The 72,089-nt window shown below is 30.9% G+C and overlaps 3 protein-coding genes across 3 annotated transcripts; all 3 read right to left on the bottom strand.

Moving 5' to 3' along the window:
• Nucleotides 1–38,601: 38,601 nt before the first annotated feature.
• On the bottom strand, nt 38,602–40,617 carry LOC138339721 (lignin-forming anionic peroxidase-like). Its single transcript, XM_069291733.1, has 4 exons — nt 39,745–40,617; nt 39,440–39,631; nt 39,194–39,359; nt 38,602–39,113 (listed from the first exon to the last, which is right to left on the bottom strand). The coding sequence occupies exons 1-4, from the start codon at nt 39,946–39,948 to the stop codon at nt 38,725–38,727; spliced, it is 951 nt and encodes a 316-aa protein (XP_069147834.1). The 5' UTR covers nt 39,949–40,617; the 3' UTR covers nt 38,602–38,724.
• A 12,768-nt stretch (nt 40,618–53,385) lies between these two features.
• Nucleotides 53,386–54,776, bottom strand: LOC112940330 (lignin-forming anionic peroxidase). The gene is made up of 4 exons (XM_069291320.1): nt 54,507–54,776; nt 54,202–54,393; nt 53,956–54,121; nt 53,386–53,875 (listed from the first exon to the last, which is right to left on the bottom strand). Exons 1-4 carry the CDS (start codon nt 54,708–54,710, stop codon nt 53,487–53,489), a joined length of 951 nt encoding a protein of 316 aa, XP_069147421.1. The 5' UTR covers nt 54,711–54,776; the 3' UTR covers nt 53,386–53,486.
• A 12,159-nt stretch (nt 54,777–66,935) lies between these two features.
• LOC138339191 (lignin-forming anionic peroxidase-like) lies at nt 66,936–68,353 on the bottom strand. The gene is made up of 4 exons (XM_069290737.1): nt 68,064–68,353; nt 67,759–67,950; nt 67,513–67,678; nt 66,936–67,432 (listed from the first exon to the last, which is right to left on the bottom strand). Exons 1-4 carry the CDS (start codon nt 68,265–68,267, stop codon nt 67,044–67,046), a joined length of 951 nt encoding a protein of 316 aa, XP_069146838.1. The 5' UTR covers nt 68,268–68,353; the 3' UTR covers nt 66,936–67,043.
• Nucleotides 68,354–72,089: the final 3,736 nt, after the last annotated feature.

The raw sequence follows: 72,089 nt of genomic DNA, 5'->3' as shown, positions 1-72,089 counted from the left end.
TTTATTGCAATAAAAATTTAACTTTTTAGTACATATTCGCTTCCTTGTTGTCCAGTATATTATTTTGGAATATTCAACTATATTTGTTCATTTTATGAAATTAATGAATAATTTTACACTTAGTTTTTGATTTATCCTTATCATTAGTTATAGTAATTTCTCTAATACATTTTTTTCAAAACATTATATTATTATATTCAAAGGGTAATATAGTAAAATTACCCTCTATTTATAGATTCTTAAAAAGTGTGTGAAATTAAAAATGTGCAAGTATAGTTGAGTAAAAAGAAAAAATATTATAAAAATAATTTTTAAATAAAGAATAAAAAAGTAATCCAACTTTGTGCTTGAAAGCTTGCCACCTTCAATAATATTAATAGTTTTTGAACAAGTGCTTTGAGTTATGAAAATAATTAATGTTGATTCTATTTAGTTAGGTCAATAAAAAAATTCTTATCCCGTGAGAAGTTTCAAATATCTTTTTTGTAATTTTTATTTTTGCCTCGATGCCATATTTTAATTTCTAGCATTGGCTCTAATTACTACTAAAATAATTTCATTGTCTTATTAATTTCATAATCACCCTACGTTTGTTTTTTTGTCTAGCATTCATGAATGAATACATCTCTTTTGGCTAAAGAGAAGAAGGAACAACATGATATTGTCCCTTTACAATGCTTGAAATGTGCAAAAGTAATTGTCATTTGCCACGTGTATGATGTAGCTTCTACAAAAAAAAATTATCCTCAAGGCTGTGTTTGATATGTTTTTTAATTTTCTCGTGTTTGGTTGGGACAAAAGTTTTAGAAAATATTTTTCAAATCAACTCATTTTCCTGAAAATTAAGAAATATGGTTTCCCTTCAAAAGTTAAGAAAAATATTTTCCAAACACTCTCCTCCAACTTCAAATTACAATTTTTTTAAAACATCAATTCCTAAAATATATTTTCAATTTCAAAATTTTATATTTTCATTCCGCCCTCTCCTCGACCCCGATCATCCCTCCACTCCCCTCCAAAAAAAATTAAATTTGCTTTCAAGAAAATATTTTCAATTTCAAAATTTTATTTTTTCACCCGGATCCCGGACTCTCCATCCCCACACTACCCCCCCTCCCCTGGAAACCCCCCTAAAAAAAAGATTTTCAACTTCAAAATTTTGTTTCTTCACCCTATCCTCGACCCAACCCACCCATCCCCTTACCAACCAACCAACCAACCCCCCCCCCCCTCCAAAAAAAAATTAAGTTTGTTTTTAAATAACATTTTCAACTTCAAAAATTCATTTTTTTTTCACCTCAACCCTCGACCCTCACCCCCTACCAGTCCCCCCCCCCCCCCCCGGAAAAAGAAATAAGTTTATTTTTAAAAAATATTTTCGACTTCAAATCTTAATTTTTTTACCCCTGCCCTCGACCTCCCCACCCCACCTCCCAAAATAAATATTCAGTTTGTTTTTAAAAATATTTTCACCTTCAAATTTTTATTTTTTCACCCCGAGCCTTCACCCCCTCCCCCTCCCCCAGCACCCACCCACCCACCCACCTAAAAAAATTTAATTTAATTTTTTAAAAAATATTTTGAAGACATTTTCCTTCATACCAAACACACCCTAAATCTCTCTCAATTTCTTCATAATCTCTTTCATTTGTTCTTAACCATGTCGAAATCAACTTTCTCTTCAAAGAACTCATAGCTCCGGAAATCAAATCTTTCTATTATTTTGAGTTTAATACTTCAACCTTGCCTGGGTTGCCCTCTCTTTATTCCCAAGTATGCAAAGTCACTGAAATTGGTGAGTCAACTACTCCACAATAGAAGTTTTACTCCCGTACAACCCCTTGTTGAGAAGCTGTCAAAGTATAATATCTCAGGTCATTCGAGATTTCGAAGAAATCCTTAAAGGTGAACACCAGTTGTATTTTGAAGTTGTAAACAAAGTAAACCTGCCTCGCTCAAAAAAAAGGACTCTGATTTTTTCAGCAGACTTATTTCTCATGGAGTTGTTAGACAAATATGAATTCATGAATTTTCGTGGGAATATAATGGAGTATATCCACTGGCTATGACAGCCAAAGATAGTCGTCATGTTATTGCCTATGGATATTTTCTAAACCTAGTCTTCAAACATTTCAATATGCCCCTTGACAAAGAGTTGCTGGAATAATAAAATAGGCACTCTCCATGTCTACCTTGAGTGAGGGTAAATTCATTGGGGGAAAGGTGAACTCTAAGTCTCAGGTTTTCGAGCTTCTTCAACAACAAGAAGTGCTAGATACGGAAATGAAAGATCTTATTACCCAACTGTCTGAAAAAGAATAGGAGATTATGAGGCTTGAAGGAACAATCTCAGGGACCAGGTCCAAGTACATGTGGGCAGGATAATGTAAAAACACTGAAGGCTCACATTATTAAGTTGGTTGAATCAAATGCCAAATTAAATGATGAGGTAAAGTCTCTAACCCAAAAGCTTCTTCCCGCTCATAACACCCGCATTAACCTGATCCTGAAATCCCCCAACCCTCTCCTTCTTATAGTCCTTACCGATCCTTTGTTTTTGTATTTGACAGTGGCTCTTTGACTTTGTTATGTTTTTCATTTCATTTACAGTCAGTATGGTGTATATTTTTGTTTTATTGATGATATCTTCCCTTGTTGTTTTTCTATGTTGATTCTTCTCTCTTAATTACTCGTGTTTTGTGTTACCTTTCGGCTACGGATTCATTGTTGTTTTGCTCGATATCTTGCTTATGTTCACTACTTCAACTTTTTATGATGTTAAAAGAGGGAAGAAAGATATTGGTGACAGGGGAATCTAATTAACAGGTGACAGGGGGAATATGAATGCTCCGAAATATTGATGGAAAATAAATAATAAAGCATTTATTTGTCATCATCAAAAAGGGGGAAATGATAGAATTCAATATTTTGATGATACTCATAAACCTACAACCTGATCCCATAGGTGATCAGGTATCTTAAAGTTACTTAAGTCAAATGGTGAACAACTGTAAAGGGTGATCCTTCCTGACATGGTTGGTGGTCACAAGAAACGAGAACAATATATTCAAAGGATAATATATCTTTATTAGACATAAAACAACTTAGTTAAGATATTAAAAGCAAAAATATTAAAAGGAATATTTGGTCTTTGAAGAACTCAGGCTTTCAACAGCCTTAAGGGACCTAATAGAGTTATCGAGTGTATCTTCTATGTGTTGTTAGTGAATACTTGGATAGGTGAAGTTGTAAGATTCGTTTCTAATCTATATAGGAACACATCAAGTCTGTTGTGAGTAAAAAATAATGAGCATAGTTAAAGTGAACTGTGTAGTGAGTGATTGAAGTTTATATTAGTAATATATTAATAAGATTAAGTTAATATAGTGGGTAATAAAACTATTGATTTAGCTTTCTTTTTAATAGGGCTATTATAGGTGGTGAAATTAAGAGTTTAATATATTTATATATGTTTGGAGTCTATATTCACTTGTTGCTCGAAAATAGTGAAAATAGAGGAAAATCTTATGTGACAAATCGGAATTTTTCTCCCTTGAGCAAGAAAATTTCAACATAAAATTCCTTGATATTTTATATATATATATATATATATATATATATATTATCTTTTATTTCCCGACCATATCTTGATATCAAGCAATATGATACCACTCTGCTTATTTCCCTATCATGTTTCCAAACTTTCAAAAGGTCTCTACGGTCTTAAACACGCACCTCGTGTGTGGTATGATCGTCTCATAATGTTTTTGATTGATCATAGTTTTACCCGAGAAAAATTGATACCACTTTGTTTATTAAACGATCCTCCTCTAGGAATCCTATCATTCAAATTTATATTGATGATATTATTTTCGGGAGTGCTAATAATTCTTTTTGCAAAGAATTTTCTGAGCTTATGCATAGCAAATTCGAAATGAGTATGATGTGAGAGTAAGGGTTGCAGCGAAACCGATAACGGGACTCTCGGATCGGGATTAACCGGAATCGGCACGGAACCGGGAACCACTACCTAGAACCGTACTGGAACCGGGACGGACCGGTACAGATATTCCGGATAGGAATGGTAACCCGTCTTGGTTCGCTAGCGAACTGGTACGGGACCGGACCAGAGTCCGGGAAAAAAAATAAATTAAAGTCAATTAATTACTAAGCTTTTATTATTTAAGGTTAAAAATTTATACTTTTCAAACTTTTAAAGTTAATTATTTATACTTTTCAAACGTTTAAACTTAAGGTTTAAAGTTTGAAAATTTGTAAAATTCAAACTTTCATACTATAAAGATATAATTTAAATATTAGTTTGAATTTGAATTTAAAATTTTATATTTCTAGTTTAAATTTTTAACTTTAAAAGTTTGAATATTTAAATTTTAAACTTTAAAAGTTTGAATACTTAAATTTTAGACTTTAAAAGTTTGAAATTATAAATTTCAAACTTTAAAAGTTTGAAAATATAAATTTCAAACTTTAAAAGTTTGAAAATTTAAATATCAACTTCATTAAGTCTATTCCTAGAACTTCGAGGTTCTTGATTGCTTGATACATTTATATTAGAATTATATAAGTCGTACAATTTTCTAGCTTCAGTTTTAATACTATCTATAACATCTTGACAACTAGGTATTCCATCTATTTCACTACCAATATCCAAATTAGAATATATTTTTTCAACCGCCCTAGATGCTCCTACATCTTTGTAATTACGGTTTAACAAACAAGCGGTTAAATAAATTTGAGGAATAAGAATAAAATATTTTTCAAATTTTTTAATCATTTTGTTAATAGATTGTTCAAATCTTGGTATACTTTTAAATTTATAAAATTTAGTAGTAATTGCAAAAATATTAGGTAAAATTAGCAAATGTTTGGATAATAAAGTGCAGATAGTTTTTTTATAGTTACATAAAAAATTTTAAAGAAATTTATGTGTTATTGTATGTCATTCCAATTACTATTATCAATTCTAAATTCATATCTGAATTATGAGCATTCCAAACCATGTAAAGGTTTTCTATATTCATAACCGACTACAAACATTTCATATAAAGAATTCCATCTAGTAGACACTTTTTTGAAATTTTTCTAGGTGGAAGATTATATTCAAAACAACAATTTTGAAAATCTCTTCGTCTAGACTTAACTTGACATTTAAATATAAAATGACATGCATTTTCAACTTTTGTGCAACCATTATCATACATTTGTATTTCATCTCTAACAATCAAATTACATATATGTGCAGCACACCTAATATGAAAATCATTATGATAAACAGGGAAAAGAGAAGGTCTCAGGATTTCAACAGCAACTGTATTATTTGGAGCATTATCTATGGTGATAGTTCTTATTTTATCAAAAAATTTATAATTTTTTAAAATATCTAAAATTGTTTGAGCTATATAACAACCAGTTTTTTGCAGTTGACAACATTTATAACCTAAAATTCTTTTTTGTATACTTCAATTTTCATCAATTCAATGTGCAGTAACAGTCAAACAATCATTATCGTTTACACTACGACCCATATCAGAAGTAATAGCTATTTTACAATTATTATAATAAAACAACTAGATATTGAAACGGCTGAGTTTGATAATCAAATACAGTTTTTTTAATTGTATTTCTAGTAAAACCTTTAAAATTTGAATTATACACAATCTGTATATATTGTATAAATCTGGAATTTTTAGCAAAACTAAATGGCAAACCCATAACAACAATCATTTTAGCTAATTATTTAAGATCTTTTTCTCTATTATATGACTGTGGTATACTAGAGCCAGAAATATTAGAACGATTTTGCATGTAAGGGGTACCATATTAGACCATATTATAGTTGCCTACTCCTACAGTTTCAGAAAGGGGGTACCATTCTTTTTCACTTCGATTACCGCTTTAGCATGCAAAATTCATTTTTACAACATGACATTAAATGATTACTCAAATGTCTCGTCCCACCTTGTTTTCATTATTCAATCTATGTTTATATTTATTACAAATAGTTTGTGTTTTATCTTAATTTTGTGTCATAAATTGTCTCACAACTGATTTTTTAGCACGTTCTACCTTAGTCCTAGAATGTACGGGGGAAACGGGAGCATGACAACTAAAGGGAGCGGGACTAGGAGTACTAGTAGCCATAGGTAGCTCAGTTACATCTTCATCATCATCATCAAAATAAGGTGTATCAATATAATCATCAATATTATCATGTTCATCCTTGAGGCAAATCCTCATCAAAATTATCAGACCTTCTTTGTAAATGTTCATGATAAGGATCTAATCTAGAATTACTATCAATATCAAAATCAGTATCATTAACATGTGTATAATCATCCCTATTCACTCTTACTACACTAGATCTTTTGTTTTTAGATTTAGAAGAACTACCATTTTTTTTATTAGTGGTGGATCTAATGTTCGTCATATTATTAACCGTCTCAGCTATGATTTTTTTACCTTTTTCAAGAATCTTTTTATCGAAATTCATATTCAAATATTAGACGTGAATAAATTATATATAATACGAAAATGTGATGCAAATTAATAATTAATCATAAAATAAATAAATAACTATTGTAAAAAAAATGAGATGTAAGTTGGAAAGAATGTACCGAATGTCTACTTTAGATATGTGATAGGAAAGATCTTATGATATTTCGGAATGATTTTAGAAAGCTAAACATGAGAAATATCAAAAATAATTTCAACAAGCCCATCAAGAACTCAATTTCTAAGCTTTCAAGAACTTAAGTTCGCTGAAATAAATCATGATTTGCGCGTGTGTGAACTAACCCAACGCTATGTAATTTCTCATACATTGTAGGGATCACCACCCAATGAAATCCACAAGCTAATCTCGATGAATCTTGACGAATCTTGAACGTTCTTCGTCTTTATCCTCTTTTCTCCTCTTATTTTCTCTTCTCTAAAAACCCTAACTCTTTTTTTCAAAAGTGTAAACTGACTAAGTTCAGTTTAGACCGATAATTAATTAACAAAATAAATTAAAATAAAAGGGTAAGGAAAACACCAAACTACCTTTCTAAAATCTGGATTGGACTTTCCTTATTCCAACAGTCCAACTACCAAAGGTCATAACTCACTCACACGAACTCGAAATTGCGCAAACTCAGCGGAGTTGGCAATACATATTTGCAAGTTTTAAGAAATTGGAAGCTTTAATCATTACCGCCATTATTGTGTGAAACGATATTTCTTAATTCTTTTTTTCCTTTAGTTTAGATTTCTTATCATGTGTTGAAAATATCTTAAGTTTTATTTTAAAAGCTACTTTGTTATTTGAGTATCGACCAACTATTTTGTGTATTGTGGATGATGTTTAATAAGTTCGGTATACTTGACTACTATTTCAATTTGGAGTTCAATGAGTTTGGAAAAATATTTTTAGAGTAGCCAAAACAAGTTTGGCGCCCCAAAATCAAAATCAATTACGTCTAGATGAAAATGTCAACCAAAAAGATCTCTAGAAAATGTCAACCAAAAAGATGACTAGCAATGTTTATTGTTTTACATGTCCTAAACTATGAACATCCTTGGCGAAAATTCTGATTCTATCACTATATTCAGGTATCTTAAGTCAAATAGATAACTATAAAGGATGGTCCTCTATGGCGTGGTTGGTGAGCATAAGAAACGAGAACAATGTACTAAACCAATCAGTAAACACTAAATTTTTTTGTTCACAGGATAATATATCCTCATTTGACATGACAAAACTTAGTCAAGACATTAAAAGCAAAAATATGAAAAGGTGTGTTTTGTCTTGGAAAAACTCTAAGCCTTCAACAACCTTAAGAGACTTGATAGAGTTATCGAGTGTATCCTTTAAGTGTTGTTAGTGAAAACTTGGGTTTTAGTGAACTTGTAGATTTGTTTCTAATCTATGAAGGAACGCATCAAGTCTTTGCTGTGAGAAAAAACAATGAGTATAGTTAGAGTTATTTGTGTGGACTGTGATTGAAATCTATATTAATTATAGTTAGTTAATATAGTGTGCAATAGAGGTATTGCTTTGGCTTTCTACAGTTAGTATAGTGGGGCAATAGAGGTAATTCTTTAACTCTCTTTGTAATATGGATATTGCATGTGGTGAGATTTAAGAGTGTAAAATATTTAGTGCATTTGAAATATGTATTCACTTGGTTCTTGAAAATAGTAAAAACTGATGAAATCTTGTATGACAGATCATGGTTTTCCTCCCTTTGAGTAAAATGAAGATGAATGACGGATCCAGTCATGCGACGTTCACTTGAAACTGCTTGTCTTATGCTTGTACCGATAGTGGTGAGAGTCGTAGGGCAAGTGCGGTCATAGAATGTGGAAGAAAGTTGTGCATGACATTGCATGCTAGAGAGTAAGAGAAGAGAAAATATAGCAACAAAAGAATTGTTTAAAGTAGTCATCATTTGGAAAGTGTGTATAATGTATGATGCCAAGAAGTAACAATATATGTTAAAGGTGATAGAAGAAGAAATGTGCTACTCAAATATTTATAGGCAAATCGAAGTGTTTTTTTGGTCACTATTGGCTGCCAATTGCAAAATTAATATTCCGCGTTATTGCTAGCTTTTGTATTTGACTTTTTCTTTGTCTACCTATATATTATTTGAAAGGCTCTTCTCATGAGTTACACTTCTATGCTATTCATCTTGTTCAATTTATATTTTATTTGTCTAGTTTAATATGATATATAATTTAAGAAAAAAGTAAAAGAACTTTTGAATATTATAATAGCCTTAATTAAAGTTAAGATAAGTAGAATGTATCAAAATGTCATTTATGTCCTTAACTTAAGATGTGTACAAATAGACACTTAAACTTGTATTAAAGTTGAACAAATAGACACATATATCCTACATGTCATCCTACATATCATTTTTTGTCCTACGTGGTGTCCTACGTGTATTGTGCCATGTAGGACTCATGTATTTATTTATTTAAAAGTTGGATAGTTAAAGTGTCTGTTTGTGCATTACGAAAGTTGGAGGTCAAAATTAAAATTTAAAGCCAAGTTTAGGATCCAATATATGTATTATGTCAATTTTAAATGTGTCACATGAAAAACAGAAATTAAAAATTGACTAAAAAAAAGAAGAGCAAAGACACTCTTCTTAAAACATGAACTATAGAGAAAAAATACGGCAAATAAATTGAAACAGAACAAGTACATTATCTTCAAAGGATAAAAATCAACTTATTACTTTATACCATATATATATACTCATATAATAATTATAGTTGAAAACGTGACTCCACACTATTTTTAGGTCTTTTGTTCTGACTAATGGTGTGTTTGGTACCAAGGAAAATATTTTTCAAAAAATATTTTTTAATTTTTTTATGTTTGGTTGGATTAAATATTTTCTAAATCAACTCATTGTTTTCTAATTTAAGAAAAATTTCTTCCTCTCAAATTTTAAGGAAAACATTTTCCAAAACTCTCTTTCAACTTCAAATTACAATTTATTTTTTGTTGAAATAATCAATTTATTTGTCCTGCCCTCAAACCAGCCCCCCACCCCCAAAATTGTTTTATTTAAAGCTTGTTTTTATTCCCACCCTCACCCTTACCACTACCTTCCCCTTCCCACCCACCCCCCTCCCTCCCGAAAATATGTATGAAAAGTTGTTTTTAAAATATATTTCTAATTAATTTTAATTTTATTTTTTTATCTCCCTCCCCCCCCCCCCCCCACAAATCACCCTCCACCCCCTTAAAAAATTAAATTTGTTCTTAAAAATATTCTACTTCAAATTTTTATTTCTTAAACCCTACCCTCGACCCTCCCCCACCACCATAAAAAAAAATTAAGTTTCTTTTTTTAAAAAAAATTTCAACTTCAAAATTTTATCTTTTCACCTCGATCCTCGCTCCCCCTCACCCACCCCCGGCCAGCCACCACCCCCATCCCCTAAAAAAATTTTGTTTGTTTTTAAAACACATTTTCAGCTTCAAAATTTCATTTTTCACCCCTACCCTCGAACCCCAATCCACCCTTACAGCCCCTCCTTCTCCCCCCCCCCCTCCCCACCATCCTACTTGTCACGAGCCAAAAATCACGAGTCGTGATGGCACCTATGTTCCCAACCGATAGGTAAGCCAACCCAACAAGTATCACCAATTCAACTTAAACGTGAGAAAGATAAGTATCAAACTAATATCTAACATACTAAGTATTCAAATAAATGCGGAATATAAATAGAACTACCCCAAGATTTAGTGTCATAAGTACAAGAGCTTCTACAATATGATACAATTTCAAACTAATATAAAAAATCTAAACATAAGAATTATCCTATCAGCATAACAGAATAACCTAATAAATAGAGGTAGACTGAAGGTGTGGGTCGCAGAATATCCCAAACAGCACACCACAACTCCAAGATAATTCAAACTAATATCCAATCTCAAAGAACGTTCCCAAATTGAAAGTCAATAACTCAATCTGCACCACAAAAAGTGCAGCAAGTGTAGTATGAGTACGAAACCACGTGTACCCAGTATGTCTCATTGACCGACAACGAAGAAGTAGTGACGGGAGTTATATAAGAAAATAAATTCTTAGATTATACAAGTATACATACATACATACATACATACATACATATATATATATATATATATATATATATTACACTTACTGTTTAAGTTTCATCAATAAAGGAAATCAACATTAAGTATTCTCCAAACACCAAACGAAACATAAAATCATCAAGAATGAATGATGGGATGAAATGCAATATGATACCATGTAATGATATGTCTCAGAATACCCAGTACTCACTCAACCGTATATACATGATACTCCTCGGAAATACATCGAGAGTTCATGACCCATGGGGGACTCGCGAGGTCCATATACCGACACGGACGATCTCCACGTGTCTGTGCGGACGATCTTAACGCACTATCATAATATCAAACAATTTTCGCACGGACGGTCTCCACGTGCCCAAATTTCAATCTTAACATCTCACCATCCCCAGCACGGACGATCTCCACGTGCCCAACTTATACTCAGTCTCATCTCTATGCATGTGCACAATATTGTTTCAATAGAGGGAATGATGGTGCATCTCAATCAATCAATATGAATATAATACATAACCACCTCAATTATCTCAACTATACGGGTGAAATAAATAAATCACAATCACACAAGGAATTCAAGTCAATAACATATCAGCTAATGCCCATATGCTTTGGCATTCTCAAATTTCAGTCCACATTCTATAATAGTACCTTTTCTTTTTATAACATTGGTACTCGTACCAATGCCCGTCATACCATTGATACGAGACCACCATCTTTCCCCCTTACCCCTTGGTCTATTTTCGTTTTTAATCTTTAATTAGGAAAACATCCTTCAACATGTCTAAAAAGTCTTAACATACTTTAGATGCCGAGCTTGTGCCACGAATCTTTTAAGATTTTTCCTTTCCTTTTCGCAAGGTTTCGGAACGTTCCCAATCTACCAATTTTGCAATATTTGTAAGTAAGCAATTTTTGTAGACATTCAAATTATTATATGTCTATCATAGACGCTAACACTCACTCATTTTTTTCAACAAACTCCAAATCTTGATATATATTGGCATGCCAAATTTTTCATACTTGCTAAATTTCAAGCCAAGAACTTAACTCTAACCTCTTCAAATGGACTAAAATTCAATGATTGGCTTAATCTTATTCCTACCATTCTGAAACTAACAATATATATAATAAATTCTTTTGACAAAATCACAGAAAACATTAACCTGCAGTCATTCAACTATTCGACTTCGATCGATATATATATATATATATATATATATATATATATATATATATATACATATATATATATATATATATATATATATATTTTGAATACTAACCCAATTGCTAACAATGTAATATAATTTAGTAATCATCACCAACTTATCCATTATTTCTTATCACTCATTATCAATATAGCATAAAATAATAACATAATCCCAAGCACTCCGACAATATATTACTATATATAGAATTGAAAAGAACGAATATCTCATATCTTTACCTGAACAATGGCTATGATTTTTCTCCCTCTCGCTGGTCGCCTGTGGTAAGGTTTCGCATCCATTTTTTTTTTCTAAACAAGAGTTTATTAACCGTGAAACCCCACTAACCTATTATCTATATTACTTATTTAATAAAAGTTTCATCAATTTGGTACTCATAGTTATCTAATAGTTTAAAAATACCCCTTTAAATTTTTAAATGGAGTCAAACTAGTCCTAATTTTCAAAACGACCTAGCGGGTCGTTACATCATCTACCACTAAAACAAACGTTCGTCCTCGAACGGTAAAATAATAGGATATCAATAGATGCTCAAAAAGTTAGAGATATCTGGTATATATATTTGAATTGTACTCTTTAGTAGCCTGATCATCCAGATGATACTTCTTCAATATCAAAAACATTACCATTACACTCAACAATAAAAAAAAACAATATAACTCAAGTTCAACTTTCCTTTCTTTTTGAATCTCATCACACCTTTTATGAGTGAAACCTTTAACAAAACATGTTCTCCAATCATGAACTATAAATCACGAACCTTTTTAATTTGTATAACTCTCACCTGTTTTTAAGAGATGAGAAACCTATCTTGAAGGACTTGACCTTATATAAGAATTTTCTCAATCGATCAGTGTCCCACAACCCAATCAACTCAATACATCATATTTATCTTTTGGATATCAATATGTCCTACCATGCAATATCTCGAATGACGCTATCTCACTATTCAAATGATAATTGTTGTTCTATGTATACTCTACTAAAAATAAGAACTTGACCCAATCACCACTAAAGTTGCTCACACACGTCTGAAACATGTCCTCTAAGACCTAAATAGTTTATCAACAGACCATTGAAGGTGAAAGCTTGTAATAAAATCCAACCTAGTACCAACTCCATATGCATAGACATCCAGACATGAGATATCAATTATGTATCTCAAATAAATTTAAAATGGGCATCTCATACAGTTAACTATCTCCTGAATGTAAATCTAGACTAACTTATTCAAACTACAAGTAATCTGAACTAATATAAAATATATACACTTGGTAAATCGGTCCATTATAACCCATATAATGTCAAACTTGCACAAGATACGTGGCAACCCTGCCAAAAATTTCATAACAATATATTTCCACTCCAACTCTAGTATAAAAGCATCATTTAATTCCTACTTTCATGCTTTTGGTGCTCATAATTTTCTTGATAACAATTCAAACACGAGATACAAATTCAATCCCTTCATACGATACTATCGATAATATTGCTTCAAAATAAAATATACTCCAATTGCCTCTAGATAAAATAAAAAAATTGAACTATCGAACTCTTTCATGATTAATCTAGTCAGCTCACATATTGGAAGAACATAATTAAGTCTATAATACTTAAAACTCATTCACCACCAAGAATTTCTTCCTTGACTTCTCCTTATAACACTTTATCGTAAGTCGTATACAAATTTCCATCACCAAACTATCGAACATGAATAAGCATCTCACCTCATGTAACAAAGGTAGACTACCCATACTCACAGTATTTCGCCCTAAGTAATCTACTAGCACATTTGTTTTGTCCATACGATAAAGATTAATCATTCCATAATCCTTGAGAAACTTCCATATCCATTGTATTAGATTTAGATTTCTCTTATTAAAACTTATATTAAACACCTCGCAATACACACTATAAATAAATGTCTCTACAATTTTAATGCAAGCACCACCACCACCAAGTTTAAGCAATAACTAAGACAGTTCTTGTCTTGAACTTTCAACTATCTCGAAGCATAAGCTATTACTTACCTTTCTTCATTAATACCCAACCAAAAGATAAATATAAAGAAAGACCATCCAAACACAACTGTTGTTCGGGCCAAAAAACAGTATCATATTAACCTCTGAATTCGATCTCCACCATTCAAATCAACCATTAACATGTCACGAACACTCAATCCAAATTTCAGCTCGATCCAACGATTAATTAATCAGGAAATACAATCTGGAGTTTGTTGGTCGAAGGGAAAAATGCAGCAAAACAAATCTTTTTCTTCTCTCTTCTCTCCTCTCTCTTCTCTTGTTAAAAGCTCTCTAAAAAAATCTATTATGTCCTACAGTCTTTCAAAAGAAATGCTACTGAGTAGTTGAGTTATTCCCTCAAGACCATCCTCTATTTATAGAGTTGTGTTTTTTTTCCCTACAAGTCAAAACCAACTGGAAATAGGATTACAATTCAAATCATTTTCCTAATAGAATTGAAAACAAAATAAAGAGAATAAATCCAATTCATTTTCAAGTAGGATTAGACGATGAGCCCCTTGGTTGAAACATGGGCAATAGCCCAACATTGAGCTTTAGAAAACTCACCTCACACACATCAAACCATTGAAAAGCCGATTATTTCTAGGTTAATCTAGTTAATGCATGTGTAATGAATGCGAGCATCATTGATACTAACCAACTAGGCATAAGAAAATCCAAATATCATAGCTAAAATAGGCCAGTCCCAATTTCAAACTGCCTCAATTCTCTTGGGATCCCTTTTAATACATTTCTTGGTCACTTACAATTCAACCATGCCACCAAACTAATTGAATCCACACTTAAAAAAAATGAACAAAGCTTAATTTTCTTCAGAGTCTAGAGAATCATCCTCAAATAATGCTCGTGATCCTTCCTACAATGGGAGTATACCAATATATTATAGATGAAAATAATAACAAAGGAATCTCAATATGATAGAAACACCCAATAAAAGTGTACTTGATCCAACAAAATTTCTTACTCAACAAGTCTTGTTATCGTTCTTTCAAATTTATCAAAGTATTCCAATAAGAAATAATAGAAATAGGCCAAGTGTTTAACTATAAGTCAATACTAATTTTTTATATCAATCTCACATGGAATGCCCTTAAAAAAAATTCTTGCACCATTTAAATGATTTCTAAAAGAGACATAGCATCACTAGTATCACAACTTAAGACGAATAGGTGAAGCAACCCTTATTCCTCACAGTGAAACTTTAGAGACAATGATGCCTTTCTTAAATGGGTAATGATACTATCCTGCCACTTAAATTTTTAAATATTAGAAATATTTGAAGTTAGTGTCTTACACTTATAGTCATAAATTTCATGACAATGAGAAATTCAATCCATAACCAAATGATGTTTAAATCTTCCTCATATAAAATAACTATGATTTTCCACGTGTCATATACTATTAAGTCAATATAAGATCGATGTAATCGATCTACCACTAAGAACCATCTACAGGTGTAGGAATATGTATAGGCATAAGAGAAAAGGTCACAAAGCATATCCAGATTCAAAATAAGGTACATACTTACGTAAAATAAAGTAGATCCACTTTCGAAATAAAATTATAATCAACCGAGAGCATATCGAACTATACTTTGGACAACCCAGGTTACTCAAATACAATTATTTATTTGCGGAGGTAATATAACCAATCATCACTGTATTGTTCTATGATCTATGTATTGATTCATAACTATTTTGTACCCATCTCTACAAGTGTTCTCATATAGCTTCATACAAGTATCCTTTCCAACATCCTTTGACAAAAGAATTTTTTTTTCTCCCCTCTCAATTTCAACAATATTACTGATCCTTAATTCAATATAAAAAAAGCTCCTCGCAATATATGAATTTATAACTATTTATCATTAATTATTCATTAAAATATTCTTTCTAGTCGATATTAGTATAGCCTTTTGTAGTCTCTTGATGTATTTAACTTAACTCACCTTGTTGATTCTATCAAATGAAATATCAATATGGTCATCGTGCCATTCAACTTGAACTATTCAATTTATCTTCAATATACCTCCACTCTAAAGGATAAAAAGGGAAATATGTCATACAAATCTTATAACAAATCTTAGTCTCTCAACATCATGATAAGTGATCACATTTTATATCTCTAGTCAACTTTTTCCCATAGCCTTACCATAATGGCTAAACTCTTATTTGATCAATTGAATGTTCCTAATCTTATCATTATCTTCAAGGCATCAACATTATACCATTTCATTACTAAATTATTCACATATCATAAACACATGTTATAAAATTGTCCCTAGTAAATTTAAATGAAGTTCAAGTATCCTTGTCTAAATCTCACCTTGAGAAAGTTGTTCTTACTATTTCAAACCTCGTCAATTTCATTATTAAAATTCGAAATGCTCAATACTAAGTTATTTTTATAACCACACAACTTACGTACTAAACTGCATAATATCATCCCCTACCACAAATGTCAAATTTGAAAATGTCTCCTCACCGTTGGTGAGAGAATGAAACAAGAATTTTGACCTTAAACCAAACCACACACGCACGATTAGGAATGAAAGAAGAAAGTTTCCTAAAGTCCTGTAGTCTCTCAAAGATAAGTGACGGACGTCTCCGCACCTATCCGTAAGACTCTACAGACTCAGCTCTTGTACTCGTGAGACCGATGAACCTAGGACTCTGATACCAATTTGTCACGACCCAAAAATCACGAGTCGTGATGGCACCTATGTTCCCAACCGATAGGTAAGCCAACCCAACAAGTATCACCAATTCAACTTAAACGTGAGAAAGATAAGTATCAAACTAATATCTAACATACTAAGTATTCAAATAAATGCGGAATATAAATAGAACTACCCCAAGATTTAGTGTCATAAGTACAAGAGCTTCTACAATATGATACAATTCCAAACTAATATAAAAAATCTAAACATAAGAATTGTCCTATCAGCATAACAAAATAACCTAATAAATAGAGGTGGACTGAAGGTATGGGCCGCAGAATATCCCAAACAGCACACCACAACTCCAAGATAATTCAAACTAATATCCAATCTCGAAGAACGTTCCCAAATTGAAAGTCAATCACTCAATCTGCACCACAAAAAGTGCAGCAAGTGTAGTATGAGTACGAAACCACGTGTACCCAGTATGTCTCATTGACTGACAACGAAGAAGTAGTGACGGGAGTTATATAACAAAATAAATTCTTAGATTATACAAGTGTGTGTGTGTGTGTGTGTGTGTATATATATATATATATATATATATATATATAGAGAGAGAGAGAGAGAGAGATAGATATATTACACTTACTATTTAAGTTTCATCAATAAAGGAAATCAACATTAAGTATTTTCCAAACACCAAACGAAACATAAAATCATCAAGAATGAATGATGGGATGAAATGCAATGCAATATGATACCATGTAATGATATGTCTCAGAATACCTAGTACTCACTCAACCGTATATACATGATACTCCTCGGAAATACATCGAGAGTTCATGACCCATGGGGGAATCGCGAGGTCCATATACCGACACGGACGATCTCCACGTGTCTGTGCGGACGATCTCAACGCACTATCATAATATCAAATAATTTTCGCACGGACGGTCTCCACGTGCCCAAATTTCAATCTTAACATCTCACCATCCCCAGCACAGACGATCTCCACGTGCCCAACTTATACTCAGTCTCATCTCTATGCATGTGCACAATATTGTTTCAATAGAGGGAATGATGGTGCATCTACATCAATCAATATGAATATAATACATAACCACCTCAATTATCTCAACTATACGGGTGAAATAAATAAAACACAATCACACAAGGAATTCAAGTCAATAATATATCAGCTAATGCCCATATGCTTTGGCATTCTCAAATTTCAGTCCACATTCTATAATAGTACCTTTCCTTTTTTATAACACCGGTACTCGTACCAATGCCCGTCATACCATTGATACGAGACCACCATCTTTCCCCCTTACCTCTTGGTCTATTTTCGTTTTTAATCTTTAATTAGGAAAACGTCCTTCAACAAGTCTAAAAAGTCTTAACATACCTTAGATGCCGAGCTTGTGCCACGAATCTTTTAAGATTTTTCCTTTCCTTTTCGCAAGGTTTCGGAACGTTCCCAATCTACCAATTTTGCAATATTCGTAAGTAAGCAATTTTTGTAGACATTCAAATTATTATATGTCTATCATAGACGCTAACACTCACTCATTTTTTTCAACAAACTCCAAATTTTGATATATATTGGCATGCCAAATTTTTCATACTTGCTAAATTTCAAGCCAAAAACTTAACTCTAACCTCTTCAAATGGACTAAAATTCAATGATTGGCTTAATCTTATTCCTACCATTCTGAAACTAACAATATATATAATAAATTCTTTTGACAAAATCATAGAAAACATTAATCTGCAGCCATTCAACTATTCGACTTCGATCGATTTATATATATATATATATATATATATATATATATATATATATATATATATATATATATATATATATATATATATATATATATATATATATATATATTTGAATACTAACCCAATTGCTAGCAATGTAATATAATTTAGTAATCATCACCAACTTACCCATTATTTCTTATCACCCATTATCAATATAGCATAAAATAATAACATAATCCCAAGCACTCCGACAATATATTACTATATATAGAATTGAAAAGAACGAATATCTCATATCTTTACCTGAACAATGGCTATGATTTTTCTCCCTCTCGCTGGTCGCCTGTGGTAAGGTTTCGCATCCATTTTTTTTTCTAAACAAGAGTTTATTAACCGTGAAACCCCACTAACCTATTATCTATATTACTTATTTAATAAAAGTTTCATCAATTGGGTACTCATAGTTATCTAAAGTTTAAAAATACCCCTTTAAATTTTTAAATGGAGTCAAACTAGTCCTAGTTTTCAAAATGACCTAGCGGGTCGTTACACTACTACCCCCGAAAAAATGTTTTTAAATAATATTTTCAACTTCAATATTTCATATTTTTCACCCCTACCCTCAACCCACACCCCCATCCCTACCCCACCCCACCCCCAAAAAAGAATTTTATGTTTCTTTGTAAAAAATAGAGAAAATGTACAAGTACCCCTCAACCTATGCCTGAAATCTCAAAAACACACTTATACTATACTTAGGTCCTATCACCCCCCATGAACTTATTTTATTAATAATTTTTTTACCCCTTTTGGGCCTACGTGGCACTATCTTGTGGGCTCAACGCTGATTGACTTTTTTTTTAAGCTAGTGTCATGTAGGCCGAAAAGGATAGAAAATTACTTATAAAATATATTCAGGGGGGTAATATGACCTTAGTATAGTATAAGTGTGTCTCTGAAATTTCGAACATAGGTTGAGGGGATACTTGTGCATTTTCCCTAAATTGAGCACTAAGATTCTTATTCGAAAAATATTTTCTACTCACCTGCCAAACAGGAAAAAATAAGTCAAAAATCTACTTATTTTTCAGAAAAATATTTTCCTTTATACCAAACAACTTTAAGCGGCGAATTTACCGAGAAAAAAAATTAAGTGAAAATTCAATATTTAACTTAGAGTGTGTTTGGTATGAAGGAAAATATTTTCTGGAAAATGTTTTCCAATTTTCTCATGTTTGGTTGGGACAAAAGTTTTGGAAGATGTTTTTCAAATCAACTCACTTTTCTCAAAATTAAGGAAAATGACTTCCCTTCAAAAATTAAGAAAAACATTTTCCAAAACTCCTTCAATTTCAAATTATATTTTTTTGGGGGGAAAACAACAAGTTTAGAAAAATATTTTGGATTTTAAAATTTTAATTTTTTACTCGATCCCTGACCACCACCAACCCACCACCGACCAGCCCACCCCCTCCCCAAAAATTAATTTTTCTTCTTAAAGATATTTTCAACTTCAAAATTTTATTTTTAAAATCCTACCCCACCCCCCGCCAGCTCCCTACCCACATCATACCAGCCCCCCACCCACCCCCAACCTCCCAAAAAATTAATTTTGTTTTTTAAAATACTATCAACTTCAAATTTTTATTTTTTCACTCCTTCCTCCTCCCTCTGCCCCCATCCACTATCCCCACACCACCACCCCCAATAAAATTGTTTTTAAAAAATATTTTCAATTTCATTAAATTATTTTCTACTCTAGTAAAAATAAAAGATGTCTCTCAAAAACATTTTTCATTCATAAATCAAACACTAAATATCATTTTCGAAAATATTTTCTACTCATCAACCAAACATGAAAAAATAAATTCAAAATCTACTTATTTTCGAGGAAAACATTTTCCTTCATACCAAACACACCTTTACTCTTGGTAAATAATAATTATATTTGGCTGAAAAAATCGACAGATAGACCATACCAAAAAATCAACTTTGTCCGTTGGTTTTGTGCTGATGAATGTTTGTTGGTTTTTTTTTTTTACAGAAAATCATTGCAGTCATTCGTTTTCTAATTATTTTATAATTTTTAATATAAAAATCGATAGACAAGGTCAACTTTTGAAGTGCAAAATTATAGTTGAAGAATATAAATAGTATTGATAATAATATTTCGTCAAAAATATGTGTGATTGAGCAGTAAAATTGTCTAAAGTTATTAAAATTATCTGAATACAATTCGCACTAACTATATTTAAAGAATATTTCTATCATAGGTTGACAGATGCTATCAGTTGTTTCTCTATTTTAATCGATCATGTTTGTCAGCTTCATGAAAGCGATGAAGCTAAAATAGACATAAATTCATAATTTTTAATAACTTTAGACATATAATTATTTGTATAAATAAATTCAATATATTTTTTTATAGAATTGAAAGAGAATAAATTACACATTAGTATATTTCAAATAAAACGAATAATGGATCCGTACAACCCGCCAACTTAACTCCTTGAATTACTCTATCCTTTTATTATTTGAATTCTTCATTTAACAAAGTTCTTTTAAAAAAGTACATGCTATTTATTCACTTTTACTTGACACTTATTTTTAAAATAGATTTTTATTTTTATTTGTCATTTCTGACATATGAAGAAAAGATAATAGGCCTTTTCTATGTTGTACCTTTAGCATTAAATACTTATTTTCGAAATTATTTTTTAAGACATCATTTAATAGGGAATAATTTGATAGAATACCTATATCATTAAATATTTTCTTAATGAGTGTAAATTAAATTGTGGAAAAACGAAAAACTTATCAATATTTGAAAAAGGCATTTACAAAGTGTGTATATTGTTATATATTGGTTGTTATTATTGTTATAGGAAAACATTGGCATAGACAAATAAAATATAGCATGAAAATTAATTCTAAAAATAAAATAAAAGAGAAAGTTACATCTTTGATCAATCAAATTGGCTAATTAAATTTAGAGAAAATACGTTAAGGCCTCATTTGTTTCTATTAAGATTGAGAGGTTTGAATCTAAATACACATCTAAGTATTAAGATTATCATTTTAATATAACTGTTTTGATATGAATACACATCTGAATATTAAGATGTGGTCTCTAAATCTGAACACTAAATAATTAATGTGTTTGGTTTCAATATAATATGAAAGTGAAATTGAATATTATATTAATAAAATATCATAAAATTTTCCTTTCAACAAAATATATCACTTCTGATTTTAAGAAAAGTTTTAAAATTTTTAACAATCATGATTTGGAGTACTATTTTTCATTCAAAAACCTTGATAAACAAACAATACATCAAAAATATTATTGCAACCAGTGTTCTCGAGTCTTGGCACACATCAATACAAGAAAATTATTAATATTGTAAAAAAAAAACTTGAAAGAATTTATGAAAACTTACCAACGGGGAAAAATGGTGTTTGATTGACAAAGTGAGAAAGAAAGTTTTTAGTTATGAGGATAAAAAGCACGCCCAAAGCAGAAAAGCTATGATTTATTATTTGATAACTTATCAAATGAGTCTAAAATGTTGTCAAGAGTCTCCTACAGATCTGATTCGTTCAGACCTCTTCAAACCCATTAAGAGGATTTTTAAAAATAAAACAAATGAACTTAATAGGTTGAACCTGAATGATTCCGATTCAGATTCATACCTGAAAAACAAACGTACTTAATGGGCTGAATCTGAATGATTAAGATTCAGGCTTCTATTAAGTGCAAACAAATGAGGCCTAAATTCTTTTGAAACTTGGCAACAGAATTTATTTTAGCACTTAAACTACATCGGCTATTAAATATCCCTCTTAACATCTTTGAAATAAATTAAATGCAACCCTGTAAGTACAATATCACTCTCATCTGTCACATTATAGTCATGTAAGCACCACGTTTTAAATTTTGTCTTTTTTTTTTGCTTATTCGCCCTTTTTCTTAAACATTTTTAAAATACATTACACTAATCAATTAATTTAAAATACATTTTAAAATAAAAAATTATCTCACCTTCTTCCACTCTCCCCCCCCCCCCCCCCTCTTTCTTCTTTTTTGATTTTCACCATTTCAGCCTTCATTGACTTCTTTTTTCCCGACCATTTTCAGTCTTCAATGGTTATTTTCTTCTTCAACACTCATCAACTTTTTAAAAAAAGAAAAAGAGCATTTGTACATTTTCTTCTTCGAACCTCTCCTACAAATCTGCCATTGGAGAATAATATTATTTAAAGTATTTTTTTTTTAACAACTCAAATGAAAAATGAAGGTTGTATAAAAAAAAGTTGGTGGACCCACTTTTTTGCATATAGAATTCAAAATGAATCACTTAAAATTCAAGAAATTTACAATCAATCAGGTATTGAATTTCGTCGACTCATGAATGGCTATGAGGTGAGAGATGAACTTAAAGGAAAAATGACTTATATGAAAGAAAAAAGGTATAAGAAGTGCTTCAATGGGGAAGAAATATTTGGATAAGTACAAAATAAAGAGATAACAAAAAGATTATTTATTTTCTTAAAAAAAGTTTAACCCACAAATTTCATTTACTTTTAAACAAGAAATTTCACTTCTTTTTTTTTTTATAAATTTAACTTATAAAAAAAAATAAAAATTGTTACTCCCTCTGTCTCAAAATTTATGTGAGTTATTTTCCTGTTTAATTAGTTCCAAAAATATTAACACATTTCTATACTAAGTAATGATATAATTATAAAATATATATTTTACCCTTAATGAAATGATATAAAGCCAGATAAATTTATGCGATTCATTTTGGACCACAAATGTTAAAGTCTTTCTTTCTTAAACTCCGTACCGAATCAAAACACCTTACATTATATGAAGCAGCGGAAGTAGTTATATATTGTCCAATAAAAAAATGTCATGTGTATGATATAATCATTCAACTTTTTTTTTACTATTTCACGCGCTTTTTGGAGAATGAGTACACTCACTTTGTCACGTCAACTCTTAGGATGACATTTAATAACTTCAATATTGTTAAAAGAAGTATTTAAACGTCCGTATAGTTAAACTAATAAAGTAAATTTTGACCCCAAGTTCAGAGGAAATTTGATGTATTTTCTCTTGAATTCACTAGTCATATACCTTATTTTGTATCGAAATCATATACATATTAAATATATACCATCTATTAATATATAAAAAATATATATTATTAATTATTATTTTAATAAACAACTATTTATATTCATTTCTTAAACAAAAAAATAATTTGATTATTTTAATAATATATCAATTGTAGCGATTGATCAATAATAAGACTAGTGAAATTTCTGTCAAAATCAATAACTTGAACAAATTAAAAGATTGACTTTCAACTTTAAATTATGACTCGGTCTCTATTGGTTTCTATATAATAATATAATTTTATTGACAAGTTAAAGATTGTGATTAGGTTTTTATGATTATTCCTTGCTCATTAATCATTATAGTCAATATATACCTCATTTTGTCTTTGACAAATCCCTTTCTATTTTGGGAAAATATTATGATTTCAATGATTAATTTATTATCGTATTTTGGCTGACATAAGAAAGTCAAAGGAACAATTGTTATGAATTAATAAACTAAAGAATATTCTTATTTTAATAAAAAAAAAGTCAAAGGAACAAATATTATGAATTGAAATATCAAAAAAGTCAAAGGTCAATGCATTATTAAAAAATGTATTTTTAAGAAAAATTTATTTTTAGCTAGATAAAATTTAATGAACTGAAAAATATATATAGACATTTTCGTTTATCTTTATTATAATGTGGATTTACATTATAATTTTGGATATTATTTTTTATCAGATTAATATCTAGCTAGAGATATTTCTATAATTTTGTCATACGTACTAGGAAGATTTATGAATTAAATAATGTAGTAATAATAAATAGTGACATGCATAAATGTCATTTTCAACATGTATTTAGGCATTATATTAGTTGAAACTCAAAGTCAGCAGGCTATATCAAATTACATAATAGAATTAAAATTAATTTTTTTTTTTATAAATTAAACCAGCATCTAGTACTTTATAAAAAGAATTCACATTACATTATCTGTCCAAGCCAACTCTTGCCACAATTTTGGCTAACAGGAGTAGGGTAAGAAAAATCGAATTGATCAACAAATTAATTATTAGATTTACGAGTTTTTAATGGTTTTATAAAAAAAGATTGTTGAATTATTGAATCGATTTTAGTTTTAGTATTGAGTTATTGATAAATCGATAGTTTACTAAGACAATAATATTTTATCATCATACCCTTCATAAATATAAATGTCACGACCCAAATCCGGGCCGCGACTGGCACCCACACTTACCCTCCTATGTGAGCGAACCAACCAATCTAAACTCTAACATTTTAGTATAATATCAACAAAAAGTAATGCGGAAGACTTAAACTCATAAATAAAATCAATAACTATTATTATCCCCAAAATCTGGAAGTCATCACCACAAGAACATCTATGATCAAATTACTAAACTAAGAGTATTCTAAGAAGCTAAAAAAAATACATAAGAAGCTAGTCCATGCCGGAAGTTCAAGGCATCAAGACTTGAAGAAGAAGATCCAGTCCAAGCTAGAAGCATTAGCTCACCCTGAATTTCCGGTGTAGTAAAGACTGGCTTGAATTACTGTTGAGTTGAAGACGACGGCACATTTGCTGCACTCCACAAATAACAAAGAAGAAAACATAAAAGTAGGGGGGTCAGTACAAACACGGGTACTGAGTAGATATCATCGGCCAACTCAAAATAGAAAACAGTATATATTAAGCAATATCATAAAATCAACTAATATCCTTAGCATGCAGCATTTACAGTTACCATCACCCTTGGTTACAAAACCAAGCACATCAATGAGGACTCACGCCTCCTCATCATACTCATTTGGGAATTTGGTTCATTAGATTGAATATATTAACATCTTTCAAAATTCATTATCTTTATTCCCCTCGTGTCGGTACGTGACACTCTGCTCCTCAATATACTATCCTGGTGTCGGAACGTGACACTCCGATCCTCATATACTATCCTGGTACCGGAACGTGGCACCCGATCCATATTCTATCCTGGTGTCGGAACGTGACACCCGATCCATATTCTATCCTGGTACCGGAACGTGACACCCGATCCATATTCTATCCTGGTGTCGAAACGTGACACCCGATCCATATTCTATCCTGGTACCGAAACGTGGCACCCTATCCATATACTATCTTGGTGTCGGAACGTGACACTCCGATCCTCATATACTATCCTGGTACCGGAACGTGGCACTCGATCCCCTAATCTCACTACTTTCATTCAACAAGCCTTCTTTTATACCAAGGCATCATCATTAACAAAGTAGATTAGGGTTTCTTTTCAAGATTTGGGATTCAATAGCTTCATCATGCTTATTTTATTCATAATTACATAATCACATCATTCATGCAAGCATACAATTTAAGCATATAGAAGGTTCACAATACTACTAACACATATCATTCGCTATTAAGAGTTTACTACGAATAGCATGAAAACCATAACCTACCTCCACCGAAGATTAGTGATCAAGCAAGCAAATTTTCTCCAAAGCTTTGTGTTTCCCCTTCTCGATCGACCCTCTCTCTCTCTTCTTGTTCTTTCTATTTTCTTTATTCAAACCCTCTTTCTTTTACCCTAATTAGTATATAATTAAGAATAAAAGATGGCAATAATACCCCACTAATTAACTTAAGGTTAACTCTTTTAACCCCCAAGTAATTAGACTTATTAACATTAACCCACTAACTTTATAATTAAGGCAGGAATAGTCAAAAACGTCCCTTAAAACGTATAAAGAAATCCGATCCAGACTGGGATTACGCAGTCTGTGATGGCCCGTCGCGCCTGCGACGGTCCGTCCTGCTGCTCCGTCACAGACTTCAGAGACTCAATTTCTCTGAAGGGTCTGTGACGGTCCGTCACACCTGTGACGGTCCGTCACACCTGTGACGGTCCGTCACACCTGTGACGGTCCGTCACACCTGTGACGGTCCGTCCTGCCATTCCGTTACGAAGTTCAGAGAGTCGATTTTCAGTACCCAATTTCAGATTTTCTAAGTGTTTTGAAACGAGACTCTGCAACGGTTCGTCGTGCCCATTACGGTCCGTCGTGGGGTCCGTCGCTTCTGCCAGTTTTTCCAGAATTGAAATCTGCTGCTCAAAACGACTAAACAGGTCGTTACAATAGATACTAATTTACCCATCGTTCGTCCCCGAACGATCACAAGAAGGAAAACAAGGGCGAAAAGGAGTACCTGAATCTGTAAACAGATGTGGGTATTTTTCTCGCATATCCGCCTCCTTCTCCCAAGTGGCTTCTTCAACGGGTCGATTCTTCCATTGAACTTTGATGGATGCAATCTCCCATGATCTCAACTTGCGAATTTCTCTATCTAGAATGGCAACAGGTTCCTCCTCATAAGACAAGTTCTCATCAAGCAAAACTGAATCCCAACGGATAATGTAGTTTCCATCTCCATGGTATCTTTTCAACATCGACACATGGAATACCGGATGTACTCCGGACAGCCCTGGAGGCAAGTCTAACTCATAAGCCACCTCCCCTACTCGCTTAAGTACTTCAAAGGGACCAATGTACCTTGGACTTAACTTAACCCTTTTACCAAACCGCATCACCCCTTTCATGGGTGAAACCTTCAGCAAGACTTGTTCTCCCTCCATGAACTCTAAGTCTCTAACCTTTCGATCTGCATATTCTTTTTGTCTACTTTGCGCCTCTAGAAGCTTTTCTTGAATAGATTTCACCTTTTCCATCGAATTCCTCAAGAGATCAGTACCCCAAGGTCTAACCTCGAACGCATCAAACCAACCAATGGGGGACCTATATCTCCTACCATACAATGCTTCAAATGGAGCCATAGCAATGCTTGAGTGATAGCTATTATTGTATGAAAAATCCGCTAAGGGTAAGAAGCTATCCCAATGGCCACCAAACTCTATCACACATGCGCGAAGCATATCCTCCAACACTTGAATTGTTCGCTCAGACTGACCATCGGTCTGAGGATGGAACGCGGTACTAAGGTCCAACCTAGTATCCAATTCAGCATGCAATGTTCTCCAAAACTTAGAAGTAAACTGCGTACCTCTATCTGATATGATGGGTAGTGGAACCCCATGCAACCGAACAATTTCTGAGATATAGATTTTGGCTAACTTCTCTGCATTGTAAGTCACCTTGACTGGAATGAAATGAGCAGACTTAGTTAACCTATCAACAATCACCCAGATAGAATCATACTTACCCATCGTCTTTGAAAGACCAACCACGAAGTCCATTGCGATTCTCTCCCATTTCCATTCCGGAATGGGCATTCTCTGAAATATTCCTCTGGGCCTTTGGTGTTCATACTTTACTTGTTGACAGTTTGGACATTTGGCAATATAATCCACAATATCACGCTTCATTCTACTCCACCAAAAGTGTTGCTTTAGGTCACGGTACATCTTGGTTGCACCCGGATGTATCGAATACCTTGAACTATGAGCCTCTGTCAGAATAGTGTTGATCAAATCATCGATGCGGGGTACGCATACCCTTCCCTTGATCCTCAAAACACCTTCCTCATTTATTTGTGCTTCCTTAGCCTCTCCTCGCAATACTTTATCTTGGATTTTGCGCAGTTTCTCATCATCAAACTGTCTTCCCTTAATCTTGTCAAGAAAGGAAGATCTTGCCTCCACAGAAGCCAACAATCCTCCCTTCTCATTTACTTCTAATCTCATCAAGTCATTAGCTAGAGTCTGGACTTCTCTAGCCAATGGGCGTCTAGAAGCTTGCAAGTGAGCTAGACTTCCCATGCTTCCCGCCTTTCTACTTAAAGCATCCGCTACAACATTCGCCTTCCCCGGATGATACAAAATAGTGATATCGTAGTCCTTTAGTAGCTCCATCCATCTCCTCTGTCTCAAGTTCAAATCTTTCTGAGTAAAGACATACTGAAGGCTACGATGATCCATGTAGACCCACACTTAACCCCATATAAATAGTGTCTCCATTGCTTTAGTGCAAACACTACCGCAGCCAATTCCAAATCATGAGTTGGATAGTTACGTTCATGCACTTTTAATTGCCTCGAAGCATAAGCAATCACATTCTTCTCTTGCATTAGCACTGCACCCAAACCAGAATAGGATGCATCACAATAAACAATGAAGTTCTTACCCTCTACGGGCAAGGTGAGAATGGGTGCGGTAGTCAACAAAGTCTTGAGCTTCTGAAAGCTTTCCTCACACTCATCCGACCATACAAATGGAACATTTTGCTTAGTCAAGTTCGTCAGTTGGGAAGCAATGGAAGAGAATCCCTTGACAAATCGGCGGTAATAGCTAGCTAAACCAACAAAACTCCTTATTTCTGACACATTAGTAGGTCTTACCCAATTCTTCACTGTCTCAATCTTAGAAGGATCCACCATCACTCCATCCTTGGAAACCACGTGCCCCAAGAAGGACACTGCATCTAGCCAAAACTCACACTTAGAGAACTTGGCATAAAGCTTTTTCTCCCTCAACATTTCCAATACCATTCTCAAATGCTCCTCATGTTCTTTCTTGCTCTTTGAGTATATCAGTATATCATCAATAAATACGATCACGAAGAGGTCCAAATATGGCTTAAAAATCCCGTTCATCAAGCTCATGAACGCAGCAGGGGCATTCGTAAGACCAAAAGACATCACTACAAATTCGTAATGCCCATACCTCGTTCGAAAAGCAGTCTTTGGCACATCCATTGCCCGTATTTTCAATTGATGATAACCGGATCTCAAGTCAATCTTAGAGAAGACACAAGCACCTTGTAACTAATCGAACAAGTCATCAATGCGAGGAAGAGGATACTTGTTCTTTATGGTTACCTTGTTCAACTGCCGGTAGTCTATGCACATCCGAAAACTCTCATCCTTCTTCTTCACAAACAAAACCGGAGCACCCCAAGGGGATGCACTTGGTCTAATGAAGCCTTTGTTCAATAACTCTTGAAGTTGTGCCTTTAACTCTCTTAACTCCGCGGGAGCCATTCTATAAGGGGGTATAGAAATTGGGCGATTACCCGGTTCAAGATCAATACAGAAGTCAATATCCCTATCCGGTGGCATACCAGGAAGATCTGCAGGGAACACATCCAGAAACTCACGGACCACTGAAACCGGCTCAATCGAAGGTACTTGGGTAGTGTCATCCTTGAGATGTGCCAAGAAAGCTAAACACCCTTTACTAATCATTTTCTTAGCATGAAGAAAGGAGATGATACGCACCGGATTGGAAGTGTAGTCACCCTCCCACACTAACGGATCTGTCCCAGGCTTGGCTAACGTCACCGTTTTAGCATTACAATCCAAGATCGCAAATTGCGGAGAAAGCCAAGTCATACCTAGAATTACATCAAAATCATCCATTTCTAAGATAACCAAATCTACATAAGTGTTGCTCCCCACAAAGTTCACCAAAAAAGACCTATATACCTTTTCAACTACCACAGACTCACCCGTCGGAGTAGAAACACGAATAGGCATATCAAGTAATTCACAATGTACATTTTAGACCACTAGCAAATGAGGAAGATACATAAGAAAATGTGGGTCCAGGATCAAACAATACAGAAGCCATGCAATCACAAACCAGAAGATTACCTTTGATGACAGCATCAGATGCCTCCGCTTCAGATCTCCCAGGGAAAGCGTAGCAATGGGCCCTCTCACCCGTCTGTCCGTTGCCCCTACCATGTTGTGATGTAGTGGCTACAGGTTGCCCATCACCTCGGCCGTTCTGGTGACCACCATTACCTCGACCACCACGTCCTCCAGAATAACGGCCTCTACCATGACTACCTCTACCTCTAACATTTGGAGGTCTGTAACTCTGTTTTGGACAATATCTCTTAATATGTCCAATTTCCCCACATCCATAGCACTCTCTGGGTTCATGCATAGGTCTCTCAGAGAAGTGTTGACCGGTCGGAGGTGGGCCCCCAACTACAGTCTGTAGTGAAGACTGAATGGGTCGAACTGCGTAACCTCCGGAACCTTGTCCTCTAGAGTAAGAACCATTAAACTCACCTCCCTTTCGAAACCTTTTTGATGTAGTTGCCATGGTGAAGTCATCTGGCTTCACTCCCTCTACCTCTATTACGAAGTCTACCACTTCTTGAAAAGATTTCACTGTAGCCGCTACCTGTAAAGCTGAAATCCGCAACTCTGATCTCAACCCCTTCACAAAACGGCGAATCCGCTCTTGTGGACTGAAACATAGTTGGGTGGCATACCGGGATAGTGCACGAAACTTAGCCTCATATGCATTGACCGACATCCTACCTTGCTCTAGGCTCAAGAACTCATCCCTTTTCCTATCCCTCAAAGTTCGGGGGATATACTTCTCCATAAACAAGCTAGAGAATGAGGCCCAAGTCATAGGTGGTGCCTCTGTTGGTTGACACTCAACATGCGACCGCCACCACATTTTGGCGTTCCCTTGAAACTGATAACTCACGAACTCAACACCAAACCGTTATACTATACCCATCTTGTGTAGTAGCTCATGACAGTCAACTAGAAAATCGTAAGCATCCTCAGATTCCGCACCCTTGAAGACTGGAGGTTTCAATTTCAAGAACTTACTGAAAAGTTCATGCTGATCATTTGTCATTATAGGCCCAGTAGTTAGACGTGGAAACATGCTTATGTCCAATGAGGCATCCAGACGAGGAGCCATAGTGGCTGCATGTTGTACCTCTGAAACCGGAGGTGTTGGTGAAGAAAACACTGGAGGTGCCTGACCTTGATCAGACAACCCACTGAGATAGGCGAGAACCTGATTGATCATCTCTGGGGTAGGTTGGGGTGGCAATCCCTCATTCTACACTTGTTCATTTTCCCCATCCTCCCTTTCTCTTATTACCTCCTCAGTCGGTGGAGGAGTCACTGCCCTAGTATCAGATGGATTAGGTGCTCGTCCTCTTCCCCTAGAGGACGTCCTCCCACGACCTCTACCACGGCCTCTTGCCGCTGCTCTTCCTCGAGCTACAGCCCCAGTGGCTGGCTCAGATGCACCCTGTCCCGCTGGTGCTGGTGTTGGTGTTGGCGTAGTCGTTGCTCTAGTTCTAACCATCTGCGAAATAGAGTGAAGATGGTCAGATACCAATTTGTATCACCTAGATACCAATTGGACCCAAGTAATAGCATGAAAGAAAGAATGAAAGAATGGAATTTTCCTAAAGTCTTATAGCCTCTCAAAGAAAAGTAAAGGCGTCCCCCTACCGTTTCTTAAGACTCTACTAGACTCGTTCTTGTGTGATGAGACCAACGAACCTAATGCTCTGATACCAAGTTTGTCACGACCCAAATCCGGGCCGCGACTGGCACCCACACTTACCCTCCTATGTGAGCGAACCAACCAATCTAAACTCTAACATTTCAGTATAATATCAACAGAAAGTAATGCGGAAGACTTAAACTCATAAATAAAATCAATAACTATTATTATCCCCAAAATCTGGAAGTCATCACCACAAGAACATCTATGATCAAATTACTAAACTAAGAGTATTCTAAGAAGCTAAAAAAAAATACATAAGAAGCTAGTCCATGCCGGAAGTTCAAGACATCAAGACTTGAAGAAGAAGATCCAGTCCAAGCTAGAAGCATTAGCTCACCCTGAATTTCCGGTGTAGTAAAGACTGGCTTGAATTACTGTTGAGTTGAAGACGACGGCACGTTTGCTGCACTCCACAAATAACAAAGAAGAAAACATAAAAGTAGGGGGGTCAGTACAAACACGGGTACTGAGTAGATATCATCGGCCAACTCAAAATAGAAAACAGTATATATTAAGCAATATCATAAAATCAACTAATATCCTTAGCATGCAGCATTTACAGTTACCATAACCCTTGGTTACAACACCAAGCACATCAATGAGGACTCACGCCTCCTCATCATACTCATTTGGGAATTTGGTTCATTAGATTGAATATATTAACATCTTTCAAAATTCATTATCTTTATTCCCCTCGTGTCGGTACGTGACACTCCGCTCATCAATATACTATCCTGGTGTCGGAACGTGACACTCCGATCCTCATATACTATCTTGGTATCGGAACGTGGCACCCGATTCATATTCTATCCTGTGTCGGAACGTGACACCCGATCCATATTCTATCCTGGTACCGGAACGTGGCACCCGATCCATATTTTATCCTGGTGTCGGAATGTGACACCCGATCCATATTCTATCCTGGTACCAGAATGTGGCACCCGATCCATATACTATCCTGGTGTCGGAACGTGACACTCCGATCCTCATATACTATCCTGGTACCGGAACGTGACACCCGATCCCCTAATCTCACTACTTTCATTCATCAAGCCTTCTTTTATACCAAGGCATCATCATTAACAAAGTAGATTAGGGTTTCTTTTCAAGATTTGGGATTCAATAGCTTCATCATGCTTATTTTATTCATAATTACATAATCACATCATTCATGCAAGCATACAATTTAAGCATATAGAAGGTTCACAATACTACTAACACATATCATTCGCTATTAAGCGTTTACTACGAATAGCATGAAAACCATAACCTACCTCCACCGAAGATTAGTGATCAAGCAAGCAAATTTTCTCCAAAGCTTTGTGTTTCCCCTTCTCGATCGACCCTCTCTCTCTCTTCTTGTTCTTTCTATTTTCTTTATTCAAACCCTCTTTCTTTTACCCTAATTAGTATATAATTAAGAATAAAAGATGGCAATAATACCCCACTAATTAACTTAAGGTTAACTCTTTTAACCCCCAAGTAATTAGACTTATTAACATTAACCCACTAACTTTATAATTAAGGCAGGAATAGTAAAAAATGTCCCTTAAAACGTATAAAGAAATCTGATCCAGACTGGGATTACGCAGTCTGTGACGGCCCGTCGCGCCTGCGACGGTCCATCCTGCTGCTCCGTCACAGACTTCAGAGACTCAATTTCTTTGAAGGGTCTGTGACGGTCCGTCACACCTGTGACGGTCCGTCCTGCCATTCCGTTACGAAGTTCAGAGAGTCGATTTTCAGTACCCAATTTCAGATTTTTTAAGATTTTTGAAACGAGACCCTGCGACGGTCCGTCGTGCCCATGACGGTCCGTCGTGGGGTCCGTCGCTTCTGCCAGTTTTTCCAGAATTGAAATCTGCTGCTCAAAACGACTAAACAGGTCGTTACAATAAAATATTATGATTATTTAAACACTATATTAGTGCTTTAAAACACTACAATCTATCTAACTAGATATTATCTTTCATGTTTCATGATATCAAAATATTTATCGCCAATTTACTTGTTTCACTATATGACGTCAAATTAGAAAAGTGAGAAGTTATATATTTAATCAAACTGTTCACGATCAAAAATTGATTAAAAAAATTCTTAATAGTTAAGCATATTTAAAAATTGAAAACTGATAATCTGAATCGATAATATATAAAATCGAAATAAACCAAACCAATCGCTTTATTTAATATTAAACATTCAATAATTTATCATGATTAATTAAACAATAGTATTTTATTATTTTACCCTTCATAAATATTAAATATTTAATAATTTATCATGATTAATTTAACACTATATTAGTGCTCTGAAACACTACAATCAATCTAACTTAATATTATCTTTCTTGTTTCACTATATCAAAGTACTTATCGCTAATTTATTTTTTTTACCATGTCACGTCAAATTATTAGAGAAGTGAGAAGTTATGTATTCAATCAAACTATTAACGATCAAAAATCGATTAAAAAAATCTTATTATATTAGCATATTTAAAAATTGAAAGTTGATAAACTGAATCCATAATGCATAAAATCGAATCAAACCAATTGCTTTAAGAGTATAAAATTACGTGTTTTTTTTTGTATTTTTCTACTAAACTAATCCCTTTACAAAGATTTATTGTGCTTATTATTATTATTCTCATAATTATGAATTTGATAGAATTCAGTAATTCTGGTTCAAATCTAAAGGTGTTAATAAATAAATAGGCTAAATTTGAATAAATTAATATAGTCAAATTTAGAGGTGTTAATGAGCAAATAGGCTGAACTTGAACGAATTGATATAGTCTAAGTTAATAAATGGTAAGTCAAGTCATTTGAATTGAAATAAGTTGGACGAAACTATTATAAATGAAGGAATCCCATAGTGTAATACAATAATTACATTCTATCCCGACAAATTTAGTATTTACTAATAATCCCTTAAAACTGTTGTGGCGTGATACATTAGTATGTTGTGATACATGGTAAATGATACACAGTAACTTAAAACTGTTAAGATTAAAAGGGGAAAAACGGAACATTTAAATTTGTTATCTAAATTAGCTTAAATTACGGTAACAGTTCATTAATAAGCATTAATTCAACACGTAATTGGATAACAATTTCAAATTTTGAAAATTCAAGATTATATCATCTAGTTTGAAGACATTTTTATGAACATCCAGTTATTAAATTTATTAACTGATACATGATAACAATTTTCAAAAACTCGTGATACATAGAAAATCATATGATACACATCAAATTCATGTATCAATGCATCGTCTAAACACTATAACACACTGAGTCGATATGTATCAGCAAGCACACGTGATGGCGCAGTTATTAAACTTATGACTGATACATGATAACAATTTTAAAAAACTCTTGATACATAGGAAATCATATGATACACATCTAATTCATGTATCAATGCATCGACTAACACACTATAACACACTGAGTACTTATATATTAAACTTATTGTCTGATACATGATAATAATTTTCAAAAATTCATGATACATATGGGATTCCTTTACTAAAATTTTTACTAATTTCAACAACAATGGTTGCTGCTTCTTTTCTCTTTTTTGGTGTATTTTGTCAACCTTTAATTTAGATGATTCCCCAAAATCTTTGTTTGAATCCTTCCGAACATTCATAGGATCATGCAAAGACTTTTTTCTATTTTCTTTTCGATTTTCATCGTCCGAATCATAAATCCTTCTATTAGTAAAAGGATCCATTAATATGATGTAATAGAACAATGAACCAAAAAAAAGGATCTAGAGACGGCTGATATAATATAGCAATGAACAAGAAGAAAATAAGAACAGATCATGGATTAAGAAGAAGAAGAAGAACTATAGACGGATGATGGAGTAAGAAGAAGAAGAACCAGAGAACAATGGTCCAATTTTCAGAAATTTCAATTTTTTTGAATTTTGAAATTCAAAATTTCATATTAAATGTTGTGAAACGTTTTTAATTAAAATTAATAATTCAAAATTCAAAAAGTGATTCAGAAGATAGAGTGTTTTAGTGGAGAAAAAATAGGCATGATTTTAGGGAAGTGTGTGTTATAGGATAGAGAAGGCTATGTATCTCTAAACTTCTACCAAAATTTAAAAAAAAAAAAGAATTATGTAATATTTAAAAAAGAAAGAGGAAAATTAGAGAATACTAAACTTATAGTTGTGTATTTAAGTTATTTTTCCAAAAATATATCATTGTAAGCCAGCCATACAAATTTCAATAAGTTTCGATTTTTTTTTTGTTCTTTTATAATCTTTTATTATTCTAATTAAAGTATTTTTTTTCTTTATTGTAACTATATAATATAGAGTATATCAAATAACAAATATATTTTCTTGAAAAATAATTCAATGAGATTTTTTATGGTCAATTTGAACTATGTACCAACTATTATTTAAAGTTGGGCAATCTGTTGAAACTAATAGAATTAAAATCAAACTTTGATATGAAGTAGTAGTGAAGCACCAGCAAGCAAACATAGAATATTAATTATACATGAATTAAAACCTCATTACAATATATTTTTCTCTTTAATTTTTATTGTTATACACTCGAGAATAATTTTCAATAAGATCCAATAAACTTCAAATAAATATATATTTTATACTTAAATTTCACTTGTCATATATACGTAGGGATATTCATGGTATTGTTAAAAAAAATCAAATTGAATCGCAATTTGACTAAAATCAACCAAGAAATTCAACATTTGGTTAAATTTGATTTAAAATTTTGAAAATCGATACTATTTAGTTTGGTTTTGATTTTACTAAAAACAACCGCAAAAATAATCAAACCAAATAGATGAATAAGATGTATATATTTATAATTATTTATATATTATTCAAAAATAAAATATAAATATTTTGTTAAATGCTAATTAACTTAAGCCTTTAATTTTATCATTTTTCTCATGTCCAACAATGAAATTTTAGTCCAATTATTACAATCCTAAGATCAAGTCCATCAAAATTCATTACTTTAGTCTTTACCTACACATTCTCTTAATTGAATCACTTTATTCATGTTATAATAACTCTAATATTGCTTAATTACTCAATTGAATCGATAGTGGCTTTCTTGTGAATTATTCATGTATTAAGTGTTTGTGTCCATAAAAATACGTATGTGCCCTAAAAATTTATTACTTCTCAAATTGAAAAACTCAAAAAAACAAAACAAAACCGAATCAAATCGACACGAACCAAACCGCCAGTTATTGTTTTGTTTAGTTTGGTTTGGTTTTCAAAATTTACAAAACTGACTAGATTGGTTTGATTTGATTTTAACCAATAACTGATCCAAGCCGAACCACGAAAACCCCTATATATAGGGATAATACATAAGTATTCCTCTAAACTATGATTAAATCTCAGAGACACGCCTTTACCTAAATTAAGGTCCTATATATAATTCCCTCTCTCTCCCCCAACCCAAACCCATTCTTTGTATAATGTTGTACATATTTTTGATTTATTGACATTCAAACATTTTTCACGTTCCTCAATTATTTGGAGTCATGAAGTGTATCACGTAAGCTAAAAGATGTATAAAGTTATAAAAAAAAATGAGTTCGAAGGTAATGTGACCTTAATAAATTAAGATGTGTCTCTAAGATCTTGGTCTAGCTAGTTTAGAGATGCTTGTGTTTTATCCCCTTGTTATAATCACCTAGTTTGATATGCATGCATTTCAGATAATTTTTTTCAGATTATTTTTTTTTATTACAATGATTTAACATTTTAAGAAACTTTCGTCTATATCAGTAAAGGATGTATTGCAGTGAATGAGGTTCGTCCTCCCTTAATTAGAGGTCTCATGTTTGAACCTTTGATATGGAAAAATCTTCGGTGTAGGGACTGGTTCCCTTTGGAAGGGGTCTACAACTACAATAAAAAAAAATTACCGTCATTAAAATTTGACATCAATAAAGAGTGTTAAAGACTTTACCGACATTAGTTAAGTGTCATTAAAATTAATATTGCTAAAAACTTTAGAACATATACAAAGAGTGCTAATTGCCCCTAAAAAATATTATTAGTTGTAATTAAGAATTAATTACGGCTAATAATAATTTTTTATATAGTGTACACAACGTAATTTGAATATAATTGGACTCTAATGCATATACCGAACATTAGATAGGAAAAAAAATCTTTCATCTATAAAAGTTGGACTTTGGAATGGTTAAACAAAAAGGATATATTGCATCTAATAGATTAATGTCAAAATAATTATTATTTGTCAAATGTGAGCATTATAATTATTTATATAGTCATATATAGATCATCAATTCTTTGACATTCCCCTTTCGTACTAATGATTCGATGATATCTAATTCGTAGGATAAAATTATGAAATGTCAAAATCAATAGTATGGGATTAAAATATTACTTTTGGAGGACATTTTGTTTTCCATGTTCAATAAAATCTATTATGAAAGAGATAGTCATTTTAATTTGTTATTATAATGATAGCATTCATAGTCGCCGTTTAATAATATTTTTTAATTATATTAACAAGTTGTCCATGTAATTATTTTTCTGTTGACTTCATTTCAGAAAATTTTATAACTTTTGTAGTTGAAATTATGGCAGGTTAAATATGAAAAAAATACAATGATATAAATTACAATAAAAATCTAATTGCACATTTATAGTCGAAAAATTTATATATAGTAGTGTTATATATGGTGATATAGTATAAAAAACTTATTTATATTATTTATATTGAGATAACAGATTAATTATCATTATAATTATTGTGTATCAAAAAATTTAAGTTTAATTATATATTAAAAATGGAGCCAAGTAGTTACATTGCCAAACATTTTCTTTCACAAGGAAGATTTATTTCATTCTTGAAACAATACAATATATAAAGAAAAAAAATCAAATGAATTAGCGATTATACAAGTAATAATAGGCTTTTGAAAAATCAATTTATAGCTCCACAAACCGTTCTTATGATCCCATTTTGACCAGTTAGAGGACTGATATCTCCCATTTTAATCATGGCTGCAGCAAAATCAGAGGCAAATGCTCGAGGGCTATTGCTATATTCTAAAACAATATCATCGGTAGATCCTCCACTCAAAAGAACTTGATCCGATTGAAGAAGGCCTTTTCTTTGCCTCAAATTCTTGAAGTAGTTGTTATCCAATTGATTAGGTGTTACCAAATCAAGTGGAGCTAGGTTTCCATTTTGATCTTCTTGAGGACATTGTCGTCTTCTAGTGCTAGCAAATCCAGCATCGATGTCTGTTCCATTGCTATAAATTCTATCACGGAAAAGGAAACATTGTGCTTGTCCAATTGAATGTGATCCTAGAATTATTTTAAAATGTTAGAACTTGTCATAAATATATATGTACAAATCTATATATATGATCCATATCAATAATTACCTGATAAAGCAACCATATCCCTTGTGCTAAGGCCTTTGTTGGCAAAGCCAGAAATAAGCCTACTAAGAGGATCAAAAGGACCAGGAAGATCAGTTTCCGCAACAGTATGACTTGCAGTGGTTGAGTCTCTTCTTCCGAGTTTCACTGTCCATGATGGACCGCCAACCTGATTGTCATTAACGTAACATTAATTAATTGGTTTGAATAAAAAAGTTTCTTCTTTTCATAGTGTGAAAATGTACTTACGAGACTTGATGCATCTCTAGCAGCAACTGCAAGTATGTCAGCACACGATACAACTCCAGGACATATTTTCTCAACCTCTCTTTTTGCATCTTCTATAACACCAAAGCCTCTAACTGATCCAAGATTTGGCAGCGCTGTCTTCTCACTGACAATAGTTGGAGTTTCATCAAGCAAGAGAGAAGCATCACAACCCTATAAAAGTTTTAAAAGAAGTCACTTAGTATGTATATTATACATTTCATCAAACAAAACAATCATACAGTTAGATAAACATACATATAGATTAATTAATGTATATATCCAACCTGAACAAAACAATCATGGAAATGAAGACGAATGAGGGATGCAGCCATACGACGTTCGCTTGAAACTGCTTGTCTTATACTTGTACGAATAGTGGTGAGAGCATTAGGGCAAGTTCGGTCGTAGAAAGTGGAAGAAAGTTGTGCATGGCATTGCATGGTAGAGAGTAGAAGAAGAGAAAATATAGCAATAAAAGAACTAGTCATTTTGATATTAAAATGCAAAGTTTGTTGAAAGAATTATAGATATTTTCTTAATCTTTGTGATGTGTTGAGGGAATAATGTTTCACTCAAATATTTATAGGCATAAAAACACGTTATTCTAAATATCTTTGGTCACTATTGGCTGCCAATTGCATATCAGCGTTTTTAGCCACCTTTTGTCTTTGCCATTCTTTTGACTTGGTCTAATTGCTACCTATTCTTGTAGGTGAAACGGATCCATCGATTATTAGTTTATTAGTTATTAATCATTATCAATTTAACCTTGACAAAGATAATAATCATAAATCAATTAGAAATTAGGTGATCCACAAATCAAATGAACCATACACAAAGGTTGACCGATTATATTTTCTTTAAAAGCAAACACTATCACATTGTAGAATAATCGAGAATTTGAGACAACTTGAAATAAATATATAAAAGTAAACTCTAAGCTGAGAACTTTATATACCAGATAGCATAAGTATAATTTTTTTACGAGTTGTCAGTTAACCCGATAGAAAAAGTCTAAAACCGTTAGAATCGATAGCCCGACGAAAAAAAATCAAAAACATTATCAAAATCACTATAACTCATTATTGATAAGTTAATAACTATTTTTTTATCCAAACTATCAATTTCTGTTCGATTTTAAAAGTAATTCCTAAGTTATGTCGAGCTAGAAAACTTCATGATTAAATATTTTGTATTTTATATTATAATTGCATGAATGTCATTTTCCAATAATGTAACATAGATTTGGTCATTACGTTGAAAGTCAACTGGCGATACCATCATTATAATAAGAGCTAGTGAAGCTCCAGCTAGCAAGCATGTATATCAGAATATTATGCATGATTTCTTTCAATATTATATATTCTCTTTTCAAATTTTTAAAATTATTTTCAACAGTATCAGAATAATTTCAAATTAAGTTCAACACATTGCAATTTAATATATATTTTCCATTTAACTTAATTATTTAAAACAATTTTACTAGACACAACTCTACAATATGCACCATAATTTATGAGTAAGTATTTATTTTGTAATTACTTAGACATTTTTGGCTGCTACACCATGTTACAGCCAAAATTAATCGGGTAAGAACATGTGAATTAATTGCACAATAGTCACTTAATTTCTTTTTAAATTAGGGTTTAAAAACGTGAAAAAGTGGGGTTGGGTTATGGAGTTATGGGCCATTTCATCACTTTAAGAACTTGGGGATAAAAAAATAAGTACTCCCTCCGTTTAAATTTTGTTGACAAGTTAAGATTGTGATTAGGTTATTATGATTGTTCCTTGCTCATTAATCATTATGGTCAATATATACATCATTTTGTCTTTGACAAATCCCTTTTTAATTTGAGAAAATATTATGATTTTCAATGATTTATTTATTGTTGTATTCTGTCTGATATAAGAAAGTCAAAGGAACAATTTTTATGAATTAATAAACTAAAGAAGATTTGTATTTTAATTAAAAAAAGTCAAAGAAACAAATATTATGAATTGATATGTCAAAAGTCAAAGGTTAATGACATTATTAAAAAATATATTTTGAAGAGAAGATTTTTTTTTCAGCTGAATAAAATTTAATGAACTGAAAAAACATATAAAGACATTTTAATTTATCTTTATTATGATGTGGATTTACATTATAATTTTGGATGTTATTTGTTATCAGATTAATATCTAACTAGAGATATATCTATAATTTTGTTATACGTACTAGGAAGCTTCATGTATTAAATAATGTAGTAATAATAAATAATGGCATGCATAAATGTCATTTTCAACATGTATTTAGGTATTATATTAGTTGAAAGTCAAAGTCAGCAGGCTATATCCAATTACATAATAAAATTAAAATTAATTTTCTTTTTTTAATAAATTAAAGCAGCATCTAATACTTTATAAGAAATTCACATTATATCATTTGTCAAAGACAACTCTTGCCACAGTTCTGACTAATACGAGTACGGTATGAAAAATCGAATTGATTAATAAATTAAATTGAAAAAAAATCTTATTAGATTTATGTGTTTTTAATGATTATATATATATATATATATATATATATATATATATATATATATATATATATATATATATATATAAAAGGTTATTGGATTATTGAATCAATTTTGATTTTAGTATTGAGTTATTGATGATCCGATAGCTTATTAAGACAATAGTATTTTATTATTTTACCCTTCATAAATATTAAATATTTAATAATTTATCATGATTAATTAATCGCTATATCAGTGCTCAAAAACTGTAATGACCTGTTTAGTCGTTTTGAGCAGTAGATTTTATTTCTGGAAAAACTGGCTGAGTCGATGGATCCCACGACGGACCGTCATGTGCACGACGGACCGTCGAGGGGGTCTCGTTCCAAAACACTTAGAATTCTGAAATTTGGGTACTGAAATCGACTCTCTGAACTTCGCGACGAAGTGGCAGGACGGACCGTCACAGGCGTGACGGGCCGTCACAGACCCTTAGTAAAAATTTAGTCTCTGAACTCTATGACGGAAGCAGCAGGACGGACCGTCGCAGGCACGACGGGCCGTCACAGGCTGCGCAATCCCAGGCTGGGTCAGATTTCTGTTAAATGTTTTAAGGGGCGTTTTGGACTATTCCTGCTAATTATAAATTTAGTGGGTTAATGTTAATAATTTAACTACTTGGGGGTTAAAGGAGATAACCTTGAATTAATTAATGGGTTAATTCATCATCTTTTATACTTAATTATATGCTAATTAGGATAAAAGAAAGAGGGTTTGAATAAGAAAAATAGAAAGAACAGAGAGAGAGAGAGAGAGAGAGGAGAACGCACGAACGAGAAAGAGGAGAAACGAAGAGGAAAGCAAAGCATTGGAAAAGTAGATTGCTTGAATCACAATTCTTCGGTGGAGGTAGGTTATAGTTTATACTATTCGTAGTAAACTCTTAATAGCGAATGATATGTATTGGGTAGTATTGTAAACCCTTCTATATGCTTAATTGTATGCTTGCATGAATGTGATTATATAATTGTGATAAAATAAGCATGATGAGGCTATTGAATCCTAAATCTTGAAAAAACCTAATCTACTTTGTTAATGATGATGTCTTGGTATAAAAGAAGGCTTGATGAACGAAAGTAGTGAGATTAGGGGATCGGGTGTCACGTTCCGGCACCAGGATAGTAATAGAGGATCGGGTGTCACGTTCCGACACCAGGATAGTATATGGATCGGGTGTCACGTTCCGACACCGCGATAGTATATGAGGATCGGAGTGTCACGTTCCGGCACCAGGATAGTAATAGAGGATCGGGTGTCACGTTCCAACACCAGGATAGTATTTGGATCGGGTGTCACGTTCCGACACTAGGATAGTATATGAGGATCGGAGTGTCACGTTCCGACACCAGGATAGTATGTGAGGATCGGAGTGTCACGTTCCGACACCAGGATAGTATATGGATCGGGTGTCACGTTTCGACACCAGGATAGTATATGAGGATCGGAGTGTCACGTTCCGACACCAGGATAGTATATGAGGATCGGAGTGTCACGTTCCAACACCAGGATAGTATATGGAGCGGAGTGTCACGTACCGACACAAGAGGAATAAAGATAATGAATCTTGAAATATGTTAATATACTCAATTTAATGAACCTAATTTCCAAATGAGTATGGTATTGAGGCTTGAGTCCTCATGGGTGTACTTGACCTTACTTATTAATGATTATAGTACTTGATGTTGCTACAGATAGAGTATTGTAGTTGATTTATGATATGATCTGATATATACTGTTTTCTTTTTTGAGTTGGCCGATGATACCTACTCAGTACTTGTGTTTTGTACTGACCCCTACTTGTATGTTTCTTTCTTTGTTATTTGTGGAGTGCAGCAAACGTACAGTCGTCTTCAACTCAACCGCAACTCTAGCCAGTCTTCATTACACCGGATTTCAGGGTGAGCTAATGCTTCTAGCTTGGACTGGATCTTCTTCTTCATGTCTTGATGCCTTGAAGTTCCGGCATGGACTAGCTTTTTATTTATTTTAGCTTCCTAGATACTCTTAGATTTAGAAATTTGAGGATAGATGTTCTTATGATGATGACTTCCAGATTTTGGGGATAATAATAGTTGTTGAGTTTTTAGAAGTTATTTAATTGATTTTCATTAATGAGTTTAAGTCTTCCGCATTATATTCTGTTATTATATTGAAATGTTGGGTTTTGTATTGGTTGATTCGCTCACATAGTAGGATAAGGGTGGGTGCCACTCGCGGCTCGATTTGGGTCGTGACAAAAACACTATAATCTATCTAATTAAATATTATTATTTTTGTTTCACTATATCAAAACATTTATTATTGATTTACTTGTTTCACCATATCATGCCAAATTATTAGAGAAGTTAGAAAATATATATTTAATCAAACTGTTAACGATCAAAAATAGATAAATCAAAAATTGATTAAAATAAATTCATATTGATTTGCATCTTTTAAAATTGAAAACTGATAAACTGAATTCATAATACATAAAATCGAAATAAATCACCCGTTTTAAGAGTAATAAATTACATTTTTTTTTGAATTTTTCAGCTAAACTAATCTCTTTACAAAGATTTATTGTGTTTATTATTATTATTATTATTCTCATAATTACGATTTTGATAGAATCGGTAATTCTAATTCAAATTTGGAGTTGTTAATGAACAAATAGGTTAAACTTGACGAACTAATATAGTCAAATTTAGAGGTGTTAATGAGCAAATAGGTTGAACTTGAACGAATTGATATAGTCTAAGTTAATAAATGGTAAGTTAAGTCATTTGAATTGAAATAAGTTGGACGAAACTAAGCTAAAAAATATATCATTGTAAGCCAGCCATACAAATTTCAATAAGTTTCGATTTTTTTATTTGTTCTTTTATAATCTTTTATTATTCTAATTAAAATGTTTTTTTCTTTATTGTAACTATATAATACAGAGTATATCAAATAACAAATATATTTTCTTGAAAAAAAATTCAATGAGATTTTTTATGGTCAATTTGAACTATGTACCAACTATTATTTAAAATTGGGCAATATGTTGAAACTAATAGAATTAAAATCAAACTTTGATATGAAGTAGTAGTGAAGCACCAGCTAGCAAACATAGAATATTAATTATACATGAATTAAAACCTCATTACAATATATTTTTCTCTTTAATTATTATTATTATACACTCGAGAATAATTTTAAATAAGATCCAATAAACTTCAAATAAATATATATTTTATACTCAAACTTCACTTGTCATATATACGTAGGGATATTCATGGTATTGTTACAAAAAATCAAATTGAATGCAATTTGAATAAAATCAACCAAAAAGAAATTCAACATTTGGTTAAATTTGATTTTAAATTTTGAAAATTGATACTATAGTTTGGTTTTGATATTACTAAAAACAATAGCAAAAATAATCAAACCAAATAGATGAATAAGATGTATATATTTATAATTATTTATATATTATTCATAAATAAAATATAAATATTTTATTAAATGTTAATTAACTTAAGCCTTTAATTTTATCATTTTTCTCAAGTCCAACACTGAAATTTTAGCCCATTTATTACAATCCTAAGATCAAGTCCATCAAAATTCATTACTTTAGTCTTTACCTACACATTCTCTGAATTGAATCACTTTATTCGTGTTATAATAACTCTAATATTGCTTAATTACTCAATTGAATCGATAGTGGCTTTCTTGTGAATTATTCATGTATTAAGTGTTTGTATCCATCAAAATACGTATGTGCCCTAAAAATTTATTACTTCTCAAATAAAAAAACTCAAAAAAACTGAACGAAACCAAATCAAATCGACAAGAACCAAACCGCCAGTTATTGTTTTGTTTGATTTGGTTTGGTTTTCAAAATTTACAATTTTGATTTGATTTTAACCAATAATCGATCCAAGCCGAACCACGAAACCCCTATATATAGGGATAAAACATAAGTATTCCTCTAGATTATGATTGAAATCTGAGAGACACGCCTTTACTTAAATTAAGGTCCTATATATAATTCCCTCTCTCTCCCCCCACCCCACCGCCAACCCAAACCCATTCTTTGTATAATGTTGTACATATTTTTTATTTATCTGACATTCAAACATTTTTCACGTGCCTCAATTATTTGGAGTCATAAAGTGTATCACGTAAGCTAAAAAATGTATAAAATTATAAAAAAAGAATGAGTTCGAAGGTAATGTGACCTTGATTAATTAAGATGTGTCTCTAAGATCTTGGTCTAGCTAGTTTAAGAATGCTTGTGTTTTATCCCCTTGTTATAATCACCTTGTTTGTTATGCATGCATTTCATGATTTAATATTTTAAGAAACTTTCGTCTATATCACTAAAGGATGTATTGCAGTGAATGAGGTTGTTCATCCCTTAATTAGAGGTCTCATGTTTGAACCTTTGGTGTGGAAAAATCTTCGGTATAGGGAGTGGTTCCCTTCGGAAGGAGTCTACAACTACAATAAAAATAAGTTTTACCGTCATTAAAATTTGACATCAATAAAGAGTGTTAAAGACTTTACCGACATTAGTTAAGTGTCATTAAAATAAATATTTCTAAAAGCTTTAGCGACATATACAAAGAGTGCTAATTGCCCCTAAAAACACATTTTTAGCTGTAATTAAGAATTAATTGCCGCTAATAATAATTTTTGATACAGTGTTGTACATATTTTTTATTTATCTGACATTCAAACATTTTTCACGTGCCTCGATTATTTGGAGTCATAAAGTGTATCACGTAAACTAAAAAATGTATAAAATTATTTTTAAAAAAATGAGTTCGAAAATAATGTGACCTTAATTAATTAAGATGTGTCTCTAAGATCTTGTTCTAGCTAGTTTAAGGATGCTTGTGTTTTATCCCCTTGTTATAATCACCTTGTTTGTTATGCATGCATTTCATGATTTAACATTTTAAGAAACTTTCGTCTATATCACTAAAGGATGTATTGCAGTGAATGAGGTTGCTCATCCCTTAATTAGAGGTCTCATGTTTGAACCTTTGGTATGGAAAAATCTTCGGTATAGGGAGTGGTTCCCTTCGGAAGGGGTCTACAACTACAATAAAAATAATTTTTACCGTCATTAAAATTTGACATCAATAAAGAGTGTTAAAGACTTTACCGACATTAGTTAAGTGTCATTAAAATAAATATTTCTAAAAGCTTTAGCGACATATACAAAGAGTGCTAATTGCCCCTAAAAAACACATTTTTAGCTGTAATTAAGAATTAATTGCCGCTAATAATAATTTTTGATATAGTGTACACAACGTAAATTCGAATATAATTGAACTCTAATGCATATACCGAACATTAGATAGGAAAAAAAATCTTTCATCTATCACATTTATTAGGATAAATTACCTATATACACATTTTTTTTCTTCATAATTTCTATTATTTCCTATCATTTAAAAATATTTCTAAAATCCCTCTTTTTCCTTTCAAATCCATTGTTCCAGATACATAAAGTTATACACATTTTTTCTTTCTATTTTTACTCCTTATTTCACTCCCTCAACCTCTTCCTATGTTTACTCACTCTATCTCTTCCTATTTTCATTTCCTCAATCTTTGCTTCCTTCATTTTTTAACTTTCAGATTTAATTCTCTCTATTTTCACTAATATCTCTCCACAATTTTTTTCAAAACAACTCAAGTTTTCGCTTTACAATTTTTTTCAAAGAATTACCGGATTCTCCTCCATTTTAACCTTCACAATATGCATAAGGGAAAGGTAAAAGACATGATGTATTCATATTGTTTCCTGCAAAAAAATCAGCTTTAGGAGATTCTCATTTACTGGTGAAACTACATTATTAAATGAAAAGAAGTAATCTCTACCAAATATATCATTTTATCATGTATCAAGTGTTGCTGTGTATCTTTTACGGTTATTCAAATTTAGAAGAATATGTTTCCGTACACAATATCAAATTATATTCGTGATACATTTGCGAGCGAAGAAATCGATGAATGACACATGCTCGAGCTTTAAATCTATTGTTTTACAAATTTTCAAAATTTCTCATTTTTGCGCATTAAATTAATGTATCAGCGCATCATATTAATGTATCTCACGCATCAGGTTAATGTATCATGTATAAAATGTAATGCATCTTACTTAACGATTAATGTATCAGCGCTTATATTAGTTATGATACGTAAATTCAAATTTATACCAAATGGATCTGATACATAACAATTACCAAACAATAATGTATCGATCTTAAACAATTACTATAATGTATTTTTTTTAAAAAAATAAAGTGTTGTATTTCTCAAATAAAATAACAGACCTAAATAATAATGTATCAAACACTATTTTTTTGGTCATGATACGTAAATTCAAATTCATACTAGATGTATCTTATACATAACAATTACCAAACAATAATCTATCGATCTGAAACTTAAAATCTTATGGGAAACACTTACTTATTTAATGTATCTAGTAAAAATATAATATCTATCAATTCAATCGAAAGGATCTTCATGATCTCAAACAAAAGAATATACATAAATAATAATATATCATGCACTAATTTTTTAGTTATGATATGTAAATTTGGATTTATACGAAATGTATCTGTAACATAACAATTGCCAAATAATAATGTATTGATCTCAAACCTAAAATTTTATGGGCAACACTTTCTTATTTAGTGTACCAAGTAGAAATACAACACTTATCAATTTAAATTGAAAGGATCTTCATGATGTATCTTCTCAAAAAATTTGATAATTTTTAATCAAAATTGAAAGAATCTTCAATGAACTAGGAGAATAATTTTGAAATTCAAAATTTTCGTCAATTTTGAATCAAAATGGAAAGGATCTTCAATGACTGGAGAAAAATTTAGAATCTCAAATTTTTCTATAATCTTGAATCAAAATCGAAAATATATTCGATGAACTTGAAGATTTACAAAAGAAATTATTTGTCCAACAACAATTCCATACAAGCCTTCATAACTCATCCCGCTTTCAAAATTTCGACAAATTCTTTTATGAAACAGAGAGAACGATCAACAAGAAGAAGAAATTTAATTTTTTGATTTTTTTGGATTGTTACACTATATGATTTTGAATTCTTGATAATAATTTTGAATGGAATAACGTAAATTGTGGAATCTTAATCTAATTTTCAGTTATTGCCCTAAATTAGTGGAACAAATGGATTCTATGAGATTTTAAATTGATTTTACAACTTTTTTTTTCTTAACAAGTGCAACAGATTGATCTAATAATAATATATCTGAATCCTTAATTTATGTATTTGAAATATCTAAAAAATATGGCATTTATGTAATTATAAAAATAATAGAGATAGAAGGTAACTTAGGTTTTATACTATGGTATTTATGTAAGTTATACTTTATTATATTTATTAATTTTGCAATTTATAAAATTGTCAACTTTATTTTGAAAAGTACACTACCCTACAACACATGCATGTCTAGCAAGGTGTTGAAGTTATAAAAGGAAGAATTGTGTATGGACATGAATTTCAGGTTGAAAAAAGAAAGAAGTTGAAGCATTTAGAACGGAACTTGAAATACTATTCAATCACATTTATTTTTGACGTTATAGGTGTTGAATTTCTTTTATTTCTTCGTATGAAAACTTTTTTATATATAGAATTTTTTTAACGAAAATTAAAACTCTCGCCATTAAAGTTTGATACTTTTAAACTACGGGTGAATACATAGAAAGAGGATATAAGCAACTTGTGTAGAACACTACGCTATATAAGTTGGACTTTGAAATGGTAAATTAAACAGAAAGGATATATTGCATCTAATAGTTTAATGTCAAAATAATTATTATTTGTCAAATGTGAGCATTATAATTATTTATATAGTCATATATAGATCATCAATTCTTTGACATTCCCCTTTCGTACTAATGATTCGATGATATCTAATTTGTAGGATAAAATTATGAAATGTCAAAATCAAATAGTAAAAGGGATTAAAATATTACTTTTGGAGGACATTCTGTTTTCCATGTTCAATAAAATCTATTATGAAAGAGATAGTCATTTTAATTTCTTATTATAATGATAAATTTCATAATCACCGTTTAATAATATTTTTAATTATATTAACATGTTATCGATTACTCTAATTATTTTTCTGTTTGACTTCATTTCAGAAAATTTTATAACTTTAGTAGTTGAAATTATGGTAGGGTAACTGAAAAAAATACAATGATATAAATTATAATAAAAATCTAATTGCACATTTATAGTCGAAAAATTTATATATAGTAGTGTTATATATGCTGATATAGTATAAAAAAATTATTTATATTATTTTATATTGAGATAACAGATTAATTATCATTATGATTATTGTGTATCAAAATATTTAAGCTTAATTATATATTAATAATGGAGCCAAGTAGTTACATTGCCAAACATGTTATTTCACAATGAAGATTTATTTCATTCTTTAAACAATACAATATATAGAAAATTTTTTAAATGAATACAAATAAACTTAGCAATTATACAAGTAAAAATAGGCTTTTGAAAAATCAATTTATAGTTCCACAAACCGTTCTTATGATTCCACAAACCTTATTTTCCTATATTTTTATTATTCAATCTATGTTTCCATTTATTACAAATAGTTTGTGTTTTATCTTCCTTTTCTGACATAAATTGTCATACAATTGATATTTAGCATGTTCTATCTTAGTCCTAGGATGTACGGGGGGAAAGGAGCAGGACAACTAAAGGGAGCGGGACTAGGAGAGGAACTAGGAGTACTAGTAGCCATAGGTAGCTCAGTTCATCTTCATTATCATCATCAAAATTAGGTGTATCAACATAATCATCAATATTATCATGTTCATCATCTTGAGGCAATTCCTCATCAAAATTACCAGTTCTTCTTTGTAAATGTTAATGATAAGAATCTAATCTAGAATTACTATCAATATCAAAACCAGTATCATTAACATGTGTATAATCATCCCTATTAACTCTTACTACACTAGATCTTTTATTTTTAGATCTAGAAGAACTACCATTTTTTTTATTAGTGGTGGATCTAAAGTTCGTCATATTATTAACCGTCTCAACTATGATTTTTTTACCTTTTTCAAAAATCTTTTTACCAGAATTCATATTCAAATGCTAAACGTGAGTAAATTATATATAATACGAAAAATGTAATGCAAACAAATAATTAATCATAAAATAAATAAATAACTATTGTAAAAAAAAATGAGATGTAAGTTGGCAAGAATGTACCGAATGTCTACTTTAGATATGTGATAGGAAAGATCTTATGATATTTAGGAATGATTTTAGATAGCTAAGCATGAGAAATATCAAAAATAATTTCAACAAGCCCATCAAGAACTCAATTTCTAAGCTTTCAAGAACTTAAGTTCGCTGAAATAAATCATGATTGGGCCGTGGGTGAACTAACCCAACGCGATGTAATTTCTCATACATTTTAGTGATCACCCACCGATGAAATCCACAAGCTAATCTAGATGAATCTTGAACGTTCTTTGTCTTTATCCTCTTTTCTCCTCTTATTTTCTCTTCTCTAAAACCCTAACTCTTTTTTTCCAAAAGTGTAAACTGACTAAGTTCAGTTTAGACAGCTAATTAATTAACAAAACAAATTAAAATAAAAGGGTAAGGAAAACACCAAACTACCCTTCTAAAATCTGGATTGGACTTTCCTTATTCCAACAACCCAACTATCAAATGTCATAACTCACTCACACGAACTCGAAATTGCGCAAACTCAGCGGAGTTGGCAATACATATTTGCAAGTTTTAAGAAATTGGAAGCTTTAATCATTGTACATTTCTTCCTCAACCGCCATTATAGTGTGAAACGATATTTCTTAATTCTTTGTTTCCTTTAGTTTAGCTTTCTTATCATGTGTTGAAAATATCTTGAGTTTTATTTTAAAAGCTACTTTATTATTTGACTATCAACCAACTATTTTGTGTATTGTGGATGATGTTTAATAGGTTTGATATACTTGACTACTATTTTAGTTTGGAGTTCAATGAGTTTGGAAAAATATTTTTTTAGAGTAGCCAAAACAAGTTTGGCGCCTCAAAATCAAAATCAACTACGTCTAGATGAAAATGTCAACCAAATAGATGACTAGCAATGTTTATTGTTTTACATGTCCTAAACTATAAACATCCTTGGCGAAAATTCTGGCTCCATCACTATATTCAAGTAACTATAAAGGATGGTCCTTTATGGCGTGGTTGGTGAGCATAAGAAACGAGAACAATGTACTAAACCAATCAGTAAACACTAAATTGTTTTGTTCACAGGATAATATATCCTCATTTGACATGACAAAACTTAGTCAAGACATTAAAAGCAAAAATATTATAAGGTGTGTTTTGTCTTGGAAGAACTCAAGCCTTCAACAACCTTAAGAGACCTGATAGAGTTATCGAGTGTATCCTCTAAGTGTTGTTAGTGAAAACTTGGGTTTTAGTGAACTTGCAGATTTGTTTCTAATCTATGAAGGAATGCATCAAGTCTTTGCTGTGAGAAAAAACAATGAGTATAGTTAGAGTTCTTTGTGTGGAGTGATTAAATTATAGTTAGTTAATATAGTGAGCAATAGAGGTATTGCTTTGGCTCTCTTTAGTTAATAAAGTGGCAATAGAGGTATTGCTTTAACTCTCTTTGTAATATGGATAAGAGTGTAATCTATTTAGTGCATTTGAAATATGTATTCACTTGGTTCTTGAAAATAGTAAAAACTGATGAAATCTTGTGTGACAGATCATGGTTTTCCTCCCTTAAGTAAGGAGATTTTTCTATGTAAAACTCATTGATGTTTTTTTTAACTTTATAGTTTATTATCTTTCTACTGCATTTTAATATATTATCTACCCGGTCCCTTAACTTGTGGTTTACTAGTACATCTCATGAGTTTGTATGTGTTAACAAATTGGATTACACATATATATAATATATATCATTTTGTTAAGTGATATCTTCGTTCATTAAAGTCTGCATATCTTGAATACACGTGAATAAATCTCAACACCACTTCTATCTATATAAATAAAAATACAACAGTGTTCTTCTTACTTTAATCTATTTCCCAACCATATCTTGATATCAAGCAATATGTATTCCAATAAAATTTCTTAATCAACCTTGATTTTATTTTTCATGAGCTTAGACAAATATGTATCTAAAGTTATTTAAAAAAAAAAATCAAGTCGATGGACCCATTATTATAATTAATCGTTTTGTGTGGTTAGAATTCCCCCACACCCCCACACCCCACCCTTGCCTTGTGTAATATATCTGTGAAACATTAGGTAGAAATTTGAACTTCATTAGAGAATCACACCGAATTTATTTCATTCTTTGAACACATTACATAGAGAAAAGAAATCCAAATAATTAATATAAATATACTTATAAGTGAAAAAATCAATTTATAGCTCCACAAACCGTTCTTATGATCCCATTTTGACCAGTTAGAGGACTGATATCTCCCATTTTAATCATGGCTGCAGCAAAATCAGAGGCAAATGCTCGAGGGCTATTGCTATATTCTAAAACAATATCATCGGTAGATCCTCCACTCAAAAGAACTTGATCCGATTGAAGAAGGCCTTTTCTTTGCCTCAAATTCTTGAAGTAGTTGTTATCCAATTGATTAGGTGTTACCAAATCAAGTGGAGCTAGGTTTCCATTTTGATCTTCTTGAGGACATTGTCGTCTTCTAGTGCTAGCAAATCCAGCATCGATGTCTGTTCCATTGCTATAAATTCTATCACGGAAAAGGAAACATTGTGCTTGTCCAATTGAATGTGATCCTAGAATTATTTTAAAATGTTAGAACTTGTCATAAATATATATGTACAAATCTATATATATGATCCATATCAATAATTACCTGATAAAGCAACCATATCCCTTGTGCTAAGGCCTTTGTTGGCAAAGCCAGAAATAAGCCTACTAAGAGGATCAAAAGGACCAGGAAGATCAGTTTCCGCAACAGTATGACTTGCAGTGGTTGAGTCTCTTCTTCCGAGTTTCACTGTCCATGATGGACCGCCAACCTGATTGTCATTAACGTAACATTAATTAATTGGTTTGAATAAAAAAGTTTCTTCTTTTCATAGTGTGAAAATGTACTTACGAGACTTGATGCATCTCTAGCAGCAACTGCAAGTATGTCAGCACACGATACAACTCCAGGACATATTTTCTCAACCTCTCTTTTTGCATCTTCTATAATACCAAAGCCTCTAACTGATCCAAGATTTGGCAGCGCTGTCTTCTCACTGACAATAGTTGGAGTTTCATCAAGCAAGAGAGAAGCATCACAACCCTACAAAAGTTTTAAAAAAAGTCACTTAGTATGTATATTATACATTTCATCAAACAAAACAATCATACAGTTAGATAAACATACATATAGATTAATTAATGTATATATCCAACCTGAACAAAACAATCATGGAAATGAAGACGAATGAGGGATGCAGCCATACGACGTTCGCTTGAAACTGCTTGTCTTATACTTGTACGAATAGTGGTGAGAGCATTAGGGCAAGTTCGGTCGTAGAAAGTGGAAGAAAGTTGTGCATGGCATTGCATGGTAGAGAGTAGAAGAAGAGAAAATATAGCAATAAAAGAACTAGTCATTTTGATATTAAAATGCAAAGTTTGTTGAAAGAATTATAGATATTTTTTTAATCTTTGTGATGTGTTGAGGGAATAATGTTTCACTCAAATATTTATAGGCATAAAAACACGTTATTCTAAATATCTTTGGTCACTATTGGCTGCCAATTGCATATCAGCGTTTTTTTGCCACCTTTTGTCTTGGCCATTCTTTTGACTTGGTCTAATTGCTACCTATTCTTGTAAGTGAAATGGATCCTTACCATGTTATCGATTATCGATTATTAGTTTATTAGTTATTAATCATTATCAATTTAATCTTGACAAAAATAATAATCAAAAATCAATTAAAAACTAGGTGATCCACAAATCAAATGAACCATACACAAGGGTTGATCGATTGTATTTTTTTCAAAAGCAAAACACTATCATATTGTAGAATAATCGAGAATTTGAGACAACCTAAAATAAATATATGAAAGTAAACTCTGAGCTGAGAACTTTATATACCATGTTACAGCCAAAATTAAACGGGTAAGAACATGTGAATTAATTGCACAATAGCCACTTAATTTCTTTTTGAAGTAATTTGTAGGGTTAGGGTTTAAAAACGTGAAAAAGTGGGGTTGGGTTATGGAGTCATGGGCCATTTCATCACTTTAAGAACTTGGGGATAAAAAAATAAGTACTCCGTGCGTTTAAATTTTGTTGACAAGTTAAGATTGTGGTTAGGTTATTATGATTGTTCCCTGCTCATTAATCATTATGGTCGATATATACATCATTTTGTCTTTGACAAATACCTTTCTAATTTGGGAAAATACTATGATTTTTAATGATTAATTAATTGTCGTATTCTGTCTGTCATAAGAAAGTCAAAGAAACAATTTTTATGAATTAATAAACTAAAGAAGATTTGTATTTTAATAAAAAAAGTCAAAGAAACAAATATTATGAATTGATATGTCAAAAGTCAAAAGTCAATGACATTATTAAAAAATATATTTTTAAGAGAAGATTTTCTTTTAGCTGAATAAAATTTCATAAACATATAAAGACATTTTAATTTTATTATGATGTGGATTTACATTATAATTTTGGATGTTATTTGTTACCAGATTAATATCTAACTAGAGATATATCTATAATTTTGTTATACGTACTAGGAAGCTTCATGTATTAAATAATGGCATGCATAAATGTCACTTTCAACATGTATTTAGGCATTATATTAGTTGAAAGTCAAAGTCAGCAGGCTATATCCAATTACATAATAAAGTTAAAACTAATTTTATTTTTTTAATAAATTAAAGCAGCATCTAATACTTTATAAGAAATTCACCTTATATCATTTGTCAAAGACAACTCTTGCCAAATACGAGTACGGTATGAAAGATCGAATTGATTAATAAATTAAATTGAAAAAAAATCTTATTAGATTTATGTGTTTTTAATGATTATATATATATATATATATATATATATATATATATATATATATATATATATATATATATATATATATATATATATATATATATATATATAAAAGGTTATTGAATTATTGAATCGATTTTGATTTTAGTATTGAGTTATTGATAATCCGATAGCTTATTAAGTCAATAGTATTTTACTACTTTACTCTTCATAAATATTAAATATTTAATAATTTATCATGATTAATTAATCGCTATATCAGTGTTCTAAAACACTACAATTTATCTAATTAAATATTATTTTTCTTGTTTCACTATATCAAAATATTTTTTGCTAATTTACTTGTTTCACCATATCACGTCAAATTATTAGAGAAGTGAGAAGTTATATATTAAATCAAACTGTTAAAAATCAAAAATTGATAAAAAAAAATATTCATATTGATTTGCATCTTTTAAAATTGAAAATTGATAAACTGAATTCATAATACATAAAATCGAAATAAATCAACCGCTTTAAGAATAATAAATTACATTTTTTTTTGAATTTTTCTACTAAACTAATCCCTTTACAAAGATTTATTATGTTTATTATTATTATTAATCTCATAATTATGAGTTTGATAGAATCCAGTAATTCTAATTCAAATTTAGAGTTGTTAATGAACAAATAGGTTAAACTTGAACGAACAAATATAGTCAAATTTAGAGGTGTTAATGAGCAGATAGGCTGAACTTGAATGAATTGATATAGTCTAAATTAATAAATGGTAAGTCAAGTCAGTTGAATTGAAATAATTTGGATGAAACTAAGCTAAAAAATATATCATCGTAAGCCATCCATACAAATTTCAATAAGTTTCGATTTTTTTATTTATTCTATTATAATCTTTTATTATTCTAATTAAAATGTTTTTTTCTTTATTGTAACTATATAATATAGAGTATATCAAATAACAAATATATTTTCTTGAAAAAAAATTCAATGAGATTTTTTATGGTCAATTTGAACTATGTACCAAATATTATTTAAAGTTGGGCAATATGTTGAAACTAATAGAATTAAAATCAAACTTTGATATGAAGTAGTAGTGAAGCACCAGCTAGCAAACATAGAATATTAATTATACATGAATTAAAACCTCATTACAATATATTTTTCTCTTTAATTATTATTATTATACACTCGAGAATAATTTTAAATAAGATCCAATAAACTTCAAATAAATATATATTTTATACTCAAACTTCACTTGTCATATATACGTAGGGATATTCATGGTATTGTTACAAAAAATCAAATCGAATGCAATTTGAATAAAATCAACCAAAAAGAAATTCAATATTTGATTAAATTTGATTTTAAATTTTGAAAATCAATACTATTTAGCTTGGTTTTGATTTTACTAAAAACAACCGCAAAAATAATCAAAACCAAATAGATGAATAAGATGTATATATTTATAATTATTTATATATTATTCATAAATAAAATATAAATATTTTGTTAAATGTTAATTAACTTAAGCCTTTAATTTTATCATTTTTCTCAAGTCCAACACTGAAATTTTAGCCCAATTATTACAATCCTAAGATCAAGTCCACCAAAATTCATTACTTTAGTCTTTACCTGCACATTCTCTTAATTGAATCACTTTATTTGTGTTATAATAACTCTAATATTGCTTAATTACTCAATTGAATCGATAGTGGCTTTCTTGTGAATTATTCATGTATTAAGTGTTTGTGTCCATCAAAATACATATGTGCCCTAAAAATTTATTACTTCTCAAATAAAAAAACTCAAAAAAACTGAACGAAACCGAATCAAATCGACAAGAACCAAACCGCAGTTATTGTTTTGTTTGATTTGGTTTGGTTTTCAAAATTTACAAAACTGACTAGATTGGTTTGATTTGATTTTAACCAATAATCGATCCAAGCCGAACCACGAAAACCCCTATATATAGGGATAAAACATAAGTATTCCTCTAGATTATGATTGAAATCTCAAAGACGCGCCTTTACCTAAATTAAGGTCCTATATATAATTCCATCTCTCTCCCCCCACCTCACCCCCAACCCAAACCCATTCTTTGTATAAAGTTGTACATATTTTTGATTTATCTGACATTCAAACATTAATCACGTGCCTCAATTATTTAGAGTCATAAAGTGTATCACGTAAGCTAAAAAATGTATAAAATTATAAAAAAAAAATGAGTTCAAAGGTAATGTGACCTTAATTAATTAAGATGTATCTCTAAGATCTTGGTCTAGCTAGTTTAAGGATGCTTGTGTTTTATCCCCTTGTTATAATCACCTTGTTTGATATGCATGCATTTCAGATAACTTTTTTGTCACGACCCAAAAATGGACGTGATGACACTCGTCTTATCCCATCAAGACAAGTCAGCCTAAAATTCAACCATTACAATAAATATGCGGAACATTTACTATCAACTTACATTATACCTCCAAAACCTGGTAGTCACGTGTACAAGCCTCTATTGTATTACAATTGATTCAAAAGAAAAACTCAAGTCTCAAATGAACTTGTTTCTAGAATAGAACAAGATCATAATTATGGATAAGAAAGTCTGATGAGATGGAAACAGCTACCTCACAAATCTTCAAGAAGCCTCAGAAAAGAAGAGAATGACAAGTACAATAAAAATCCAGGCTCATAACCTACAAAAAAATTATAGAAGCAAGGGGTGAGTACCAAACCACACGGTACTCAGCAAGTAAACCTCTAAACACAAGCTAAGGGGATGAAATACGGGTACTCCTACCGCCCCCAACCGAACCTCTACAACTACAACCTGCAGTAAAATCAACCCAACCTAACAGCTCACAGTTTACATAGCACGTAGCTCAATAACAACAGTTAGACAAATTACATATCCTCAACAACAACACTTTAACAAATTACATATCCTCAATAACAAATACTTCAACAAACTACATATCCGTAATAACAAGCTCAATGATCAATCACAAGTTACGCAGAAAGGCAATCAGAAGATCAGCAAAACACAATATCAAATTCACTAATGATAAGTATGTGCAATGCAATGGAATGCAATGTCAAGTATAATGATGCATGTCTGACCTAGTGATACACACCCGCTGTCTGTCAGTCCGGGACCCATGGGGGACATATCTGTCCATGCATCTGTCGCGGTGCACGACACGACCCTCGATAATAGTAACCATCGCGGCGCGCGATACGTCCCTCGAAATATAGTATCCATCACGGCGCGCGATACGTCCCTCGAAATGGTACATCCTCTTAAGTACTCATTCTTTCTCAATGTACATAACACTTGTCACAACCAATGCCTCAGAATAATGCAGATGACAAGCTCACACAAATAATGAGGAGATGACCATTTTCATAACATCGCACAGTTCACAATCACACAAACATGAAGCCACATCAACAAAGATTCAACAAGCCTTCAACCATTTCTCAACACATCACACATAAACAATTAATCACATTGCCTTTTATTATCCCTTTTTTTTTCATCATTATAATTAATCAATGTGGACAAGTCAACCCATCACTGATCCCGTTACTCCCAAACATATACCACAAGGAAATACACGCATTTCATACACTTAACAAGAGTTTAGAAATCTACTTGCCTCAATTTATCGAACAATCACTTCGAGACTTTAGCCTTCCTCCTTTGTTGTACTTTCAAATCAATACAATCTATTCAAATCAATAACCACAATAAGAGTTCAAATCTTACAACACTCATATTACTATTTGTTTAACTTTGACCCAACAATTTATCCAAATTTATAATAAAGTTTCTCAATCTTGATTCCAACTAATAAGTCAAATCTCATATTTCTTAAATTTCAAGTCAAGAGTTAAGTCATAATTTCTCCAAACACTACAACCCTAATAGTTTCCATATAATATAATTGTCCAATTATTATCCCAAAATGGCTATTGACGGCATATCAATATTCCATTGGAAATCTTGACATACTTTCAAAGGGAACACCATCAATAATTTCTAAAAAACCCAATTACATATCTATAACTAGTTATGACACTATCACTTTGACAAATTTCATAACAATTATAAGAAGATTTAGAGAAAATTAAATCCCAACAAATTTTCAGAATCTATATGTCACACATTAAATTCCTATATATTTAGTACCCACCCATTACCATTAACTTTCAAAACAAATTCACAAATCCTTTTTTCTTTACAAACCTACAGTAACCCACTTCAATTTCATATCTAACTCTTAACGAATTAAAAGTATTAATCATCATAAAACTTATCTTTTATACATGTATTGTTTCATCCACCAACAATAATAATTCATTTAATACCCTCTAGTCCATAATTATATGTAAATAACATGTGCACATGTACACGAAATCAAAAACTAGTTTCACGTATTAGTGTAAATTATACACGTTTTAACTTAAAAATCTACTCCTAATTACATTAAAAACTTAATAGAAAGGATGAAAATAATTACCTTGACGCCTTGAGATAAAAATATTGATTTTGCTCTTCTTCTTTTTTTCTTTTCTTTTCTCCCTTTCTTTTCTTTTCTGCGTATTTCTTTCTGTTTTTTTTTCTTCGTATGAGCCGTCACAGCTTTTAAAAGGTTAGGGCACTTTGCCCCTTTTCTTTTTATTTTATTTCATTTATTTATTGAATTAATTTCCTTTTTCTTTTCTTTTTTTTCTTTTTTTTTCCATTATTATTAGCAACAAAATAATCTTTTATTAAATCTAAAAATCATGTCACTCATTCTTATAAGTCATATAAATTAATTATAAAATCTACTAAAAAGTTTAATATAAAAATAATGGTTGAAATTTCTAAAACGACTAAGAGGGTCCTTACATTTTTTTTATTACAATGATTTAACATTTTAAGAAACTTTCGTCTATATCACTAAAGGATGTATTGCAGTGAATGAGGTTGCTCATCCCTTAATTAGAGGTCTCATGTTTGAACATTTGGTATGGAAAAATCTTCGGTATAGGGAGTGGTTCCCTTCGGAAGGGGTCTACAACTACAATAAAAATAATTTTTAGCGTCATTAAAATTTGACATCAATAAAGAGTGTTAAAGACTTTATCGACATTAGTTAAGTGTCATTAAAATCAATATTTCTAAAAGCTTCAGGGACATATACAAAGACTGCTAATTGCCCCTAAAAAACATTTTTAGCTATAATTAAGAATTAATTGCCGCTAATAATAATTTTTGATATAGTGTACACAACGTAAATTCGAATATAATTGAAGTCTAATGCATATACCGAACATTAGATGGGAAAAAAATCTTTCATCTATCACATTTATTATAGGATAAATTACCTATATACACATTTTTTTCTTCATAATTTCTATTATTGACTATCATTTTAAAAATATTTCTAAAATCCCTCTTTTTCCTTTCAAATCCCTTGTTCCAGATACATAAAGTTATACACGTTTTTTTCTTTCTATTTTTACTCCTTATTTCATTCCCTCAACCTCTTCCTATTTTTCTCACTCTATCTCTTCCTATTTTCATTCCATCAATCTTTACTTCCTTCATTTTTTAATTTTCAGATTTAATTCTCTCTATTTTCACTAATATCTCTCCACAATTTTTTTCAGAACAACTCAAGTTTTCGCTTTACAATTTTTTTCAAAGAATTACCGGATTCTCCTTCATTTTCACCTTCACAATATGCATAAGAGAAAGGTAAAATACATGATGTATTTTGTTTCCTGCAAAAAAATCAGTTTTAGGAGATCCTCATTTACTGGTGAAACTACATTATGAAATGAAATGAAGTAATATCTACCAAATGTATCATTTTATCATGTTTCAAGTGTTGTTGTGTATCTTCTACGGTTATTCAAATTTAGAAGAATATGTTTCCGTACACAATATCAAATTATATTCGTGATACATTTGTGAGCGAAGAAATCGAGGAATGACACATGCTCGAGCTTTAAATCTATTGTTTTACAAATTTCCAAAACCCCTCATTTTTGCACATTAAATTAATGTATCAGCGCATAAGATTAATGTATCTCACGCATCAGATTAATGTATCATGTATAAAATGTAATGCATCTTACTTAACGATTAATGTATCAGCGGTTATTTTAGTTATGATACGTAAATTCAAATTTATACTAAATGTATCTGATACATAACAATTACCAAACAATAATGTATCGATCTTAAACAATTACTATAATGTATTTTTTTTTAAAATTTAAAGTGTTGTATTTCTCAAATAAAATAACAGACATAAATAATAATGTATCAAACACTATTTTTTTGGTCATGATACGTAAATTCAAATTCATACTAGATGTATCTTATACATAACAATTACCAAACAATAATCTATCGATCTCAAACTTAAAATCTTATGGGCAACACTTACTTATTTAATGTATCTAATAAAAATATAATATCTATCAATTCAATTGAAAGGATCTTCATGATCTCAAACAAAAGAATATACATAAATAATAATATATCATGCACTAATTTTTTAGTTATGATACGTAAATTTGGATTTATACTAAATGTATCTGTAACATAACAATTGACAAATAATAATGTAGTGATTTCAAACCTAAAATTTTATGGGCAACACTTTCTTATTTAGTGTACCAAGTAGAAATACAACACTTATCAATTTAAATTGAAAGGATTTTCATGATGTATCTTCTCAAAAAAATTGATAATTTTTAATCAAAATTGAAAGAATCTTCAATGAACTAGGAGAATAATTTTGAAATTCAAAATTTTCGTCAATTTTGAATCAAGATGGAAAGGATCTTCAATGACTGGAGAAAAATTTAGAATCTCAAATTTTTCGTTAATCTTGAATCAAAATCGAAAATATATTTGATGAACTTGAAGATTTACAAAAGAAATCGTTGTCCAACAACAATTCCATACAATCCTTCATAACTCATCCCGCTTTCAAAATTTTGACAAATTTTTTTATCAAACAGAGAGAACGATGAACAAGAAGAAGAAATTTAATTTTTTGATTTTTTTGGATTGTTATACTATATGATTTTGAATTCGTGATATTAATTTTGAATGAAATAACGTAATTTGTGGAATCTTAATTTAATTTCCAGTTATTTCCCTAAATTAGTGGAACAAATGGATACTATGAGATTTTAAATTGATTTTACAGCTTTTTTTCTCTTAATAAGTGCAACAGATTGATCTGATAATAATATATCTGAATCCTTAATTATGTATCTGAAATATCTAAAAAATATGAGATTTATTTAATTATAAAAATAATAGGGATAGAAGGTAACTTAGGTTTTACACTATGGTATTTATGTAAGTTATACTTTATTATATTTATTAATTTTGCAATTTATAAAATTGTCAACTTTATTTTGAAAAGTACACTACCCTACAACACATGCATGTCTAGCAAGGTGTTGAAGTTATAAAAGGAAGAATTGTGTATGGACATGAATTTCAGGTTGAAAAAAGAAAGAAGTTGAAGCATTTAGAACGGAACTTGAAATACTATTCGATCACATTTATTTTTGACATTATAGGTGTTGAATTTATTTCATTTCTTGGTATGTTAATTTTTTTATATATAGAATTTCTTTAATGAAAATTAAACTTTCGCCGTTGAAGTTTGATACTTTTAAACTACTGGTGAATACATAGAAAGAGGATACAAACAACTTGTGTAGAACACTACGCTATAAAAGTTGGAGTTTGGAATGGTTAATTAAACAGAAATAATATATTACATCGAATAGTTTAATGTTAAAAATAATTATTATTTGTCAAATGTGAGCATTATAATTATTTATATAGTCATATACAGATCATCAATTCTTTGACATTCCCCTTCGTACTAGAGCCGTCAATATGGGCTAGGCCTGTTGGGGAGTTAATACCTCAGATGGTCACTCAATTATGCACTCTTTTCTCAGAAAGTCACTCAACTTTCAATTTTCACTCAAAAGTCACTCAACTATGCGCTTCTTTCTTAGAAAGTCACTCAACTTTGAATTTTAACTCAAAAGTCACTCAACTATCCACTCTTTCTTCAGAAAGTCACTCAATCTATTAAATTATTTTTTAATTAAAATTTATTGATATTAATTATTTATATAACAAATAAAAAATTTTAAAAAATAAAATAAATTATTCAGTGATCTACCCACCTAACCCGACCCACTAAAAATATCATATGACCTATTTTATTTTATCTTTAATCCTAAATTAATTCCTCTCTTTAAACCTTGAATTAGGATTAAAGACAAAATAAAATGGGTTATATCATGTTTTTTAATGGGTCGGGTTACGTGAGTGGATCACTAAATGGTTTAAATGGTATTTTTATTTTTAAAATTTTTTGATTTGTTATATAAATAATTAATATCAACAAATTTTAGTTAAAAAAATAATTTAATAGATTGAGTGACTTTATGAGGAAAGAGTGGATAATTGAGTGACTTTTGAGTTAAAATTCAAGTTGAGTGACTTTCTGAGAAATAAGTGCATAGTTGAATGACTTTTGAGTGAAAATTGAAAGTTGAGTGACTTTCTAAGAGAAGAGTGCATAGTTGAGTGACCATATGAGGTATTAACTCGTCCGTTGGGCCGGCCTGGCCTAACCCGGGATTTAATAGGGCTGGGCTAAGATTTTTGGAGCCCATTTAAGAATAGAGCTTTTTAGATAAGTCTGCTCATTTGGGGGGCTTGAGAAATATTGGTAGGGCCGGCCCGTGGGCCAATAAAAATTAATTTAAAAATATAATATTAAATTTAAAAATAAAGAGAGTCCAAAATCAAAATAATTAGGTTAATATTTCTATTTAGATATTTATACTTTTAGTTGAAAAAAAAAAACTTAATAAATATTAAGGAAAATACACAAGTACCCCCTAGACTATGACCCAATTGCAGAGACACACCTTAACTAAACTAAGGTCCTATTAACCCTGAAATTTTTTTTTTTTGTAATTTTATACACCTTTTGTCTTATGTGTCACTCTATGTGACTCCATGCAATTGAGGTGCGTCAGAGATATTTGGATGCCACGTAAGCCAAAGAGGTACACAAAATTAAAAAAAAAAGTTCAGGGGGCAATACGACCTTAGTAAGGTGTGTCTTTGGGATTTCGGTCATAGTCTAGGGGGTACTTGTGCATTTTCCCTAAATATTATAAAGATAATTTTATTTGTGAATTTGATTAACAAGTAGTGACAAGGTTTCATTTGTTTCCATTAAGATTAAGACGTTTCAAATTGAATGCACATTTAAATATTAAGATGTGCATTAAGATCTAGATGTATAAATCTGAATAAACATCTGAATATTAAAATATTGTCTCTGAATCTGATCACTAAATTATTGAGACAGTTTGTTTTCAATATTTGAATGCACATATGAAATTAAACGTTATATCAATAAAATATTATAAAAATCTTATTAGTAAAATAGTTTTTTTTCATATAAAATAACATTTTGAACATTTTTACCGTAACAAGGTAATATGATTTATCTTTTAAGAACTCAACATCAAGTAACATCATTAATATGACTATATTTTGCACTCAAATACTTTGAGAATCTACAATTTAAAATAGTTTATATAGAGTAGTAAATATATAGTTTATGAAAATATTTTATTTTATTTTATTTTATTATAAAATGTTTTTGTTGTTATTAATCAAATAACTAATAATTTCTTATTTTTTAAAATCGTGCTAAATATTATATCATGTGAGTGCTTATCAATTCAAATATATTTGTTAATTTAGAAAATAAAAGATGTATATTAATTTAAGGTGTGTTACAAATCTGATTCATTCAGATATATCCAGACCCATTAAGAGTCTTATAAGAAAATAAACAAACGAACTTAATAAATTGAATCTGAATAATTAAGATCCAGTTCTTAAAAACAAACGCACTTAATAAGGCAAATCTGAATGATTAAGATTCAAACCCCATTAAGTGCAAACAAATGAGACCTAACATAATGTAATATTGTTTTGTCGATATTTATGATAATATTTTTAAATTATAATTTATAATTTAATAATTATAAAAAAAAATATAAGAAAGTGGGCTGGCCCGGCAAGCCTGTAGCCCACGTAATTGTGGGTTGGGCCGACCATTTTTTGGCCCACACAAAAAATGGGCTAGCCCGGCCTGACCCGAAAAATGTCAAAGCCTGTATAGGTTAGCCCGGATAGGATGGACTAGCCCATATGACAGCTCTATTTCGTACTAATGATTCGATGATATCTAATTTGTAGGATAAAATTATGAAATATCAAAATCAATAGTAAATGGGATTAAAATATTACTTTTGGAGGACATTCTGTTTTCCATGTTCAATAAAATCTATTATGAAAGAGATAGTCATTTTAATTTGTTATTATAATGATAACATTCATAGTCGCCGTTTGATATATTTTTTAATTATATTAACAAGTTGTCCATGTAATTATTTTTCTGTTAGACTTCATTTCAGAAAATTTTATAACTTTAGTAGTTGAAATTATGGCAAGGTAAATATGAAAAAAAATACAATGATATAAATTACAATAAAAATCTAATTGCACATTTATAGTCGAAAAATTTATATATAGTAGTGTTATATATGGTGATATAGTATAAAAAACTTATTTATATTATTTATATTGAGATAACAGATTAATTATCATTATAATTATTGTGTATCAAAAAAATTTAAGTTTAATTATATATTAAAAATGGAGCCAAGTAGTTACATTGCCAAACATTTTCTTTCACAAGGAAGATTTATTTCATTCTTGAAACAATACAATATATAAAGAAAAAAAATCAAATGAATTAGCGATTATACAAGTAATAATAGGCTTTTGAAAAATCAATTTATAGCTCCACAAACCGTTCTTATGATCCCATTTTGACCAGTTAGAGGACTGATATCTCCCATTTTAATCATGGCTGCAGCAAAATCAGAGGCAAATGCTCGAGGGCTATTGCTATATTCTAAAACAATATCATCGGTAGATCCTCCACTCAAAAGAACTTGATCCGATTGAAGAAGGCCTTTTCTTTGCCTCAAATTCTTGAAGTAGTTGTTATCCAATTGATTAGGTGTTACCAAATCAAGTGGAGCTAGGTTTCCATTTTGATCTTCTTGAGGACATTGTCGTCTTCTAGTGCTAGCAAATCCAGCATCGATGTCTGTTCCATTGCTATAAATTCTATCACGGAAAAGGAAACATTGTGCTTGTCCAATTGAATGTGATCCTAGAATTATTTTAAAATGTTAGAACTTGTCATAAATATATATGTACAAATCTATATATATGATCCATATCAATAATTACCTGATAAAGCAACCATATCCCTTGTGCTAAGGCCTTTGTTGGCAAAGCCAGAAATAAGCCTACTAAGAGGATCAAAAGGACCAGGAAGATCAGTTTCCGCAACAGTATGACTTGCAGTGGTTGAGTCTCTTCTTCCGAGTTTCACTGTCCATGATGGACCGCCAACCTGATTGTCATTAACGTAACATTAATTAATTGGTTTGAATAAAAAAGTTTCTTCTTTTCATAGTGTGAAAATGTACTTACGAGACTTGATGCATCTCTAGCAGCAACTGCAAGTATGTCAGCACACGATACAACTCCAGGACATATTTTCTCAACCTCTCTTTTTGCATCTTCTATAACACCAAAGCCTCTAACTGATCCAAGATTTGGCAGCGCTGTCTTCTCACTGACAATAGTTGGAGTTTCATCAAGCAAGAGAGAAGCATCACAACCCTACAAAAGTTTTAAAAAAAGTCACTTAGTATGTATATTATACATTTCATCAAACAAAACAATCATATAGTTAGATAAACATACATATAGATTAATTAATGTATATATCCAACCTGAACAAAACAATCATGGAAATGAAGACGAATGAGGGATGCAGCCATACGACGTTCGCTTGAAACTGCTTGTCTTATACTTGTACGAATAGTGGTGAGAGCATTAGGGCAAGTTCGGTCGTAGAAAGTGGAAGAAAGTTGTGCATGGCATTGCATGGTAGAGAGTAGAAGAAGAGAAAATATAGCAATAAAAGAACTAGTCATTTTGATATTAAAATGCAAAGTTTGTTGAAAGAATTATAGATATTTTTTTAATCTTTGTGATGTGTTGAGGGAATAATGTTTCACTCAAATATTTATAGGCATAAAAACACGTTATTCTAAATATCTTTGGTCACTATTGGCTGCCAATTGCATATCAGCGTTTTTTTGCCACCTTTTGTCTTGGCCATTCTTTTGACTTGGTCTAATTGCTACCTATTCTTGTAAGTGAAATGGATCCTTACCATGTTATCGATTATCGATTATTAGTTTATTAGTTATTAATCATTATCAATTTAATCTTGACAAAAATAATAATCAAAAATCAATTAAAAACTAGGTGATCCACAAATCAAATGAACCATACACAAGGGTTGATCGATTGTATTTTTTTCAAAAGCAAAACACTATCATATTGTAGAATAATCGAGAATTTGAGACAACCTAAAATAAATATATGAAAGTAAACTCTGAGCTGAGAACTTTATATACCATGTTACAGCCAAAATTAAACGGGTAAGAACATGTGAATTAATTGCACAATAGCCACTTAATTTCTTTTTGAAGTAATTTGTAGGGTTAGGGTTTAAAAACGTGAAAAAGTGGGGTTGGGTTATGGAGTCATGGGCCATTTCATCACTTTAAGAACTTGGGGATAAAAAAATAAGTACTCCGTGCGTTTAAATTTTGTTGACAAGTTAAGATTGTGGTTAGGTTATTATGATTGTTCCCTGCTCATTAATCATTATGGTCAATATATACATCATTTTGTCTTTGACAAATACCTTTCTAATTTGGGAAAATACTATGATTTTTAATGATTAATTAATTGTCGTATTCTGTCTGTCATAAGAAAGTCAAAGAAACAATTTTTATGAATTAATAAACTAAAGAAGATTTGTATTTTAATAAAAAAAGTCAAAGAAACAAATATTATGAATTGATATGTCAAAAGTCAAAAGTCAATGACATTATTAAAAAATATATTTTTAAGAGAAGATTTTCTTTTAGCTGAATAAAATTTCATAAACATATAAAGACATTTTAATTTTATTATGATGTGGATTTACATTATAATTTTGGATGTTATTTGTTACCAGATTAATATCTAACTAGAGATATATCTATAATTTTGTTATACGTACTAGGAAGCTTCATGTATTAAATAATGGCATGCATAAATGTCACTTTCAACATGTATTTAGGCATTATATTAGTTGAAAGTCAAAGTCAGCAGGCTATATCCAATTACATAATAAAGTTAAAACTAATTTTATTTTTTTAATAAATTAAAGCAGCATCTAATACTTTATAAGAAATTCACCTTATATCATTTGTCAAAGACAACTCTTGCCAAATACGAGTACGGTATGAAAGATCGAATTGATTAATAAATTAAATTGAAAAAAAATCTTATTAGATTTATGTGTTTTTAATGATTATATATATATATATATATATATATATATATATATATATATATATATATATATATATATATATATAAAAGGTTATTGAATTATTGAATCGATTTTGATTTTAGTATTGAGTTATTGATAATCCGATAGCTTATTAAGTCAATAGTATTTTACTACTTTACTCTTCATAAATATTAAATATTTAATAATTTATCATGATTAATTAATCGCTATATCAGTGTTCTAAAACACTACAATTTATCTAATTAAATATTATTTTTCTTGTTTCACTATATCAAAATATTTTTTGCTAATTTACTTGTTTCACCATATCACGTCAAATTATTAGAGAAGTGAGAAGTTATATATTAAATCAAACTGTTAAAAATCAAAAATTGATAAAAAAAAATATTCATATTGATTTGCATCTTTTAAAATTGAAAATTGATAAACTGAATTCATAATACATAAAATCGAAATAAATCAACCGCTTTAAGAATAATAAATTACATTTTTTTTTGAATTTTTCTACTAAACTAATCCCTTTACAAAGATTTATTATGTTTATTATTATTATTAATCTCATAATTATGAGTTTGATAGAATCCAGTAATTCTAATTCAAATTTAGAGTTGTTAATGAACAAATAGGTTAAACTTGAACGAACAAATATAGTCAAATTTAGAGGTGTTAATGAGCAGATAGGCTGAACTTGAATGAATTGATATAGTCTAAATTAATAAATGGTAAGTCAAGTCAGTTGAATTGAAATAATTTGGATGAAACTAAGCTAAAAAATATATCATCGTAAGCCATCCATACAAATTTCAATAAGTTTCGATTTTTTTATTTATTCTATTATAATCTTTTATTATTCTAATTAAAATGTTTTTTTCTTTATTGTAACTATATAATATAGAGTATATCAAATAACAAATATATTTTCTTGAAAAAAAATTCAATGAGATTTTTTATGGTCAATTTGAACTATGTACCAAATATTATTTAAAGTTGGGCAATATGTTGAAACTAATAGAATTAAAATCAAACTTTGATATGAAGTAGTAGTGAAGCACCAGCTAGCAAACATAGAATATTAATTATACATGAATTAAAACCTCATTACAATATATTTTTCTCTTTAATTATTATTATTATACACTCGAGAATAATTTTAAATAAGATCCAATAAACTTCAAATAAATATATATTTTATACTCAAACTTCACTTGTCATATATACGTAGGGATATTCATGGTATTGTTACAAAAAATCAAATCGAATGCAATTTGAATAAAATCAACCAAAAAGAAATTCAATATTTGATTAAATTTGATTTTAAATTTTGAAAATCAATACTATTTAGCTTGGTTTTGATTTTACTAAAAACAACCGCAAAAATAATCAAAACCAAATAGATGAATAAGATGTATATATTTATAATTATTTATATATTATTCATAAATAAAATATAAATATTTTGTTAAATGTTAATTAACTTAAGCCTTTAATTTTATCATTTTTCTCAAGTCCAACACTGAAATTTTAGCCCAATTATTACAATCCTAAGATCAAGTCCACCAAAATTCATTACTTTAGTCTTTACCTGCACATTCTCTTAATTGAATCACTTTATTTGTGTTATAATAACTCTAATATTGCTTAATTACTCAATTGAATCGATAGTGGCTTTCTTGTGAATTATTCATGTATTAAGTGTTTGTGTCCATCAAAATACATATGTGCCCTAAAAATTTATTACTTCTCAAATAAAAAAACTCAAAAAAACTGAACGAAACCGAATCAAATCGACAAGAACCAAACCGCAGTTATTGTTTTGTTTGATTTGGTTTGGTTTTCAAAATTTACAAAACTGACTAGATTGGTTTGATTTGATTTTAACCAATAATCGATCCAAGCCGAACCACGAAAACCCCTATATATAGGGATAAAACATAAGTATTCCTCTAGATTATGATTGAAATCTCAAAGACGCGCCTTTACCTAAATTAAGGTCCTATATATAATTCCATCTCTCTCCCCCCACCTCACCCCCAACCCAAACCCATTCTTTGTATAAAGTTGTACATATTTTTGATTTATCTGACATTCAAACATTAATCACGTGCCTCAATTATTTAGAGTCATAAAGTGTATCACGTAAGCTAAAAAATGTATAAAATTATAAAAAAAAAATGAGTTCAAAGGTAATGTGACCTTAATTAATTAAGATGTATCTCTAAGATCTTGGTCTAGCTAGTTTAAGGATGCTTGTGTTTTATCCCCTTGTTATAATCACCTTGTTTGATATGCATGCATTTCAGATAACTTTTTTGTCACGACCCAAAAATGGACGTGATGACACTCGTCTTATCCCATCAAGACAAGTCAGCCTAAAATTCAACCA

This window comes from Solanum lycopersicum, chromosome 11 (assembly GCF_036512215.1).
Source record: "Solanum lycopersicum chromosome 11, SLM_r2.1".
Classification (NCBI taxonomy): domain Eukaryota; kingdom Viridiplantae; phylum Streptophyta; class Magnoliopsida; order Solanales; family Solanaceae; genus Solanum; species Solanum lycopersicum.
This window is presented reverse-complemented; position numbering and strand designations above follow the sequence as displayed.

Excerpts from the sequence above, each read along its gene's own strand:
- LOC138339721 (XM_069291733.1), bottom strand. The coding sequence starts at position 39,948 with ATGACTAGTTCTTTTATTGCTATATTTTCTCTTCTTCTACTCTCTACC. Across the intron at positions 39,360-39,439 it reads CTAGAGATGCATCAAGTCTC|GTTGGCGGTCCATCATGGAC; the intron begins GTAAGTACATTT and ends AATGACAATCAG. Across the intron at positions 39,114-39,193 it reads GGATATGGTTGCTTTATCAG|GATCACATTCAATTGGACAA; the intron begins GTAATTATTGAT and ends AAATAATTCTAG.
- LOC112940330 (XM_069291320.1), bottom strand. The coding sequence starts at position 54,710 with ATGACTAGTTCTTTTATTGCTATATTTTCTCTTCTTCTACTCTCTACC. Across the intron at positions 54,394-54,506 it reads TCCATGATTGTTTTGTTCAG|GGTTGTGATGCTTCTCTCTT; the intron begins GTTGGATATATA and ends AAACTTTTGTAG. Across the intron at positions 54,122-54,201 it reads CTAGAGATGCATCAAGTCTC|GTTGGCGGTCCATCATGGAC; the intron begins GTAAGTACATTT and ends AATGACAATCAG.
- LOC138339191 (XM_069290737.1), bottom strand. The coding sequence starts at position 68,267 with ATGACTAGTTCTTTTATTGCTATATTTTCTCTTCTTCTACTCTCTACC. Across the intron at positions 67,679-67,758 it reads CTAGAGATGCATCAAGTCTC|GTTGGCGGTCCATCATGGAC; the intron begins GTAAGTACATTT and ends AATGACAATCAG. Across the intron at positions 67,433-67,512 it reads GGATATGGTTGCTTTATCAG|GATCACATTCAATTGGACAA; the intron begins GTAATTATTGAT and ends AAATAATTCTAG.